The 72,089-nt window shown below is 46.5% G+C and overlaps 2 protein-coding genes across 2 annotated transcripts; both read left to right on the top strand.

Moving 5' to 3' along the window:
* Nucleotides 1-20,728: 20,728 nt before the first annotated feature.
* On the top strand, nt 20,729-21,747 carry LOC123406119. Its single transcript, XM_045099605.1, has 2 exons — nt 20,729-21,076; nt 21,163-21,747. Exons 1-2 carry the CDS (start codon nt 20,939-20,941, stop codon nt 21,745-21,747), a joined length of 723 nt encoding a protein of 240 aa, XP_044955540.1. The 5' UTR covers nt 20,729-20,938.
* An 871-nt stretch (nt 21,748-22,618) lies between these two features.
* LOC123396168 lies at nt 22,619-57,599 on the top strand. The gene is made up of 9 exons (XM_045091215.1): nt 22,619-22,660; nt 24,110-24,294; nt 24,383-24,473; nt 25,414-25,920; nt 26,141-26,467; nt 28,414-28,499; nt 28,607-28,635; nt 28,730-28,791; nt 57,276-57,599. The coding sequence occupies exons 1-9, from the start codon at nt 22,619-22,621 to the stop codon at nt 57,597-57,599; spliced, it is 1,653 nt and encodes a 550-aa protein (XP_044947150.1).
* Nucleotides 57,600-72,089: the final 14,490 nt, after the last annotated feature.

The raw sequence follows: 72,089 nt of genomic DNA, 5'->3' as shown, positions 1-72,089 counted from the left end.
TGTACGACCTTTATGGCATGGCCCATACTGCCTCGTACAAGAAGGCGAAGGCATTCTCTGAGTCTGACCTGGATGATCCCAATAACTTCACCAACATATCATCCCACCAGAAGCTCATGGCATACAGGGACGCGGGGAAAGCTACGAAAGGGGATGACTTTAACCCTAGCCAGGAACCTTTGGATCCAGAGCTGGTGATGATATCTAGTGGCGGGACGCCCCATGGCTCGATAGCCATTGGAGATGGGATAATACATTGTCCACTCACTCTCCCGGAGATCAAGGCGTGCCATTTGAGCAGCTCTCCTGAGATAATGCGTCGTCCACGGCCAGTCGAACTTGCCATCGAGGTTAGTTGTACGGACTAAGAACACTTTCATCCATTTCATTATGTGTGTCACCATAGATCATTACTGTGGTAACGAGGAATGGTGTTTCAGGATGCTCTTCACAAAGAGAGATTGGCAAACCAGGCTGCTCTTGAGAAAGAGAGATTGGCAAGCCAGGCTGGTCTTGAGGCTGCTCTTTAGAAAGAGAGATTGGCAAGTCAGGCTGCTCTTGATGACAGGGACTAGACCACGACACGATTGATTGAGGAGGAGAGGTCCCGGAATGAGGCGGGTCAACGGGCCCTGTACGAGCTTTTTGTGGTAAGTTTGTTTTCACATTAGCCAAATCATGTGTGTAATGTCTGTTTCATTACTAACTAATACGAACCACTCTTCAGGGTATGTGCGAGAAGAGCGGTCAAGTCCCTCCGCTGATGCCCGTATTCTCTTCGATTGGCACGGTGAGTTTCATTATAAACTAGTATTAATAATTGAGTGTCATCATGCTAACTCAGACATTGCAAAATATCTATTCTGCAAAATAACTCCCGAGCGGCATCGCACGACCCTTCTCCATGTGTTTCTCCTCCTTGATGACCACTACGGTAAGTTTCTCTTCTCCTCTTTCATATTCTCCTTGCCTTAATTTACCCAACAATGACATAGTTAGGCCATTTAGCTCCAAGAAGACATAATTAGCCCATTTAGTTCCAAAATGCCATAATAACCTCAAAATGGCATAAGAACCTTGGTTAGCTCATTAAAACTATATACTTAGCTTGTTTTCCTCTAAAATGAGATAATTAGTCCATTTAGCTCCAAAAAGACATAGTTAGATAATTTAGCTCCAAGAAGAGGAGAAGAGGAGAAGAAATAGGAAAAATGAAAAGAAACAAGAAGAAGAAGAGAAGAAGAAGGGGGAGGAGGAGGAGGAGGACAAGGAGGAGAAGGCCAAGGACCTTCTAGTCCTGCTCCTCCTCCTCCTTCTCCTCCTTCTCCTCCTTCTTCTTGATATCTTCTTCTCCTCCTCCTCCTCTTTCTTCTCCTCTTTCATATTATCCTTGCTTTAATTTCCCCCAACAAAGACATAATTAGCCCATTTAGCTCCAAAATGCCATAATAACCTCAAAATGGCATAAGAACCTTGGTTAGCTCATGAATATTATATACTTAGCTTGTTTTCCTCTAAAATGGGATAATTAGCCCATTTGGCTCCAAAAAGACATTATAAGCTAATTTAGCTCCAAGAAGAGGAGAAGAAATAGGAAAAATGAAAAGAAAGAAGAAGAAGAAGAAGAAGAAGAGAAGAAGCAGAAGGAGGAGGAGGAGGAGGAGGAGAAGGAGGAGGAGAAGGCCAAGGACCTTCTAGTCCTTCTCCTCCTCCTCCTTCTCCTCCTTCTTCTTGATTTCTTCTTCCTCTCCTCCTCCTCCTATTTCTTCTCCTCTTTCATATTATCCTTGCTTTAATTTTCCCAACAATGACATAATTATCCCATTTAGCTCCAAAATACCATAATAACCTCAAAATGGCGTAAGAGCCTTGGTTGGCTCATGAATATTATATACTTAGCTTGTTTTCCTCTAAAATGGGATAATTAGCCCATTTAGCTCGAAAAAGACATAATTAGGTAATTTAGCTCCAACAAGAGGAGAAGAGGATAAGAAATAGGAAAAATGAAAAGAAAGAAGAAGAAGAAGAAGAAGAAGAAGAAGAAGAAGAAGAAGAAGAGAAGAAGGAGAAGGAGGAGGAGGAGGAGGAGGAGAAGAAGGCCAAGGACCTTCTAGTCCTTCTCCTCCTCCTCCTTCTCCTCCGTCTCCTCCTTCTTCTTGATTTCTTCTTTTTCTCCTACTCCTCCTATTTCTTCTCCTCTTTCATATTATCCTTGCTTTAATTTCCCCAACAACGACATAATTAGCCCATTTAGCTCCAAAATACGATAATAACCTCAAAATGGCATAAGAACCTTGGTTAGCTCATGAATATTATATACTTAGCTTGTTTTCCTCTAAAATGGGATAATTATCCCATTTAGCTCCAAAAATACATCATTAGGTAATTTAGCTCCAACAAGAGGAGAAGAGGAGAAGAAATAGGAAAAATGAAAAGAAAGAAGAAGAAGAAGAGAAGAAGGAGAAGGAGGAGGAGGAGGAGGAGAAGGCCAAGAACCTTCTAGTACGTCTCCTCCTCCTCCTTCTCCTCCTTCTTGATTTCTTCTTCTTCTCCTCGTCCTCGTCTTTCTTATCCTCTTTCATATTATCATTGCTTTAATTTCCCCAACAATGACATAATTAGCCCATTTAGCACCAAAATGCCATAATAAGCTCAAAATGGCATAAGAACCTTGGTTAGCTCATGAATATTATATTCTTAGCATGTTTTCCTCTAAAATGGTATAATTAGCCCATATAGCTCCAAAAAGACATAATTAGGTAATTTAGCTCCAACAAGAGGAGAAGAAGAGAAGATATAGGAAAAATGAAAAGAAAGAAGAAGAAGAAGAAGAAGAAGAAGAAGAGAAGAAGGAGAAGGAGGAGGAGGAGGAGAAGGCCAAGGACCTTCTAGTCCTTCTCCTCCTCCTCCTTCTCCTCCTTCTCATCCTTCTTCTTGATTTCTTCTTATTCTCCTCCTCCTCCTCTTTCTTCTCCTCTTTCATATTATCCTTGCTTTAATTTCCCGAACAATGACATAATTAACCCATTTAGCTCCAAAATGCCATAATAAGCTAAAAATGGCATAAGAACCTTGGTTAGCTCATGAATATTATATACTTAGCTTGTTTTCCTCTAAAATGGGATAATTAGCCCATTTAGCTCCAAACAGATATTATTATCTAATTTAGCTCCAAGAAGAGGAGAAGAGGAGAAGAAATAGGAAAAATGAAAAGAAAGAAGAAGAAGAAGAGAAGAAGGAGAAGGAGGAGGAGGAGGAGAAGGAGGAGAAGGCCAAGGACCTTCTAGTCCTTGTCCTCCTCCTCCTTCTCCTCCTTCTCCTCCTTCTTCTTGATTTCTTCTTCTTCTCCTCCTCCTCTTTATTCTCCTCTTTCATATTATCCTTGCTTTAATTTCCCCAACAATGACATAATTAGCCCATTTAGCTCCAAAATACCATAATAACTCAAAATGGCATAAGAGCCTTGGTTGTCTCATGAATATTATATACTTAGCTTGTTTTCCTCTAAAATGGGATAATTAGCCCATTTAGCTCCAAAAAGACATAATTAGGTAATTTAGCTCCAACAAGAGGAGCAGAGGATAAGAAATAGGAAAAATGAAAAGAAAGAACAAGAAGAAGAAGAAGAAGAAGAAGATGAAGAAGAAGAAGAGAAGAAGGAGCAGGAGGAGGAGGAGGAGGAGAAGAAGGCCAAGGACCTTCTAGTCCTTCTCCTCCTCCTCCTTCTCCTCCTTCTCCTCCTCCTTCTTGATTTCTTCTTTTTCTCCTCCTCCTCCTCTTCCATCTCCTCTTTCATATTATCCTTGCTTTAATTTCCCCAACAATGACATAATTAGCCCATTTAGCTCCAAAATACCATAATAACCTCAAAATGGCATAAGAACCTTGGTCAGCTCATGAATATTATATACTTAGCTTGTTTTCCTCTAAAATGGGATAATTAGCCCATTTAGCTCCAAAAAGAAATAATTAGGTAATTTAGCTCCAACAAGAGGAGAAGAGGAGAAGAAATAGGAAAAATGAAAAGAAAGAAGAAGAAGAAGAAGAAGAAGAAGAAGAAGAGAAGAAGGAGAAGGAGGAGGAGGAGGAGGAGAAGGCCAAGGACCTTCTAGTCCTTCTCCTCCTCCTCCTTCTCCTCCTTCTTCTTGATTTCTTCTTCTTCTCCTCGTCCTCCTCTTTCTTCTCGTCTTTCATATTATCCTTGATTTAATTTCCCCAACAATGACATAATTAGCCCATTTAGCTCCAAAATGCCATAATAAGCTCAAAATGGCATAAGAACCTTGGTTAGCTCATGAATATTATATTCTTAGCTTGTTTTCCTCTAAAATGGTATAATTAGCCCATATAGCTCCAAAAATACATAATTAGATAATTTAGCTCCAACAAGAGGAGAAGAGGAGAAGAAATAGGAAAAATGAAAAGAAAGAAGAAGAAGAAGAGAAGAAGAGAAGAAGGACGATGAGGAGGAGGAGGAGAAGGCCAAGGACCTTCTAGTCCTTCTCCTCCTCCTGCTTCTCCTCCTTCTCCTCCTTCTTCTTGATTTCTTCTTCTTCTCCACCTCCTCCTCTTTCTTCTCCTCTTTCATATTATCCTTGCTTTAATTTCCCCAACAATGACATAATTAGCCCATTTAGCTCCAAAATGCCATAATAAACTCAAAATGGCATAAGAACCTTGGTTAGCTCATGAATAGTATATTCTTAGCTTGTTTTCCTCTAAAATGGTATAATTAGCCCATATAGATCCAAAAAGACATAATTAGGTAATTTAGGTCCAACAAGAGGAGAAGAGGAGAAGAAATAGGAAAATGAAAAGAAATAAGAAGAAGAAGAAGAAGAAGCAGAGAAGAAGGAGAAGGAGGAGGAGGAAGAGGAGGAGAAGGCCAAGGACCTTCTAGTCCTTCTCCTCCTCCTCCTTCTCCTCCTTCTCCTCCTTATTATTGAGTTCTTCTTCTTCTCCTCCTCCTCCTCTTTCTTCTCCTCTTTCATATTATCCTTGCTTTAATTTCCCCAACAATGACATAATTAACCCATTTAGCTCCAAAATGCCATAATAAGCTAAAAATGGCATAAGAACCTTGGTTAGCTCATGAATATTATATTCTTAGCTTGTTTTCCTCTAAAATGACATAATTATCCCATATAGCTCCAAAAAGACATAATTAGGTAATTTAGCTCCAACAAGAGGAGAAGAAATAGGAAAAATGAAAAGAAAGAAGAAGAAGAAGAAGATGAATTGAAGAAGGAGAAGGAGGAGGAGGAGGAGAAGGCCAAGGACCTTCTAGTCCTTCTCCTCCTCCTCCTTCTCCTCCTTCTCCTCCTTCTTCTTGATTTCTTCTTCTTCTCCTCCTCCTCCTCTTTCTTCTCCTCTTTCATATTATCCTTGCTTTAATTTCCCCAACAATGACATAATTAACCCATTTCGCTCCAAAATGCCATAATAAGCTAAAAATGGCATAAGAACCTTGGTTAGCTCATGAATATTATATTCTTAGCTTGTTTTCTGCTAAAATGACATAATTATCCCATATAGCTCCAAAAAGACATAATTAGGTAATTTAGCTCCAACAAGAGGAGAAGACGAGAAGAAATAGGAAAAATGAAAAGAAAGAAGAAGAAGAAGAAGAAGAAGAAGAAAAGAAGGAGAAGGAGGAGGAGGAGGAGAAGGCCAAGGACCTTCTAGTCCTTCTCCTCCTCCTCCTTCTCCTCCTTTTCCTCCTTCTTCTTGATTTCTTATTCTTCTCCTCCTCCTCCTCTTTCTTCTCCTCTTTCATATTATCCTTGCTTTAATTTCCCTAACAATGACATAATTAACCCATTTAGCTCCAAAATTCCTTAATAAGCTAAAAATGGCATAAGAACCTTGGTTAGCTCATGAATATTATATTCTTAGCTTGTTTTCCGTGAAAATGACATAATTAGCTTAAAAACATCATATTTTGATCTTCTTCTGACATTCTTATTCACATTTTTGCGGATTGGCTATACTACATGCATGGAAGCTAGCATTCATGGAGTTGAACAATGTCGATGGATGAACTTTATATGTATATCATCTAGTTTTCATTTGAGTTGATGAACAATGTCGAACTATATGTATATGTATAAATGGATAAACAGTGCAATACTTTGTATGTTGGTTCTTTCGATATATGAGGATGTACATTGATTTATATGTATATCATATATGTGTGGTGAATTATATATATATATGTGTTGGCAAGTATATGTGTGGTGAACTATATATCATATATGTGTGGTGAATTATATAAATGTGCTATAAAATATATATATATATATATATATATATATATATATGTGCTATGAAATAATATAAAACAAAAAAACAGGTACTATATGGGCTCTTTGCCGTCTGCCAGCTGATGGCAAAGACCTGTGCCATCAGCTGGCCGACGACAAAGGTGCCACATGGCACCCAGCTATGCATCCTGGGGTGTCTACATAGGCTCTTTGTTGTCTACTTCCAGGGTGGGCAGACGGCAAAGAAGAGGGCACATAGAAGGGGGGAGGAGGAGGCAGACGACAAAGAGGGGAGGGGGGAGGAGGAGGAGGCAGACGGCAAAGAAGAGGGGGAGGCAGACGGCAAAGAAGGGGGGAGTCAGAGGGCAAAGCCTCCGTTAACCCCTAATGGAGACAACGCCTGTCAGCTACCATCTCGAGCACTTTGCCGACTGCTCCTATGAAAAGCTGACGGCAAAGCTCTTTGCCGTCCGCTTTGGGGAGAGAGACGGCAAAGAAGGTACGATGCCGTCGTAGGCTGACGCAGAAATTTTGCCGGTCGTGATATTCTTTGCCGTCTGTGGTAATCTCGTTGCCGTCCGGGATTTAGTCTTTGCCGTCTGTGATGGCAGACGGCAAAGAAGCTGATTCCTGTAGTGCAAGTCCAATCGGAGTCGCGAGACGGAGGTTGGTTACAAGAGATGTACTAGGGTTTGGAGATGAGATGGTGCTGATGAAGATGTTGATGGTGATGATTCCCCTCCGATGAGAGGAGTGTTGGTGATGACGATGGCGACGATTTCCCCCTCCGGGAGGGAAGTTTCCCCGGCAGGATCATCCTGCCGGAGCTCTAGATTGGTTCTGCTCAAGTTCCGCCTCGTGGCGGCGGCGAAACCACGAAAAAGCTCCTCCTTGATTTTTTCCTAGACGAAGCCCTCCATATAGCAAAAGAGGGGGGCAAGTGGGCCAGCAGGGTTCCCACAAGCCCCCATGGCGCGGCCTGGGGGGGTGGACGCGCCGTGCAGGCTTGTGGACACCCCCTGGCGCCCCTCTCGCACTTCTTCGGCCCAGTATTTTTGATAAATCGGGAAAAAAATCCTCGTTGATTTTTACGGCGTTTGGAGTTGGGCAGAATAGGTATCTCAAACTTGCTCCACTTTCAGGCCAGAATTCCAGTTGCCTGTATTCTCCCTCTTCATGTAAAACTTGCAAAATAAGAGAGTAAAGGCATAAGAATTGTACCGTGAAGTGAAATAACAGCCAAAGAAGCGATAAATATCAACACGAAAACATGATGCAAAATGGACATATCAGGTCTCTTCGGCCCTTGTTGATGAGGCGGAGAAGGAGGAGGCTGGCTGCTCAGGCGCACCGGCGCAGGCGGAGAAGGATGCAGAGTGTCGTCACGTGCCAAAGAAGGAGACTGAGTGCCCTGATCACTCGCCGAAGGAGGAGGCGGAGGAGGAGGCGGAGTGCCCTCACTCGCCGGAGGAGGAGGAGGAGGCGGAGTGCCCTGACTCGCCAGAGGAGGAGGAGGCGAGGGCGTCCAGTTCGGAAGCTTGATGAGCTCCTTCCGCCATAGGCATGAAGTCTTTAGAGAAGAACCCAGCCGAATCTCCCCTTCACCCGTAGGGTGGTCAAGCTGAAGGTCCTCAAATCCGTCCGTTATTTGATCCACCATCACCCTAGCATATCCTTCTGGAATCGACCGGCCGTGGTAGGTTGTGCCAGGTGTAGTAGATAAAACAGCTCCAACAGCCGCCTTGACTTTCAATGTCATCCATCGCGCCATAAGTTGGCAATGTTGAGACTCCGTGATAGCATCCACGGGGTAGCTAGCAGGAGCCGTGAAGACAGGCTCCAGCTACTGAGTCTGCTTGGTGGAAGCCACGCTGCTTCTCCGCTGAGAGGGCAGGGCAGCTTCAAGGGAAGTTTCGGCAGGTCGTTTGCTGCGATCTGCTTCTCGTTCCTCTAGCCCTTGTACCGTTTCGTGCAGCGCCTGCAGTTGGCTATGCTCCACTTTCTTCCTCCTCTCCTGGCATTTGTAACCCCCTGCGTCCGGAAACCCAAGCTTCCACGGAACGGAGCCTGGCGTGCCTCGTGTCCGTCCAGGGTGCTCAGGATTCCCGAGGGCCATTGTGAGCTCGTCCTTCTCTCTGTCTGGAACGAACGTCCCTTGCTGCGCTTTCTCAATATACTCCTTAAGCCTCGTGACGTGTATTCGCAGTTGCTCTTCCGTCCAAACGCACTTCGCTGATACAGGGTCCAAGATTCCGCCAACCCCGAAGAACCAAGTCCGGCAACGGTCTGACCAATTCAATGTCTCTCGTTCGTCCCCTTTAGCAATCAGGTCATTCTCAGCCTTCTCCCACAAAGGTCGGGCTTTGAGGTAGCCACCTGACCCCGTGCGATGGTGATGCTTCTTCTTCGCAGCATTTTTCTTGTTTGTCGTTGACATCTTCTTACTCTTTTCCGATGTCTTGTGGGCCACAAATGCGGGCCAGTGATCTCTGATCTTCTCAAACCTGCTGAATTTTGGTGTAATTTCTTTGTCGACGAACGTTTTCAACTCATTCTTCCACCTCCTGAATAGTTCTGCCATCTTCTTTACAGCATGAGACTTGATCCATTGCTCTATAACTGGCTTCTCCGGATCCTCCTCTGGCGGTAGGGTGAAATTTGCCTTAAGCGTTGTCCAAAGATCTTCTTTCTGCATACCGGAGACATAAGACACCTCAGGGTCTTCCTTCTTAGGCTTTAACCAATGCTGGATACCGATCGGGATCTTGTCCCTAAGAAGAACCCCGCACTGATTAGCAAATGCTTCCTTTGTCCGGTACGGTTCAATCGGCTTGCCATCGCGTGCGGTTGCTGTGATCTCAAACCTTTCATCGAAGCGCAACTTTTTCTTCAGGCCTCGTCTCTTTACTGAAGTTGTGCTTGATCCGGAGGGCTAGAAAAAGAAGAAAGACGAGAGTTAATTAATATGTGTACATACGAAAACAATAAATGCATCAATTAGCTAGTCAGCACAGGCTTAACTAATATATATACGTGGTCGGACTCGGTTCGGTCACCGGAGCCATCATAATCATAGCCTTCTTCTTGTATCGTCATTAATGGGTCACCGGAGCCATCATAATCATAGCCTTCTTCTTCACCTGTCCTTCCAGACCATCGGTGTCGTTGAGAAACGACAAGAGCTTTATACGAGAGCTTTGATAAATTTAGTTGCATAAATTCTATATAATTTTAGTTTCAATAATACGAGAGCTTTATAAAAGCTTTTTAGTTGATTCCTTTAGTACTAGTTCTAAGGCTGTTACAAAGGCATTTTATATGGTACAGGTTCTAAGGCTGGGGCCCCACGAGCACCTTTTAATACCGGTCCATGGCATGAACCGGTAAAAGAGTTTTTTAGTTCATTCTTTCTGCAGCTGTTTTTTAGTCCCACCTCACCAAGCGAGAGGCACTCGCAGCGGCTTATAAGCCATGAGTGTAGAGACGATGAAGGGAGAGGTGCAGTGCTCACCTACACGTCGCTTAGCTTCAAGAAAGTAGGAATTTTGCATGGTATCATCATTTCATCCACATAGCATATGCAAGAAAGTTGACAGGGTTACGGCAAAAACTGGATGCACTTTGTGTACAAAACGGACAATCACTATCAAAGTATCGGGATTTCATACGGAAACTCGTCTGTTACAACGGGATTTCATTTTTTTGAACTTATTTGAACTCCATAGTTTTTCTGTGTTCAAAATGCACCATTCAAAGCCACGTCATCAATTTAAAATCCTTTCTGACTTCATTTGTTATTTTTCATGCATTTACTGATTATTTTGAGCTATAAGACCATGACATTGAAAAGCATTTGAAATGAACTCTGAAAAGGTTCCAAGTTGGCATGGTATCGTCATTTCACCCACATAGCATGTGCGACAAAGTTGAGAGGGTTAAAGCAAAAACTGGATGCACTTCGTGTACAAAACGGACAATCTGTTTCGAGGTATCACGATTTCATACGGAAACTCGTCTCTTACAAAGGGATTTCATTTTTTTGAACTTATTTGAACTCCATAGTTTTTCTGTGTTCAAAATGCACCATTCAAAGCAACATCATCAATTTACAACCCTTTCTGACTTCATTTTTTATTTTTCATGCATTTACTGATTATTTTGAGCTATAATACCATGACATTGAAAAGCATTTGAAATGAACTCTGAAAAGGTTTCAAGTTGGCATGGTATCGTCATTTCACCCACATTGCATGTGCGAGAAAGTTGAGAGGGTTACGGCAAAAACTCGATGCACTTCGTGTACAAAACGGACAATCTGTTTTGAAGTATCAGGGTTTCATACGGAAACTTGTCTGTTACAAAGGGATTTCATTTTTTTAACTTATTTGAACTCCGTAGTTTTTTTGTGTTCAAAATGCACCATTCAAAGCCACATCATCAATTTACAACCCTTTCTGACTTCATTTGTTATTTTTCATGCATTTAACGATTATTTTGAGCTATAAGACCTTGAAATTAAAAAGCTTTTGAAATGAACTCTTAAAAGGTTCCAAGTTGGCATGGTATCATCATTTCACCCACATAGCATGTGCGAGAAAGTTGAGAGGGTTACGGCAAAAACTGGATGCACTTCGTGTACAAACACGGGCAATCTGTTTCGAAGTATCACGGTTTCATACGGAAACTCGTCTGTTACAAAGGGATTTCATTTTTTTTAACTTATTTGAACTCCATAGTTTTTCTGTGTTCAAAATGCACCACTCAAAGCCACATCAGCAATTTACAACCCTTTCTGACTTCATTTGTTATTTTTCATGCATTTATTGATTATTTTGAGCTATAAGACCATGAAATTCAAAAGCATTTGAAATGAGATCTCAAAAGGTTCCAAGTTGGCATGGTATCATAATTTCACCCACATAACATGTGCGTGAAAGTTGAGAGGGTTACGACAAAAACTGGATGCACTTCGTGTACAAAACGAACAATCTGTTTCCAAGTATCAGGGTTTCATACGGAAACTCGTCTGTTACAAAGGGATTTCATTTTTTTGAACTTACTTGAACTCCATAGTTTTTCTGTGTTCAAAATGCACCATTCAAAGCCAGATCATCAATTTACAACACTTTCTGACTTCATTTGTTATTTTTCATGCATTTGCTGATTATTTTGAGCTATAAGACCATGAAATTGAAAAGCATTTGAAATGAAATCTCAAAAGGTTCCAAGTTGGCATGGTATCATGATTTCACCCACATAGCATGTGTGAGAAAGTTGAGAGGGTTACTGCAAAAACTGGATGCACTTCGTCTATAAAACGGACAATCTATTTCGAAGTATCAGGGTTTCTTACGGAAACTCGTCTCTTACAAATCGATTTCATGTTTTTGAACTTATTTGAACTCCATGGTTTTTATGTGTTCAAAATATATCATTCAAAGCCACATCATCAATTTACAACCTTTCTGACTTCATTTGTTATTTTTCATGCATTTACTGATTATTTTGATCTATAAGACCATGAAATTGAAAAGCAATTGAAACGATCGCTGAAAAGGTTCTAAGTTGGCATGGTATCATCATTTCATCCACATAGCATGTGCAAGAAAGTTTAGAGGGTTACGACAAAAACTGGATGCACTTCGTGTACAAAACGAACAATCTGTTTCGAAGTATCACGGTTTCATACGGAAACTCGTCTGTTACAAAGGGATTTCATTTTTTTTGAACTTATTTGAACTCCATAGTTTTTATGTGTTCAAAATACACCATTCAAAGCCACATCATCAATTTACAACCCTTTCTGACTTCATTTGTTATTTTTCATGCATTTACTAATTATTTTGATCTATAAGACCATGAAATTGAAAAGCATTTGAAACGATCTCTGAAAAGGTTCCAAGTTGGCATGGTATCATCATTTCATCCACATAGCATGTGCAAGAAAGTTGAGAGGGTTACGGCAAAAACTGGATGCACTTCGTGTACAAAACAGCCAATCTCTTTCGAAGTATCACGGTTTCATACGTAAACTCGTCTCTTACAAAGGGATTTCATTTTTTTGAACTTATTTGAACTCCATAGTTTTTCTGTGTTCACAATGCACCATTCAAAGCCACATCATCAATTTACAACCCTTTCTGACTTCATTTGTTATTTTTCATGCATTTAATGATTATTTTGAGCTATAAGACCATGAAATTGAAAAGATTTTGAAATGAACTCTTAAAAGGCTCCAAGTTGGCACGGTATCATCATTTCACCCACATAGCATATGCGAGAAAGTTGAAAGGGTTACGGCAAAAACTGGATGCACTTCGTGTACAAACACAGACAATCTATTTCGAAGTATCACGGTTTAATACGGAAACTCGTCTGTTACAAAGGGATTTCATTTTTTTGAACTTATTTGAACTCCATAGTTTTTCTGTGTTCAAAATGCACCATTCAAAGCCACATCATCAATTTACAACCCTTTCTGACTTCATTTGTTATTTTTCATGCATTTACTGATTATTTTGAGCTATAAGACCATGAAATTGAAAAGCATTTGAAATGAACTCTCAAAAGGTTCCAAGTTGGCATGGTATCATCATTTCACCCACATAGCATGTGCGAGAAAGTTGAGAGGGTTACGACAAAAACTAGATGCACTTCGTGTACAAAACGAACAATCTGTTTCGAAGTATCAGGGTTTCATACGGAAACTCGTCTGTTAGAAAGAGGGAAAATAGCAGTGGGACATTGTTAACCCTGGGTTTAAACTCTCTGCACCTGTGCAGCACAGACCTCCTGGCAGACCAAGGAAGACTAGGATAAGGGCACAGTCTGAAGCAAAAGGCCTAGGAGCCAGGAGAAAGAAGTGATCTTGCTGTGGAAGACTAGGACACCGTCGGACCCACTACAAAGAGTCCATTGATCCTGCTTTTGGAGAAGATGAGCATTGGGGTGGTTATAATGCTGGAACAGAAGCTCCAGAATCAGCTCAAGCAACTGCCCAAACTGAAGCTCCTGCTGCTCCTGGCTCTCCTGCTGCTGCTAGTTCTCCTCAACCTGCTACTAGCTCTCCTGCTGCTCCTGGCTATCCTCTACCTGCTACTAGATCTCCTGGTGCTACTTCCTCTAAGGCTGCTGATACTGATCTTGCTAGTTATGCAATATATTGTACTGCATGTACATGCATTAATTATGTAGCTATTTTTGCTGACTCATCTTGATTGTGTTCATGTTTCTCAGCCCAAAGAAGAATTACAAAAAGCCAGCTACAAGAGGTACAAAGTGGGGTTCACCGTAGAAGAAGGCAAAAGCCGGCATGCAATCAACTGTAAACACAAGGAGCAAGGCTGCTAATCCTGCAGCCAACACAAGGAGTAAGATGGGAAAACTGAATTGATCATGTTGTGGATCTATTCTGTTTAATGTTAAATGTTGTCAAACAACTGTTGGTTTGTAATGCTGGAGTGTGAACTTTTGTTTAATGTTGGAGTGTGAACTATTGTTTAGTGCTGGAGTGTGAACTGTTGTTTAATGTTAGATGAATTAATCATGTTGTGGAATCTATTCTGTTTAATGCTGGAGTGTGTTGTGGAATCATATGATTGCTCACTTTTGCCCCTAAATATCTTGCTAGGTGCTAAAAATTGCACCTTTTGCTGTCATTTTGTGTTGAACTACCAGGCATTGGTGACAATTTTAACACAACATATGATATCCATTACATCTAGGGCACAACATTACATTTGCTCAAGTTCACAACAGTGCACAAATGATAGAATTACATCTAGGGGACAACACACTAGCAGAAACATAACACACACAGTGCCACTTAATTGGCTTGCTTAGACCAAATAGAAACTAAACTAGCCACAATGCAAATGCCAAGAACAAATAGAAAACCCATTGTTTCCATGAGCTCATTCCATTTCTTCAACTTCAATTGCATTTCTTTTTTTCATTGTTCAGATCCATAACCTTCTTCTCCATCCTACTAGCTTTGATCCAACTACGTTCAAGGCCACCAAGGAGCTCCTCAAAAGCTTGCCCCACTAGCTCAGTGGGAGGTGGGTCAATCCAAACAACCCAATCACACTCATCAGGAAGTTGTTAAATCAAAGTTCACATAATTAGGTGAAATTCAGAACTTTGCAATAAATCGATGAAAAGAGAGTACCAAATGATGTTTTGAAGAATTACATCGAGTGGACAACCCAAAAACACCCCAAGAAACACGGCGAGCAGGAATTACCCATGCCCCGGGAAACGGTGATTCGAGTGCTCCTCAAGGCCGTAGAAACTTGGATTGGGAATGAAAAACTCAGATTGGAACTGCACAATCCCGTAGCCATCCACCTACGAGCCAGAAAGGCGCATATTACGGCCCATCCCGCGAAACCCTAGATGATAAATCCCCAAATCCAATGTCAACCGAAAATCCAAATCGACTTACCTCACTGTCTACGGAGGAGCTTGCACACGACATTGCGGACGTACACATGGACGTGCCCCAGCGGTGAAAACGGGGACGGGGCGTGACGGACTGCTAAATCTAGACAAATCTCGGGAAAAATGGAGCTCTGAGGTCGAGCATCGAGAGGAGAAAGCTTAACTAGTGTGGCTCGGGCATTTCATCGAACACCTCATGTGCATAGGAGGTGAGCTAGAGCACCCAAATGCCCTCCCCTCGCCGGCCAGAAAAAACAGAGTGCTCTGCCGCGGCAATGGGTATATATAGGCAAATTATTTGTCCCGGTTTGTGGCATAAACCGGGCTAAAGCCCCCCCCCCCCTGTATACCAATTAAACGCACGAACCGGTGCCAATGGATGTGGGCCAGGAGCGCGGCCCATTGGTCCCGGTTCGTACCTAGAACCGGGACAAATGGGTCAAGCCGAACCGGGACCAATGCCCACGAGGCCTCTGCCGACCACCTGGGTTCATGAACCGGGTCTAATGCCCCCATGGGTTCCGGTTCGCGAAGAACCGGGACAAATGGGCTGGCCAGGCCCGAACCAAAGCCCTGTTTTATACTAGTGACTGTAAAATAAAATAAAATCCATAACCCAACCTCTATTGCAAATGTTTCCGCAACAAAAATTTATTACGAAAATAAAGGATAACGCTCGGCCATTAGATTAAACTAGATCTGAGTGAGGCGGAACGAGTCTTTTAAAAGATTCGTCGGCCAACGCGTAGCGTGCCTTTTTCTTAATTGCCCAAGCACCTAAGGAAAGCATTAGCTTAGAGAGATGCCCTTATTACGTCTAGCGTTTTTTTTAACTGAGTACGTCGAGCATTAATCTTTAGCCAGAGCCGGGCCGGCAAATTATGGGGCCCTGTGCGATACTAAAAATTGAACCCTATTTAACTAGAAAAATGAACCAACGAGTAATTATAATGTAGATATATCTCACTAAAAAAACATAATGATATAATATAATGTCTTACATAACAATTGGGTTTATAAAAAATCATACATGTTCAACTCCCAGTTGCATAATATTTATTTGAACATCATCATTCTTTTGGTATTCTTTGAAATAAAATTTTCAATGATATCCTTGTAAACAATCTTTTCCAACACTTCACTCTCAATTGAAGTGATACATCTGCAAATGTAAGTTGGAGATTACGTTTCAATGTTTGTCAATTAGACGAACCGTCTAACTCATCTAGTGTCGTGTGGTGACGATTAAACTGCTATTTGCTATACTATGATCTTTAACCAAAGAGGCAAGAACCAATTTTTAACGAAGCCTGCCAAAAATTAATTAGAAAATTAGAAATTAGGAGCAAGAGTCGAAGTTAATCAGAAAATAAGAATCGCCGGCGGAACACGGAAGGCTACCTCGCGCTGTGTGCCCATGTGTGGTGTTGTCCGTCACCAGCGCAGCGGCGATGTGGAGTCTGATTTCGTTGATAGCGGTCGCCGATCCATCGGATCTAACGGTACCGTTTCCAATCGAGTATGAAGACTCGTCGATGATGTAGCAGCAGCGATGCGATAGGATGGCAATGTTTTCTTTTTGCAATCGATCCCACACGTCCCCAGATCCCGATTCGTTTTTTGGGTCTGACGATAGACAACCCCGATCAACATGGTCTAAAAAACAATCCCGATCGATCGAGCAGCGGCTGGCCGCTCGCCCTCTGCCTCAACTCAAAGCCCCAAAATCCATGTGAGGCCCATGGCATGCAGGGACAACCTTTTTAAGAAATACTACATCTTAGGCCGAGAATGGCGTTTTGGAGGCCGTTTTGGAGGCCGAGCTCTCCATGGAGGCCTTTATTTTTGAAAAATTCAAATTTAAATTTTTATGGTTCAAAAAAATCTGAAAACAAATATGCATGTATGTAAGGATGTAAACGACATGTGTGTAAAATTTCAGGTAAAAATACTTTAAAACGTGATCTGTACAAAAAAGACAAATTCATAGTCTGAAATGATGAATAGTAACATGTGTTAAACAGCCTCAGATTTGTCTTTTTTGCACAGCCCTCGTTTCAACGTATTTTGTTCTGAAAATTTACACACTTGTGTATTATACCTTCATCTATCTATGTATTTGTTTTTAGAATTTTTTGAAATATTAAAATACAAATTTTCACTGAATTTGATGTTTGAATTTAAAGGCCTCCAATGAGCTCGGGAGCCAAAAGCAATATTCGATCTTAGGCCTACATATAAATTTTGGGCCCCTAGATTTTGTGAATGCTGTGCGGCCTGCACACTTCGTACAACTATGGGCCTGGCCCTGTCTTTAGCAAAACTGTCTTCTGAAGGCATGAGAGGACACGACCAAGTCTAGAATTGATTTGAACGTACACGGGCGTGTGATCCAACGTCTCGCGGGTGACTAAGAGCAATTCTAACAGGCCGCGAAAAAACGCGTAACCCGTAAAAAGTTGGCGACTATAGAGGTTTTGTGTCTTTTTTGGTCAGACCAAAACCCGTATAGTCACCCCGGCCCATAAACGTTTTAGGCACCCCCCTGTGCGGTATATATAAGGGTTCGTGACCGATTTGTGGGCCAAAATCCTATCCCTTTGTCCCCACCTCCCCCCTCTCGATTTATCGCCGGAGGTGACTCCATTGCAACGCCACCACCGCAATCACAGCCGAAATTGAACTATGTGGAGCTTCGGCTGCTGCGATGGCAATGACCCCGAGCGGCAGCGGTGTGTCACCTCCAACGTTATGAGGATGCGCGTCGCAAAGTGGTACATCAACCGCGCCCTAGAGCGCCACTGTCACTCCTTCAAAGCGAGACGGAGGAGTATGACCGCAGGCAGGCGCTCCTCAGCCGCGGGCCTCTTTCGGTTCCTCCGTCGCGGGCAGCTCCTCCGCCGATGCCTCGAGCTCGAGGATGCCGCTCACGCCGGTCAAAAGAGAGCGAGAGGAGGTCCTGCCGCTCCGCGTGGTGAAGAGGGAGCCAAAGCGACGGGGAGTCATCGGTATGGAGGATTACCTCCCTCCGACGGAGGTGGACGCCATTGAGGCGGTCATCCTAGCGCGCAGAGCGTGGGAGGAGGACGAGGAGCAGGAGCGGCATCGACAGGACGTCGAAATCAACCAGATCTTCCTCGAGCAGGGGCTCTATGTGGCACAGAAGTTCGCCGCCAACCAAGAAGAGTGGCGCCTCGTAGCCAAGCAATGGGACGAGGTCTATGTCGACCTCGTCTCCTCCTCCGATGACGACTGAGATCCACCTCCTCAAAGTGTCACCACCGCAATAACCCTCGGCTTCGGTGGACCATGGCCACCATGCGGCTCCCTGTCCCCCCTCCTGCGATGGTCGCGGCACTCAACAAGCTCAGGAGGGCGTTCATGTGGAACGTCGCCGACCGAGCCTTCGGGTCACAGTGCCTGGTCGCCTGGGAGCGTGTGTGTCGGGGCACTTGAGGTCTAGAACGACTGCCTCCTCCTTAAGCTGCTGCACCGTTTGCACTCCGGGGTCCCGTCGAGGTGGGCTTCCTAGGTTTGGGGGCAGCTGGGCGGGCGCTCTCTCCTCGCCCAAAGCCGGTCCCCTCTAAAGGGGGGGGGCACTTGTGTGCCCTCATAGGGTTGCTACCTACCTACCGCTCGCTCTCCCATGTGTTGCTTGGGATGGGAGGTGGACATCGTTCTGGAACACGTGTGGCTTCCCTGCAGGCCGCACTGGATGGTTTTCCCCGCCTTGTTCTCCCATGTGACCTACCCGAGGATCATGGTGTGGAAGGCCCATCGGGATGGGGTGCGTGCCTTGCTTGTGCCAAGGCTCACTCCGCTGGTTGTCCGTGAATGTGCCGAGGTCTAGCTGCTCGTCGAGAGTTGCCCCGGGAGCGAGTCCCCGGACTCTTGGCTTGTCCTTCTTTGCAAGGGTCCCCGGGGGCGTTCTTGGATAGTGCAGCGTATGCCTTTCACCGCCTTGACGGTGTTGGGGTTGTGACGCCCACCTGCCCGTGGTCGTTCTTCTATTGGCTGCTCACCCTGGTGCACGTCCACACACAGGACGTGCTCCTCCGCAAGACCATTCTGATGGCGGAGGTGGCCTGGTATCCATGATGTGACTCTGTGAGGCGGTTTTGGAGACCATCGACCACCTCATTTTTGGCTGTCCCTTTGCGGTGTAGTTTTGGAGGTGCCTCGGTATGTCGTCGGAGGGTGCCTCGGTTTGAGCCCTTCATCTCTTCAACGTTGCTGGTGCGATTGGCGAAACCTCTCCGAATGCCTTCGTCCTCCTGTGTTGTTGGAGGCTCGGGAAGCGGTGGAATGCTATGGTGTTCCGGGATGGCTCGCTGTCTCTGTCCACCACCCTCAAAGCCTGCCATGACGACGCCGTGTTGTGGCGGGCTAGGATAGAAGCGGAGGATCACACTCATATTGATGTCTGTCTAGCTCGACGTGCTCAGATCTATTTGAGAGCCTGCCCTATGGTTGGTGTCTCCTCTTGTGGCTTTCTCATCTTTCTGTGTAAATCTGTCACTCAGGATTTTATTATTATTTCCATTAAATAATATATTCAGGTGGTTAAGGGGCTTTCCCTTCTCCCCCGATGAAAAATTCAACAAAAAATTATGAACGGGTTCAACTTCATGTGTAAATGTGTTTTTTTGGGCAATGATCTGTGCTGGCGCGTCGGCCAAAACTTTCGGCCAGTCGCATCATATCGAACCCTCTTGACCGTCAGATCGAGCCATGCAGCAAAAATCATCGATGGTAGCAAAAACAAGCAGCGATGTAGCAAATTTCACCTATGAATGCAATAAAAACATGGTTGCAGCAAAATCATCATGGTCGTCGCACGAGGTTGCAACACTGCCTTGATGGATGTAGCAAAGAAGTCCGCGTGTAGTAGCAAAATACAACTACGGTCACAGCAAAAATTCGTCGCAGCCGTCGCTAGGTCGCAAGTCCACCTTGACGGATGTAGCAAAAAAGTTATCCGGTAGTAGCAAAATGCAACGGTTGCAATACTTGTATACGCGTGAGCCAGACATGGCAGCAGGCGAAGAGGACGACAAGCGGCGGCTGGAACCGGTGGAGCGGGTGGCCGACGGGGGCAGACACCGGAGATGCGGGCTGTCGACGGGGGCAGACATCGGAGATGCGGGCAGCGGCGCGCAGGGGCGGCAGCAGCAGCAAGGGCGCAGGGTTCCCAGATCTGGATAGACCGCACGGGTACCACGCGACCGGCCCAAACGTTCCGCCGGCGCACCGGCTGTAAACATTTTCCTTTTATTTATTTATTATGGGTTCATATTCGGTCTTTATGACTTTATCCCAAGATGGTGCGAGCTGTAACACATGGTATATATGTGGTATAAGAGCATCTCTAGTGGATGGTGTATATGGAGGTGGATGGTAAATATACACTATGAAAACTGAAAAACACTTCCCAGTGGATCGTGTATACGGACGTGGAAGTTTTACACGTTCATCCACGACGCTACTTCTCGTGCAAATACACACGGCTCGGCCACGCTCGTGGAAAGGGAAACAAGCTGCTCCCGCCATCCTCAAGCCTGCTCCCGCCTCCGTCCAGAGGCCATCGAAGCTCGCCGGCGACCACTCCCCTCTGGTAAGCTCTCTCCCTCCCTTCTATTTTCCATTCCAGAGAGGTCTGGGGCACGCGGCGTCGGGGGCGGCTGGGGCGCGCGGTAGCAGGGGCGGCTAGGGCACACGGCGGCGGGGGCGGCTGGGGGGCTGCTGGTGCTGAACCCGCTGCTGCTGCTGCTGAACCTGTTTGGGTGCTTTGGCCGGGGCGCTGCTGCTGCTGAACCCGCTGCTGCTGCTGCTTCAAGAATGCAATTGGAGTGAATTATGGGGGGAATCAATCACTGTTAATTGTTGTCCATTGTTGTTGTTCATTGCTGTCCATTGATGTCAATTTGATGTCTAAAATAGCTGTCTATTGCTTGCAGATGAATGATGACCAAACCTTCTTGAACATCATTGATTTTGGTTACACACAAACACAACTAGAAAGTCCAATTGGAGAGCAACCAACCCCATCAACTCAGCATCAAGCAACACCAATAACAGAGAAAGCAAAATCCAACAAAGGAAAAAATTGGTCTAGTGAGGAGGACAAGATTTTGATAGCAGCATGGGGAAATACAAGTTTGGATAGTGTCGGGACAGATCAAAACAGAGATGCTTATTGGGCTAGAATTTCAGAGTACTACAACTCACACAAGATGTCATCATGGCCGGAGCGTAATGCTAATGCAATCAATTGCCGTTACACATTGATTAAAAAAGAGACCGCTAGATTTTGTGGTTGCCTTCAGCAGATTTTAAATATGAAAGAAAGCGGAAGGACTATAGAAGAAAAGGTATGTGTCTATCTTGTACTTCTATATGTGTTGTGCAATATTCTATATGTGATGTGCAGATTTTCACAATACATTTGTATGTGCAGACAAACGGTGCACACATTATGTTCAAGGAAATGGATCTTAAAAAGAAGAAGCCTTTCACATTGATGCATTGCTATGTCGAGCTTTCGAAGTATCCAAAGTGGCAGACAAAAGAACTTGAAACTTCTCGTAAGAAACAAAAGAAGACCGTTGGTGCAAGTCCGGGCACATCCACCAATGATCTAGCTGATGCATCCTCGGTACGCACTGATGCTACCTCGATACACAGGGATGCTCTTGAACATGAGCAAAGACCTGATGGTGTGAAGAAGGACAAATTGCGGAAAGGTAAAGCGGCTAACAGTGCTTGCAAGTTGTCATTAGAAACTGTGTGGGCAGCAAAGCAAGAGAAGGATGACATCAATGAGGCGGCAAAAAATGCTCCCTATGCACAACAATTTGAATTGCGAAAAGAGGAGATTGCACTGAAAAAGAAGGAGGATGCACGAAACGAGAGGGAGGATGCACGAAGAAAGTTTGAATTAGATGAAAGGGTCATGCTCATAGACACTAGTGGTATGACTGATATGCAAAAGCAGTTCTACCAAGCTAAGCAGAATGAGATCCTTGCTCGTCGCCTAGAATAAGAACTATTTGATGCTTTATCCTAGTTGTTGTAAGAACTATTTGATGCTTTATCCTAGTTGTTGTAAGAACTATTTGATGCTTTATCCTATTTTATTGATAGCACTGCATTACAAAGACATTTGGAAATATTGCCGTTTGAAAATATAGCCGTTGGAATATACACGTCCTGATTTCCACGTCCTGTATACACGTTTCACTGAAAAACTGGGAGGTGTAAAATTTAGCAAGGTGTATATGGACGTGTATATGAAGATATACACGTCCAAATTTACACGTTCCACTAGAGATGCTCTAAGGGGTCTTGTTAGAGTTGCTCTCATAGCTTGCTGGGATCGGGCGACCGTAGCGTCCTCCCGGGGGAAAAAATCGTCCTCTCGATTTCCAGCAGCTGCCATCGAAGGAAGTACTTTGATTCGCGATATCGACCCCAGCCGCCCCCTTCGTCCGCATCTTCTCCGCCAGCTATCAGACGTCTCTCTGTCTGTCTTCTTGACCGACTCGAAACCCTAGATGCGCCGCGCCTCCCCATCGCCGTAGAAAAGGAGAAGAAGAAAAACCTCCGCTTTTTCCTTTTTGATTGAACAAACGCAAGGGTTAAGCGAATTGAGTAGTTGAAGCCCCCTTTATCAGAACAATCCGTCGCGCGATTTTTCTTCCACCTGGTCGCCATGTGATTTGCATCAAGCCGTGACACTTCTGTTTGATCATTCTTATGACAGGTTATCTGCTGCTTTTTTTAATCTAGGTCATCTGCTGCTTCCTCTGTTTAATCATCAGTAGTACTCCTACCTAGTAAGAATTTTACAGACATTGAGAACTTCTTTGTGTGCAGTGCAGTGCAGGTCAACATTGCGGCCTCTAGTCAGGCCAATGTCTACTTTGTCAGCCGCCCCATCGACCGTTCCAGATCAGGTACCTAAAATTAAGTCAGCTCTGTTTGGTTCTCCAACCTGCATACTGCCTGCAAGTATCTGAAACTTGAACTACTACGAAAATTGTATGCATCTTGGCTTTTGTTTATACACCGGGGAGCCTTCTGCATATGTTTGTGTGGGCTGTAAGATCTGTACGCCATCCTGAGCTCAATGCTTGATCACCATATATTGCACTTCAAATCCTTCTAATTTTCAACAAATTTTTAATAAGTTCCGTCAACTTTGGAATATACTGTCATGGAATGGTAAAAGAAGCACATGCATTGTATGTTCTATTAGGTACCAAAATGAATAGTCCCATTTTTCTTACAGAAACAGTAGTGGCAAGCCTTGTTTCGAAGATCCAATTTAGATATCAACACTACTAGAAGGATTGGATGTGCTTTGCTGCGCCGTTAGTGTTGTTAGGTGTCTTTAAAAAATCACTTTGTTTTGAAATATAAGGTGTATTACTTTTTCAAAAAGGTAAACCTTTTAAGTTTGCTTAAATCTATAAAAATATATATCAAAATCCATAATATCAAATCGATACTTTTAGATTCATCATGAAATGATTTTTTATATTATTTTGTTTAATATTGGGATGCCGATATTTTTGATCTGAACTTCGAAGAATTAGGAAACATAGGGTGTTTTTGGTTCTAAGGCAAGGACAGTTTTAGCCTTGCCTAGCAAGGATATGTGTTTGGTGGAGTAATGATTTGTTTGCTTTTGGAGGCAAGTTAGCTCGTAACTGCAGCTAAATCCTTGCCTGGCTGGGAGAGCCGTATTGGCTCTCTCGCGATGGCAAACTAATGAATCGTGCATGAGACCATTCATGTAACTGTAAACCGGGGCAACACAACCAAACAACATCGCTTAGCTCATGTGGGCTATGGCACAAACGGGCTAGTTTAATTTAGCCTGGCTAGCAAATGAGCCAAACGTACCCATAGTGTTCAAAACCGGATAACCCAATTCTAAATTTTATACCTCAATTGGTTGTGAGCCCTTAAAAATTAGGAAGCATAGTGTATAGTATAAAAGAAAGAATTATATGAGAGAGATTTAAGAAATTGTTGACCAGGTCAAAATCGGGTGACCCAATTCTAATTCAAGACCTCAACTAAATGTGGGCTTTTCAACTAGGGAGCTTAGTGCTATAGAGGATTGCGATCTATTGTTGCACTGCTGCATTTGTTCAAAGGTTATTTTTCTGTTTCTTCGTTTCTAATAAACTAGCATTGAAGGCTAAGGGTAATAAACTCCTTGGAAAAAGGATACCCTACTGAGTTGCTGAGTAGGTCCCAGCAGCCTCTGCTGAATTACCTTCAAGCATTCTGTATTCTTTCATGTTGTCTAGGTGTAGCACACTAGAATTTGGTATCTCAGCAGGGTGGCAAATTTGATTGGCATGGTAATTCAATCTCACGCTTCCCTTTTTCAGCCAATATCACTGCAAACGGTCCACGGAACTGCGGCAGTGGAAGCTCATCATCAAGAAGATAATAGTAAAGGTACCACTGATGGAGCGCCCACGGAGGAGTATGACCCGTGGGAACCTCCCCATCCTCCTCCTCGCCCCTCATTAGCTGACTTGACGTGTCCTGCTCAACATATGAGGGAGGTAAAGTAACTAGCCCCTCCTGAGGCGATATATATTTATCCCACTTCGTCCCTCTTCTTACTGCACTTATTTTTGTGGTGGTTCTTGACTGAGAATTCTTATTTTACAGTACATGCTTCAACTGCAGCGTTTCCTTGCTGACGCCAGAGCTACCAATATAATTTCCCCCGACCGCACTCCCAGGGTATTTATACTTGTTCATTTTGTATGATAGATTGATTATGAACTGGCATCTAACTAATATTCGTGTCTCTTTCATGCAAAATATTTCTAGCTATCCTGTATGTTGGAACAATACAATTATTTTTTGTGTTTCTCATCCCTCAACTATTATCCGACTGTAACTTTCAACCCTGAAGTTTAAAACATCTCGTAGTTGCTCCCCTCAACACTCAGTAGTGTGCAGTTTTCATCCTTAAAGTGGTTCTGTCCAATCCAAAGCAGTTCTCAATGGCATCGTGCCTACCTGTTGTCCACATCACCCACCAGTTTCCCCCGCGCTATCAGTTCCCTTAAAAACAATTAACAAAATTGGTAAGAATTTCGAGAGACTTTTAAAAGTCAGAATTGTTTTAGACGGAGACAGAGACCCTATCGAACAAATAGAGGAAATGGGAAGCAAGAAATGTTCTAGAGAAAAAGTTCCGAAAAATCACATCTGTTTTTGTATTAAAGAACTTCTAAAAATGTAAAATGCAGAAATAACTCGACTTTACGGAAACAAAAACATGAGGGACACATTTTCTTTCTTTTATAAATTTTTTGTTGTATTAATTTATTTATTTAGTTCAATGTTGTAATAAACATATGTAATATATCACATAGAAAATTTGTGACATGCTCGAACTATGGTGGCGATGTGACCTACATATGTAGGCACCATGTAATATGAAATTGCTTTCGAAACCATTATGAGAGATGAGTGTTGCACGGTATTGAAATATTCATAGTAGAGGGCTCAACTTTGGGTGGTTTAAAGTTTAGTGCTGGAAGCTACATATCTAATAGTCGAGGGATGAAAATTTGCACTTTGTCCTAATTTCAATGGCATAAAATGCCTTTGCTAGTTGGATAACTGAACTGATTATCTTTCAATTTGTTTATACATGGATTGATCCATCTAGGAAACGCTCGTGAAATATTATGGCAAACACGATCGTTTGTCGGCCGTCCTCCGAAAGGATAGTGTTCCACGCTTCCTCCGCATCTTCGAGAATTACAGGGAGAGCTTCGTTTCTGATTTTGTCATCATTCCACAAACCCTTGACTTAATTATTCTACATAATGCCCTGCGTTGTGCTAATCTTGTTTTGGAGGGGAAGTCGCCTAAGCTCTGCGAGATACGTGCCAACCCCAACTACATGACCAGCTTTGGGTACTCCCCCCTCCACCAAGCTGCAGAGTCATTCTCTGCCGAAATGGTTGAGTTACTGTTCCGCTATGGTGCTTCGGCCAATCAGCGCACCTCGGGTAATAAAATCATCCAGGGCCTCCTCCCACTCCATGTTGCCATCGAGAACACTTGCCAGCATAAGTATCTAGAGGACAACCTATTAGTTGACGAGGATTATCGGAAGGGGAATGTTGAGTACATCTACAAGCTCATATATCTGCTTTGCCTGCCTGAGATGGTTCGTGTTAAATCCCTCCTTACATGCTTTGGTTACATATAATAGCAATAAAGAAAGTTCAGCTCATCAGTTATTTAAATCCACCACTCTCAAAAGTGCTTAAGAACTGACAATAAGTTTTAAGTTATTTTTTCTTGCTGATAGAGTTTGTTGTGAATCTTTGTTATGTATACTATAAGCACTTTAACTGAAAGCTGATCTGTATTGGTGACTTATGCAGAAGATCTTCTTGGACACCACTAGATCGCTTGCAGCTCACACTGATAATGTAGTCGATGAGCTCTGGAATTACATCAAGCAGGGGAAGCTTGTCCCTACTGCTATTTTGCTCCTTGCAGCTCAAAATCATTGTCGTAACCTCAATGTGTTTGACATAATCAAGGCTCGTATTGAGGATTCTATGTGTGGATTAGGAAGTAGTAAAAATGCCAAGGAGAAAAAGGAGCTGAAGGAGATGAAAGTACATCTTATTAATGCATTGGTTCTTGTTAGGATAATTCACAAAACTGGTGAAGCTCTTGAGGCATATATTCAAACTCACTCAGAGGTACCACATTTTCATTTCATCGTGGTTTTGGTTTTATATTGTCTTTGGACATCCCAAATCTTAGTATTCTAATATGTTATGGTTTGGATTTTGAACCTTCAAATATTGATCGTAGAGAGAGGATACTGTACAACAGTTCCCTTGCCAACCACAAGGAGAAGAACAAGAGTATCTATATCTCGATCATTTTGTACTTTCTAGTGTTGTCTCATGTCTGTTCTTTTAGATTTTTTCGGCCAAGTATTTCCTTTAGAAAATCGATGACAGAGGCGACTGTATTGTTTAAATGAAATACTAATAAGTGGTATACCGCAGTCCAACGGGTTGGGTTTGCGTATTTTCCTATAAACTATTTACATATTGTAGCTGCTGGGTACTACTTACTGGTTGAAAATGGCTGTCGTTACTATCACTATTTAATCTATTTTGAGATACTTGATTGCTTTCCCATACCAACCTTACCAAATGTTGGTGTCACCAAAACTCAAGCATGGCCAATAGTCTGGCAAAACAAGAATTTTGGTTTGGATAAATCTGGATTTTGAAACTTTGGGTGCCTGTTCTTTGGTTTGAAGCCAAATAGCAAAGGTGTCACTGCTCTACAACGAGTCTGGTCAATGTCATGTTGTCATGGCGACACTAGGTGCTGCACATAAATGAAGATAGTAGTATTAGTAATAATATCCTAGTCACATCATTCCTGTAGCCTGACCTTTGTACCCTGTGGGCCGAGCACCCCATCTTCTGCTCATAGCGACCTCCTAAGCGCCTGTCAGTGTACGCTTTTGGAAGTCCGTAACTGTACTTTATTTCCCTCTATCAATGGATGATACGCAGCACGTATTCGCGAAAAACACAACAGCAATTATCAACTACCAAGTTTATTGCTTAAGGTGATAGACTGACGAACTAATGTGATAGTAGCAAGTTTGTTGCATAAGATGATAGACCAATAGAATAACCCAAATTACCAAAAGCCATTCCGATGATCATTCCGTTCTCACCCACTCATCATTCACATCTTGGATCAATCAACGACACAAACATCCACATCTTCGCGAAGAACAGAGTTATTTCATCCAACTCATCTACAGTATTTTCTATGGGCCTCCATGTCTAAACATGAACATCCCTGGTAGCTCCCCTAGGGGAACTGTGACCAAGAAACAAGACACATTGACACTACAGATATAACGTGTTTGCTTGTGCCAAAAATTCCAAGAATCACTTAACTTTGGCAAAGCCTCTTTGTTCGTGTGTAAACATAACTTTGGCAAAGTGAAGAAAGTGGTGGAGAACCAAGTAGCAATGGGTACCACAATGTTTTTTTCACCAGCGTTGTCCCTCATCTTGTCAGTAAGCTTTAAATCAGATGTCCATAGATCAATGTCTTCTCACACTCTTGGCTTTGACAATCCACTCCTTAAACTTCATCTTGGCAATGACGCCAAGCATTAGGACCAAACAGTTGACAGCACAAGGGGTGCATTTATAAGTTTATGACTGGGCATGCTTGGCCATTAGCATCCTTCCCGTTGCCTCGTTATCTCCCTGTTGTCTGCAATAATTTTAACAATCTGGTCCTTTGTATGTAATAATTTCAACAACGTTCCCTACATGCATCTCTTTAATCTCTCCTCATGCAAGTTCGTCAAGTGCACCATACTTATGTGTTGGCACATAAGATGTCTATGTCTTGTTTCTTGACAGTGACATATATCTTGGTTGTTTTCTCCTGGTTACAAACCCTGAGGATGGAAGTGTACTGGTAAAGCACATTTGAGATCTGTAGTGATAGACATGGCCATTTGGGTTTATGGAACAGGATAGTACGTAGATAGCACATCAGTTGAGTAGGCTTGGATACATATCAAGTAAATGAAACCAAAATGATAAGTCAAACTTAATTACTATTGTCACTTGGTTTATAGAAGAATTTCATGCAGGCATCTCATGAGGAAGTCCTTGGAAAAGTTTCAGCAGTTCTCCAGAATTATAGCGGAAAAGAAATCTGCATCGAAGACCTTGACTGGTTTGATTTTTAACTTCATGCTTTCTGCTTCTATGGTTGTTATCATTTTGTATCCATAGATGATTACTTAACAATATTTTGATTCGTTCTTTCTCATGCTCTTGAAGCTCCCCCTATGACTGTGGAGGGCCGGACGGTATGTTACATGAACACGGTTCACAGGTTGATATTTTAAATGTGCGTCGCAAGTTTTGCAAAATAGGCTGTAACAGTTCTTTCATGGGAAATAGGGGACACATATTTGACCAAGGCAGCCATTGGATCACCTACTCTAGAAGTCAAGAATAAAAGAGTAAGCATATTTGAACTTGAGTTCCTCTCGATTTTTCTATTTCTTATTTTGCTGTATGATGATTACCATATTTTTTATGAAATTTGAATTTTTTTTAGTTTCTTTCTACTGTTTACATTAATGTGGTAAAATTCATTTGGATGACGAGAGCGACACTCGAGTCTCCAGGCTATAATTTCAGGGATCTCCAATATTTTAGTTTACGTGTACAAATTCAACTGTAATTTGATTGGTAGAGCTGAAACTCTTTTTTTTAAATCACCCACGGGGGGCAGGGCATCCCCACTTGAAAGCATTACTCAAAGTGGCAAAGGCGTGGTTACAGGAGTGCGCAGGTAAAGGTATTGGTACCAAGACATAGCAGCCACCTTTTTATGAGCAAATTTGAAGGTCCAGAGGGAGAAATCATTTTCAAGATTAAGAATCGTAATCCTAGTCATGTGGTCCTCATTGTGAAAAACACGACCATTCCTAGAGTCCCAGATTTTCCACAAAATAGAGAGCGCGACCGACAGCCAAACGTAATAGTCGAGTCCAGCTGGCAAGGCAATATCCCAAATTGCAGCAAGCGAGGGTAGAGCGTCTAGCTGTAGGGCATCCCACACGTTGACCGCTAACGGGCAGTAAACGAATAGGTGAGCAGCATCCTCCACCGGTGCAACACATCGGGGACAGATGGAATTGTTGGTGATCGTTTTCTTGAGGAGATTGTGCTTGGTGTTGAGCCGATCCTTGACAAGGACCCATCCAAGAATCTTGACCATGATCGGAACCTCGGACCACCGTAGTGGTCGATGTCGTCCTCGTCCGTGATGATGGAGTAGGCCCGTCTGAAGGAGAAGGGCATGCCGTGCAGGAGGAACCTATCATCAATAACATCATTTGGGACAAAGTCCTTCAACAAAGGCAACACATCCACAAGATCGTTTGAAGCAACATTAGTAAGGAGATTTCGCAGGTTAGTTAGTAATACGTCCTTCATGACGCGATACACTAAAATGGTAAGGTTTATGGAGTGGGAGTAAAGGTAGGGGTATATAGTGTTAAACATGATGTAACGTGATGTAATAGGATAGATTCACGGTTGCGGTTAGGAGGTTGTTGATACCCTAATGAGGTTTATCTTCTCCAACCATAGCTGACTCTATCTCCTCCTTCTATTCTTTGTTTCTCAAGTTGTAATCTCAACCGTATGTATGCGCTATCCACGGAGGTGGACCCCTTCTATATAACACGCCAGGCGTCCCTCTAATGAGGCAAGACACTTACCGCAAATCTCACATGGTAATAGAGCCTCCTCTTCCAGTCTCTAGCTCTAATACCCTCAACCAAGCGCTAGCCATGTCTTCCTACGGTGCTTCCCAGCCGAGCCTGAACGGACAGGCCACGGAGAATCTCTCCCGCAAGAACTACGTGTTGTGGCGTGCCCAAATCACGCCGCGTCTAAGGGGAGCCAGTGTCTTCGGCTACGTCGATGGCACCTCGCCGGGGCCGGCCAAGTTTCCCATCGCCAAAGACAAGGACGGCAAGGAAACCTCTGAACCCAACCCTCACCACCCAATCTAGGTCAGGGAGGATCAGCAGGTGCTTGGTTACCTGCTGAACAACCTCACCAAAGAGGTGCTCATTACGGTGACCGCGACCACCTCAGCGCACGGGCTCCTGGCGGTGCTGACAGGCATGTTCTTGTTGCAGTCCTTGAGCCACGTCAACAACATCCGTGCTGCCTTGATCAACGCGTAGAAGGGCAACCAATCGGTGGCCACCTACATCGCCTTCATGCACGACCTCGCCGAATGGCTTGCATCCGCTGGCAAGTCGATCCAGGATGATGAACGGATCTCCTACCGCCTCCATGGGCTGGCATGGACTACCAGCCGCTCATCTCTTCCCTCGAGGCCTGGGTGACACCGATCACCCTCGACGAGCTCTACGCCATGCTCAGCAACTTCAACCAACGGGTCGCCCAGTTTCAAAACTCGGGCGGCGGCTTCAAGTCCTTCGCAAACGCGGCGACTAGCGGACGTGGTTGTTTTTCCTCCCATTCCCGTGTCTCTCCTCGCTCCAAGGGCAAGCCCTGCAACACCAACTCCCGCAACGGCCCCCGCCTCCACCAACAATAGGGGTCACCGTGGTGGCTCCACCAGCTCCCGCCCGGATCCTGTGTGATGTCAGATCTGTGGCAAACATGGGCACATCGCCAAGGACTGCTGGCATCTCTTTCACGAAGACGAAGCCTCCTCTGAAGATGATGCGAAGGTTGATACTGCTGCTGATGGCTCCTATGGCGTCAACACAAACCGGTACCTTGACAGTGGTGGCACGAAGCATCTCACCGGTGAACTTGAAAAGGTAACTCTCCGGGAGAAATACCAAAGGAAGGACCAGATTCACACAGCCAGCGGTGTAGGTATGCGGATTTGTCACATTCGTACCCCTTCTCGTAAAATACATCATAGGAAAATTATGCATGTCCGCACAACACACAAAAATCTTCTCTCTGTTCATCGCATCACCATTGATAACCATGTTTTCGTTGAGTTTCATATTTTTTCATTTTGATAAAGGATCAGGCCACGAAGAAAGTACTCTATCGAGATACATGAGTTTGAGGTCTTTACCCGTTGATTCCTGAGCTTAGAAGATACAATAAACATGCTTGTGGTGCTATCAAGATTTTTAAAAATTCAAGTACTCGTTGAACGTAAGTTTGACAATAAGATCAATGTTGTTCAATCTGACTGGCGATGGGAATATAAAAAACTGAATTCCTTCTTCCAAACACTTGGCATCTCACATCATGTGTCTTGCCCTCATGCTCACCAACAAAACGGGCCTGCCGAACGCAAACATAGACATATAGTCAAAGTTCGGTTGGCTCTCTTGGCAGGTGCCATCATGCACCTCAAATTTTGGGACGAAGCTTTTTTTACAGCTGTCCACATCATCAACATGCTTCCTAGTCGTGTCATCAATAGAGAAACTCCTATGGAATGGCTCCTACATCCCAAACCAGACTACACTTAGGTGTGTTTGGTTGTGCTTGTTGGCCGAATCTACGTCCCTACAACAATCAAAAACTTATGTTTCGTTTCAAACAATGAGTCTTTCTTGTGTATAATGCTCAGCATAAAGGGGTCAGGTGTCTCGATGTCTCCACTGGACGTGTCTACATCTCACGTGATGTTGTTTTTTATGAGACTAAATTTTCTTTCTCTGAATTACACCCTAATGATGGTGCCTTGCTTCGCAAAGAAATTCTCTTATTACCCCCCCCCCCCCATCTCACCAATCTTGCACCGGGGGAAAACAACCGTAATGATCACTTGACTAATCCTCTCACCGAATTGCATGAGCCTTGTGATGTTACAGGAGACACTCCGGACAAACAAAGCTATGAACATCCTTCGGAAAGTGCCCCAGCCGGGCATTATTTCATGTGTCCCGATTCAGGGAGCAAACCCCCCTCGGGATCATCGCCTGTAGGTGCACCAGGTGTTCCCGCTGAATCCGCTTCGGGGCATGCGCTATGTGCCGCGTCCTGTGTGACCGCAACCGGTGCCCGTGTCTCTGATGAAGCGCACTAATCCCGGCTGGCCACGGGCTCGCCTACCGCTCGCGCCCGCTATCCGGTCGAATCGGTGTGGTACACGCGTCGGCCAACTGGCCTGGATCTACGAACCGCGCCTGCAAACATTTTTCCAAGCAATAAAGCATTGTGCTCCTGAACAGTTCTCTTCCGCTGCCCAAAAAAAGGATCTATGAACCGCGTCTAGCTGTTTTAAAGTTTTCTTGACAACTGATGATGTGCAAATGATCTTGTTTCGTACTAAAAGTGTATGCATAAGAGAGACACCTGCCTTTTCTGTTCCCTTTTGTACACTGAATTAACAAAAAAATTGTGGGGGTGGGTGGGGGGGGGGGAACGATCTATGGGAGCTTAGGATCTTGGGCTTATTGTTTGTACTGTCGTCACCTGCTATTAAGCATGCGATTTTTGTAGACCAAGTGGTAAATCAAAATGCTTGGCCAAGACTGTTCTTTATTTGATTGTTCGTGTGCGATGACATAGTAATCCATATGCAGGCTTTGTTTGTCTTGGTTTAGGTTGGTATCTTTATAGCTTACGTTTATTTGTTTCTACTACATACATCTGAGGGGTGGTTGGGCATGCGATTGTGCAGCCCAACGACCCGAGTTTAATTCTTAGAATTGACAGGTGATGCACACGGAGTTTTCTCCCATTTATTGAGGATCAAGTTTGGCGTGTGATAAAACTACTCATCAAAAAATCTTGATACTCATTTTAAAAAATTCTGAGGACCATGTTTATCTTGGTACTCATACTAAAATGGCCGTATGCATCCCTTGTTGGTGCAGAGGCCGGGAAGTGAAAATCTCTCCCATTTTTCGGCTAGAGTTGGAGGGGATGGCTCCTGAGGCGAAAGGAGGGGCGAACTCGGAGGCGGTCAACGGCGCTCTCTCCTCGGCCGTCAGAGAGCCGATCAGAGGGGGCTCTCCAGCCGCCCATCGGGCGAACTCGGAGGCGGCCAACGACGCTCTCCCCTCGGCCATCAGGGAGCAGATCAGAGGGGGCTCTCCGGCCGTCCATTCCCCTGAGGCGAAAGGAGGTGCGAACTCGGAGGCGGCCAACGGTGCTCTCTCTTCGGTCGTCAGTGAGCCGATCAGAGGGATCTCTCCGGCCGCCCATGAATCGCCGGGAGTGGAATCCATTTCGCTGGGCGACGCGGCGGCAATCAATGACGATGGGATCTGCAGGGCTACGCATCGGACCTGGACGGTGGAGTTCGTGGACACCTCTACCGAGGAGGAAGCGCAGAGATCGGGATCCATCAAACTCCATCAGGTATCTCGCTGGATCACTCTTAGGGATGATGACTATGATATTCTTGCAGGTCGTTACTTGACAGATGGGGAAGAACCGATGATCGGACAAACTATGGAGCTGGATGGTTACCAGCTCACAGTTAGACACCGTCATGAGGCTCATCAGGTGAGTACTGAACTTATTTCTAATCCATCTCTTGGAGGGCGATTTTGGGTCCTGGCGGATCCGGAATCGGAGGACGAGATTGAAGAAATCGATCCCGAGGTATTTGAGCGTTCTACTGCAGCAGCTATTGCTGTTCGTTTCGAGGATGCCATCAGACAACGGGTTAAAATTTCATCCAGGGGACCGAAGAAGACTGTGTCGAAGCACACCGTTCGTCCATGGATCGGCCCCTTGTCAGCGGTGCAGCTTGCACCGATTACACTTTCTGACTTCCTACCGGCGGCGAGATGGTGTGTAGCCAAGGGAAGAAAGAAGAAATTTATGGAAAGTCCGAAAATTGTGCCCACAGCGATAATTGGCCGTGTTCTGTGCGAGATCACAGGAAAGCTTTTTTCCAATCGGTAACGGAGGCTGCGGGGGTCGGTTCCGATCTGGCCAAAGTTACCTCCACTGGGTATATGGTCCAGGTGGAAAGCCCGGACTCCACGTCCAAGTCGGACAGCATCGGTTCTGGGTATAAGGCCCAGGCGTTGGCTACGATCACGGCAGATAACCCAGAGCGATTTGCTTCAGGCGAGAATCACGGGCACAACGCCTGTACGACGACACCTGAACCTAGGGTTCCTCGAATACTACACCGTGGCTTCCCATCGCTGGGTTCTGGAAGAGCTGCGCGGGTGCCTCCTCCTTCCATTGCTGTGAGCATGGCAGGCAGGGGCAATGCCAGACCGCCTCCGGTTGTGCCGCCTAGACCTGCTGCACAGGGGGATCGCCCCAACGCGAAGCAGCTGGCCGCGGCTCATATAGCTCGGCCTCCTGGGCCAGTGCAGGCAGGACGGCAGCTCGGTCCTCACGGTCAGGTTGGGGAACATGTAGATCAGCGGCCACATCAGAGAGGTCGATGGGGCAGTGATGGCGGCAATGCTTATGGGGAGGGCCAGTTTCGAGGGCCAGCATATGGGGGTGGCCGTGGGCATGCACCTCCCAACAACGGACCTAACCATTCGTTCACTGCACCGGCTGGGGATTTTGTTCCAGGGACGTCGGGACCCACTAATCACAAGAGAGGGGGATTTCGACAGAATTGGGCAGGTAGAGGCGGAGGTAGGAAGCCAAGGCCTCATCTGCCAGTTCAGGAACCGCCGGCGGATGATACTGCTAGGGAGGAAGTTCCAGAGAAGGTGGTGGCTGACCCGATTATACTTGAACAAGCTGCTGTGCTTGCAAAAGGAGAGGGTGGTGATAGGCCTTCCAAGTGGGCACGCAAGAAAGAGAAGATGGTGTGCTACCGTTGCGGTGAGGCGGGGAACTTTGTGTCTGAATGCAAGGCGGAGCTCTGTGTGATCTGCCTTAGGCCAACGCATGGTGGGGCTAAGTGTCCTCTTACAGTTGGGAATATGCCCGTTGTGACTATCTATGGCGTCTCCAGCCAAGAACTTATGTTCTTTGAGTCACCGGCGGCAACATCATCTCCTCACACACCGGATGCTGGGTTCACGGGCACGGTGACGGTGACTCGGGGAATCTTGACTGTCGAGCAGGTGGTGCAACAGCTTAAGGAACTTGTTTCCGCAACTTTTTGGTGGGACCCGGTTTTGATTTCAGACAATGTCTTCAAGGTAGTTTTTCCTACCAAGGAGGATTTAGCTCGTTTTCTGAAATTCGGTATGTGCAGAGTGGCTAGCACAAGCTGTGTTCTTGAGTTTGAGGCTTGGAAGAGTGAGGAGCCGAAGGGCGTTCCTCTACCTCAGATTTGGGTCCACTTTGCAGGAGCTCCGACCAGGGCCATGAATGACTTTCGCGTTGTTTGGAGTTTGGGCTCGCTTATTGGTAAGACAGAGGAGGTGGACATGGTGTTCACTAGAGCCAAGGGTATCGCGAGGATGCTTGTCAGCGTGCTAGATATTCAGATTATTCCAGATGAGGTCATTTGGACTTTTGAAGGGATGCGATACACGCTCCAGTTGGAAATAGAGAGTCCTACTCTTTTTGATTCACCTGGAACTGATAAGGATACCAATATGACCGATGGAGATGATGCAGATGGTGCTAAGGAGGATGGTAAGTCCTTTGAGCGAGGGCATACTTTTTCTGCTCAGAAGAAATCACAACCCACTAATGATATGCAACATTCAGACACTGTCACAAATCATGGGGTTTCTGCGACTGCCCTGGATCTGCGGTTTGGATCTTTTAAACCGGCATCGGCGCCGACAAAAGTCGGCCGGTCCTTATACTCCCCTTCGGGTAGACAGACAAGACTTCCAAGGTTCACAGGAAAGAATCCTCGGAACAACATAGGTATTCTGTAATCTACTACTATGTTGCAACCTGTCTCTTTGGAGGCATATCTAGCAGATGCTAAGTTTGCTTCTAACCAAACTGAGAATATGTTGGAATCGGAGACTCATCCAGAGAGGTGTCTTAACACGGTTGGAGATACTTCAGAGAGGGAGTTAGGTGCTGGGGATGGTATCGCTACCATGGATGACGTTGGTGATCAGGAGGAGCTCACTACCATGCATGGTATTGCTCCTCCACTTGGGGCCGCTAGTGCCGATAGTACACCAGCACCACTGCACTTCCAGCCGGCTGAGAATGAGATGATGGATGCTGGGGCTTGCAGGGGTGGGGCTTTACGTGTGTTACACCCTGCAGCCGACGGTCGGGTAGATGATGTGGCTCGCACCACTACGGAGGCTGACAGCCAGGTGCACATGGGTGCACACGTTCCTGAGCGAGCAGGAGGCGAGATGGGAGCAACGCTGGGGGAGGCCAATGGAGTGGCAAGTTTGAACACAAATGGGCTTACTGGGATTACTCGACATGCAATGGAAGAGGGGGCTGATGTTTCTGCGCCACGGCCTGTCGAGATCTCAGTTGATGACGTCATAGCGTTTGGCGGTGTTCCAGATCCGATGGGTCCAGACATACGGTCTAGTAATCGGGCACAATCCCAGCCGGACGTGGATGATTTACAGATTGGTCGTGCTATGAGGGCGGCTAGAATGAAGGATGTTCAGAATTCGACAGGTATGTCCATTAATACTGAGCATTCTATTCTTCATTTTTCACCGCAAGAAATCATAGATAATGCTACCTCTGTGGGGGTCACCATGGGTAGTAATAGTAAAGAAATTTCCAAATCTATTAACGACTTATTGGATTTAGAAGTTGATAGGGCTTTGGATATTATTCGAACCATAGCGGCCATTAAACCAATGAATGATGAGGCAATATCTAGCATGGGAGGTCTGAATTTACTATGTGATAATCTAGTCTCACCTGAGGACAGAGAGGAGTCTCAGGAGGGCTTACAGATAGATCAGCATCCCAATGCTACACTACATGAGGGTGCCGAAAATACGACTGGTTATATGGACCAGGAGTATGTTTCTGAAAAACCAAAACTCACTTATAAAAGGAGGGTCTATACTGTCTCTGCAAGTCGTAGGAGTGCTCGATTCAAGACTGCTAAAAAATTCCATGATGAAATATGAAAGGAATGTTTTGGAACAGCAGAGGTCTGAGAGACTTGGCTAAAATACGATTCCTTGCAGAAACAACATTACATCATAATCTTGATTTCATCGCGCTGATGGAGACAGGTAGGGATAATTTTACATCGCAATTTCTAAAGTCTCTTTCGGGAGGTGTTGAATTCGATTGGCATTGTCTCCCACCAAGAGGAAGATCCGGAGGGATCTTACTTGGTGTTCGGTGTCATACACTCCAAGTTCGAGAAGTAGTGCTTGGGGAGTTCTCCGTAAAATTTCGAATTAGAACCAAGGAGGATGGGTTCCAATGGGCTCTGGTTGCGGTTTATGGGGCTGCACAAGCACAGCAAAAGCCAGCTTTTCTGGCTGATTTGGTTCGAATTTGCGATGACACTTTACCACTAGTGGTTGGTGGTGATTTTAATATCATCAGGAGAGCTGATGAGAAGAACAATGATAACTTTGATGGCAGATGGCCTTTTATGTTCAACACAATTATAGAGAGTCTCAATCTACGAGAGATTGATCTCTCAGGTAGGAAATTTACTTGGGCCAATTCTCTACCTAATCAAACTTTCGAAAAGTTGGACAGGGTACTTACAAGTGTTGACTGGGAACAAAAGTTCCCGTTAGTCACTGTATGTGCACTTCAAAAGGCGATATCTGACCATACACCTCTCCTACTAGATTCTGGCCAGGCCACTCACAAAGGGAAAAGTGATGTTTTCTCTTTTGAATCAAGCTGGTTCACACATGAGGGGTTTGTCGACATAATCTCTAGGGAATGGAACAAGTATGCGGGTGGGAACTCTAGTGTTGATGTCTGGCAAAATAAGATACGACATCTTAGACAATTTCTGAGAGGTTGGGCTAAGAATATATCTGGGGTCTATCGAGAGGAGCAAGAGAGATTGCTCAAATTAATAGATACTCTAGATCGTCAGGCAGAAACTCGCATGCTGGATGACCAAGAGAGGGCTTTAAAGAACGAGTCTGAACATAGAGTCCGGATCCTTCTTCGCGAAGAGGAAATGAAATGGGCTATCCGAGCGAAAGTTAGGGCAATTGTCCAGGGGGATGATAATACTAAATTTTTCCATTTGATTGCAAACGGCAAACATCGGAAAAAGAGGATTATTCAACTTGAGCAAGATGAGGGTACAATAGTAGGTCATGAGAATCTAAAGTTGTACATCACAAACTACTATAAAAGGTTGTTTGGTGCTACGTCTCATAGTTTTGTGTCTATGGACGAGCATCAGACCGCGGATATTCCTTAGATCGGACAAGCCGATAATGAGTCTTTATCTGCTCCATTCCTAGAGAAAGAGGTGCTACAGGCGATTCAGGGTATGAAAAACGGTAAAGCGCCGGGGCCAGATGGGTTCCCGACTGAGTTTTATAAGAGATGTTGGCATATTATTAAGAAAGATCTTATGGCAATGTTTCACGATTTGTTCTCTGGACACTTACAACTCTTTCATCTTAATTTTGGTACCATCACACTGCTACCAAAAAAAGAGGGTGCCTCGCGTATTGAACAATTTCGCCCCATATGTCTGCTTAATGTTAGCTTCAAAATTTTCACAAAGGTGGGGACAGATAGGTTAACTAAGATGGCACATTCTGTGGTGCAATCTTCGCAGACGGCCTTCATGCCTAGCCGAAATATTCTCGAAGGGGTGGTTGTTCTCCACGAAACCCTTCACGAATTACATTCCAAGAAGCTTAACGGAGTCTTATTTAAGGTAGACTTCGAAAAGGCATACGACAAGGTCAAATGGTCTTTCTTGCAACAAACTCTACGCATGAAGGGGTTTTGCGAGATTTGGCGAAAGCACATCGATCATTTTATACGAAAGGGTAGTGTCGGTATTAAAGTGAATGATGATGTTGGTCATTTCTTTCAGACACTAAAGGGTCTTAGGTAGGGAGATCCTATGTCACCGATTCTATTTAACATCGTAGCAGATATGTTAGCGCTCATGATCAGAAGGGCTAATGAAAAAGGGTTAGTAGGGGGACTAGTACCACATCTAGTAGATGGGGGTGTTTCCATCCTACAATATGCGGATGACACAATCCTTTTTATGGAACATGATCTCAACAAAGCCAGAAACATGAAGTTAATATTATGCTTATTCGAACAGCTATCTGGGCTGAAAATAAACTTCTTTAAAAGTGAACTCTTCTGCTTTGGAGAAGCAAAAGAAAAACAACTTACTTATAATCAACTTTTTGGTTGTGAGAGTGGTTCACTACCATTTACGTACTTAGGGATCCCTATTCATCACCGAAAATTATCCATAAAGGAATGGAAGTGCATCGAGGATCGGTTTGAGAAAAAGTTGAGCTGCTGGAAGGGCAAGCTACTATCCTACGGAGGACGGTTAGTTTTAGTTAACTCAGTGTTGACAAGTATGCCAATGTTCCTTCTATCCTTTTTCGAAGTACCAGTTGGGGTGCGCAAAAGGTTGGATTTTTACAGATCAAGATTTTTCTGGCAGAGTGATGTGGTCAAGACCAAATATAGGCTAGCTCGATGGGATATTATTTGTAGACCCAAAGATCAGGGAGGGTTGGGGCTTGAAAATTTAGAGGTTAAGAACAGGTGTCTGCTCAGCAAGTGGCTGTTCAGGCTATCTGTGGAATCAGAAGGTATGTGGGTACAAATTCTGAAGAACAAGTATATACAGCAGAAAACCTTGGCCCAGGTCACTGTGAGACCTGGAGATTCACCTTTTTGGAAGGGTATCATGAAGACAAAAATAGCCTTTTTTAACAGGACTAGATTCATTATCGGAAATGGTGAAACTACTAGATTCTGGGAGGATACCTGGCTAGGTGACGAACCTCTGGCTCTTCAATATCCGCAGCTGTATCACATTGCCCAACGCAGACAGACAACTGTTGCGGCAGTGTTACATGGGATGCCTCTCAACATACAGTTTCGCAGATCCTTGATAGGAAATAGATGGGTCAGATGGCTACATCTAGTCAGAAGGCTAATGGATGTTAATCTTTCTGATGACCCGGATAGGATTGTGTGGAAACTCACTTCCAATGGGAAGTTTACCGTGAAATCGATGTATGACCATGTTATTGACAGTTCAGTCATTCCAAAATCTTCACATATTTGGAACGTCAAGGTTCCCCTTAAGTTAAAAATCTTTTTGTGGTTTGTCCACAAAGGAGTTGTTCTAACTAAGGATAACTTGGCTAAGCGTAATTGGAAAGGAAATCGGAGATGTACCTTTTGTCAGACGTTTGAAACTATCAAGCACCTCTGGACTGCCCTATGGCTAAAGTATTATGGCGCTCAATCCATATAGCCTTTAACATAACCCCGCCGACTAGTATTAACATGTTATTTGGGACATGGCTTGACGGGGTTAATATCCGGTTTGCTAAATTAATCCGAGTAGGAACTTCGGCACTTTTATGGGCTATATGGAATTGCAGGAATGACCTAGTTTTTAACAGACAACAATCCATTAACTTTTTGCAGGTCATCTTCAGGGCTACCGCATTGATCCGCATGTGGTCCTTACTCACTCCTGTGGAAACCAGGGAGCCTTTGGTTACTGGGTGTGCCCGATGGGAGATGGTAGCTCAGGTTATCTTCAGCCGATATGGATGGCGACATGCTGATAGAGTAGGGAATTAGTCAACTACTCCTATCCACATATTTGGCTTGGGCGTTCATCGCCTTGTAATTTATTTTAATTTCACTTTTCGACTTTGTACTCACTTCGGATCTTTTCAGTTTTTTTAATATAATGGCTGTATGCATCACTCGATGCAGAGGCCGGGGCGTGGCCTCCTTTTCGAAAAAAAAAACTGAGGGGTGGTTGCTTTTTATTGCTCCTGTTTTAAACCTCACAAATGGGCCTGTACATTTTGTTTGATCACGTTAAAATATGCATGCTCTGTGTGGGTTGTTGACATTGATGTATCTTGATTATGTATGTGTTAACCAGGCCGCGGCAAAGAAACCACGAGTTAGTCACCTGTATGCAAGAGATCGGTTTTTCCCGGTATGGAGGTCAGTGTTAACAGCAAGGTTTATTAAGATGTCTATGTCTTGTTTCTTGACAGTGACATATATCTTGGTTGTTTTCTCCTGGTTACAAACCCTGAGGATGGAAGTGTACTGGTAAAGCACATTTGAGATCTGTTGTGCACTAGTGGAGAAAGGGGTATTAGAACCGGTTGGTAAGGGCCTTTGGACCCGGATACACATCCGGTGCTACGTATCCGGGACTAAAGGCCCCCCCTTTAGCACCGGTCTCTTACAAACCGGTGCTAAAGGCCTCCACGTGGGCGCCGAAGAGTGCGCGCAGGCGGAGGACCTTTAGGACCGGTTGGTAACACCAACCGGTCCTAATGCTTTTTTTTTTCTTTTTTTTTCCTTTTCTTTTCAGGGTTTCCGATTCCGTATTTCGGTGTTTCCGTGTTCCGTATTTTCAGGGTTTTCGTTTACATGTTTCCGGTTCCGTATTTCCGTTTACGTCTTTCCGATTCCGTATTTCCGATTCCGTGTGTCCGTGTTCCGTTTTTTACGAACACGTAATCGGAAACACGTATCCGGAAACACCGATTCCGTGTTTGCGGTTAAGTGTTTCTCCGATTCCGTCTTTGCGGTTAAATGTTGATGCACCAAATAAAAGTATATATATACATGTAACACGAAGTACTGGACCTATTATCATTACATAATTTGAAGTTCGTTTCCTATAGCTGTATACTTGCATAGAGAAGGGAGCTGGCTATTGGTTCATAGGATGGAAAAATTCTCCGCCTTCATCTATGACTTGCGTGAGGAGAAATCCTGCCAATTCCTCTGCAACTGCCTTGCAACGTTGGATTGGTCTTAGCATCGTCCGCTTTCATTGCAGCTTTAAAAGAAGTAGATGAAAACAATTAAGTTATGAACAAAACTAACATAATTGATGGCAACATAAATAAAGTTGTGAAGATCCGGTTACGTACCTCTAGATTTCTGGAAGTACGGGATTTCTCATTGATAATCCTGTGAATGTACTCGCAAACGTAGTATCCACAATAATCAGTGCCCTGTGGTTGTTGCGGGACGCCCTATATACGAGAACATAATTCGGTCAAATTAATAATAATCAAGAGAATGGTAATGGTATTGAAACCAGGGTACGTAGTACTACTTACTTTGTTAATCTGAAAGTCGAGCTTGTCTGCCCATGTACCGGGTTCTTCCTTGATGAACATTTGCCAAACCCTGGCCGACAAAGAAAAATGAATACAAGAGTTAATTATTACTTACTTGATATCAGGAAATGAACGAAAAAGAGGCCGATGAACGAAAGAGGTCGATATATATATACCTTTGAAGCATCTGACGCGCGCTCTTCCATTTGTCAGCGTCCCAGGTTAACGGGTCCCAGACTTCAACCACTCCTTGATCGATTCTAATGATGAACAATATGAAGTGGGACCTGCGCACGTGTACACACGCAGTCATGCATACTCATCAATTACACTTAACATCAGGTAAGCAAAATGGAATGTGTACAAGACAGTAACACTCACTTGAATCCGTAGGGCCAAAGTATTTCTTTTTTGGTACTTTGTCGCTTCAAAAACCTTAGCAAATCATCCGGTGTATCCTTGTTGAACTTTTCTATTGTCTCTTGATGAAAAGAATACGGGTCAATGAACCCAAAGTCCCAGATTCCTGCCAGCCTGCATTCACGAATCTTCATTCTGCATAGTAGCGTACAAAAAGAATGTCTCGTGAGTGATAATTATACGGGCAATGAACGCGAGCTTAACTAAATAATTAAATTACACAAATAAAACACTTACAAACAGTAGCAGCTGACGATAGCTTTGTCGAGGGCACGTTGATTGTACATCTGGAAAAAATCATCGAACCCAACCTCCACACCGTACTCTCCGAAGTAGTGTTGATCCTGAACTGCCGCCATGATACAGTCTCTCTTTTGCCTTGCGGCCTCCAAGTACCAACCATGTAAATTCCATAGTTGGGTTGTTAGAGCACTAGGATTTTCGACCAGAGGCTGCTCGGGCTTATATTTATATACCACATCAGCAATAGCGTAACCTACGTCGCCCATGCGTGGACCGGACACTGAAGCCTGGTCAGATAACACCTTGAGCGGGGCAATTGACTGTGCTTCTTGTTGTCCGAGCTGGGGAACTTGTTTCCCGCATTTCGTCTGCTCCGCCTGCTTCATCTGCTCCGCCTGCTTCATCTGTGCGGTGTGCATCTTTTCAATGAACCGTTCATAGTCTGAAAGGGGCGGCGGTGGCGGCGGTTCAGGATAATATAAGTTGTCGATGGTGGGCTCAATTTTCCACTTTGGTACGTTCTTCAGAGTTTCCTTCCAGATGTCTGGAGGGGGCTTCAGGGGAAACCGTGCGAACCATGCTTTGTTTTTGGCTTTCACGGCCTCGTCTAGTTCCTCCGGAGTCATCAGGCCTGGTAACTTCGGGGGAGTCTTGACTTTATTGGGTTTCCTTTCTCTCTTCTTGGGAGGAGTCCCGTTTCTTCTGAACTGCAGCTTCCGCTTTGCCGTACCCGTAGTGCGCGCATCCGTCGGCTCACTGGAGTGCACGGGCGATGGACACTCGGCCTCGGGCTCCCTATCTTCGTTGTGGGGTGGACTTGGAGGTGCGTTGGGGGGTGGACTTGGAGGTGCATTGGGGGGTGGACTTGGAGGTCGTGCATTCTCTGTACGAAAGTGAAAAAACTATTAAAAATAGGCTTACATGTGGTGCAACATTCAGTAATTGTTGGAGGTGGTGCATAATTGTACTTGGAGGAGTCGGTGGCCTTGGCGCCGCGTTAGGAAACACGATGTGTTTCTTCTTCCACAAGATGATACCAAGCTCCATTTCTCCCAGTGTCTTCTCGCCTTCACCTCCAGGAATATCAAGCTCAATTGACTGGCATCCCGGCGTAATTGTTGACAACCGACACGAGCATGGGATGCTGGAATCTGACCACCATGGTAGGTTGCTCCAGGTTGATTCGGTAAAGCATAGCCTGACGCCACCATGAAGGATATGTTCCCCATTGGCATATGTATCTCACAGTTTGTCTTCTCCGTGACATCATCCACGGGGTAGTGAGGCGCCGACGGTTCGACTGCAGGACCGTCTTCTAGCTGCAGTTGCGTGGAACCCACGCTGCTTCTATGCTGAGATGGGACGGCATCTGCTACAGGATCGTCTTCTAATTGCTGCCTATCAGCGTCAGGTGCAGGATCTTCTTCCTCCTCTTCAGTGTCAGGTACACGGTGTTCCCCTTTCTTCAAGAGAAACGACACCTTTTCTTCTAATGTCGCTATTCGTTCCAGCGCCTTCCTCTTGCTTCTACCACGGCTTCTGTAAGTGCCAAGGTCCGCCGGAAACCCTTGGTTCCACGGGGTAGTGGCTCCAAAGCCTCGTGTTCGTCCCCACTTTTCGGGGTTCCCGAGTGCCTTCGCCAAGTCGTCGTTCTCTCTATCGGGAACAAAAGTTCCTTTTCGAACACCTTCTATTGCCTTCTCTAGATCTGATACGACTTGTCTTATTTTTTCCGACCATGGTCCCTCCGCAACAATCATCCCAGTCTCAGCGTCCAACGTTGCCCCATGCGCGAACAACCAGAACTTGGACCTATCGGGCCAGTCATGTGTCTGTGGAATGATATTTCATTTCAGAAGCGCATCTTCATAGCGTCGCCACCTAGGCAGGGCAGTCATGTAGCCACCTGACCCCAAAATATGGTGATATTTCTTCTTCTTCGCATTCTCCGTATTTGTGGCTGATCGGGATGTAAAGACACCCGATTTCTTGTACGCCTTAAAATCAGGCCAAGCGTCTCTTATCTTCACTAGGTGCCAAGTGAAAACTGGATCTTCGTCCTTATATTTCTTCCACAAGTCTTTCTTCCACCTCTGGAATTGTGTGGCCATCTTCTTCAAAGCCCACTCCTCGACTTTCTTCTTCTTATCTTCCGCTACGCTGAAATTTAGCCAGACCGTGTCGGAAAGCACTCTTTTCAATCTGTCATCGACATAAGTAGCTCCAACGTTGGCGCCGGTCTTCGGCTTATTCCATTCTATTAAGTTGATCAGGACCAGGTCTCTTACAACAACTCCGCACTGATTTACAAATTTGCGATAAGTTTCTGGGGGTTCCAGTGGTTTGCCATCAGCAGCAACTTTATCGATCGAGTACCTTGCAGTATCTTTCAACCTTGCGGCCGGGCCTCGTTTCGACTTTGTCTCAGTACTTGCGCTAGGTGTTCTGGAGGGCACCTAAACGGGAAAATAATGATTCGTTAGTAAGTGCAATACAAATTAATTGTTGCGTCAACAGTGACTTGAGATATACATTGGCAGAGTTTGTTCCGGAGGGCACTTCTTCATCTACTACATCTTCTATATTCTCAGCTCCGTCACCGGAGTCGTTCAAAAATTGATTGCTAAACGCATGCCCACCGTCGTCATCATGATATATGGCCGTTGCATCTTCAAAAATCATCTGGCACATGTATCTTTCCTTCTCCGCCTCACCCATTTCCACGAGCTGATCGGCGTGCTGATCATGTGGTTCTTGGGGATCCATAGCTCAACACCTGCTAGTAACAAGAATTTAACTTAGCAAAATTATTTACGGAAAAGTTTTACGGAACCGGAAATTTTACGGAAAAGTTTTACGGAATCGTCGGAGTCGTAATCGTCGCAAAGTTTTACGGAATCGTCGGAAAGTTTTACGGAATCGTCGGAAACTTTCCCCGCAGTTATGGAATCGTCGGAATCGTAGGAAAGTTTTACAGAATTGTAATCGTCGGAAAGTTTTACGGAATCGTCGGAATCGTCGGAAACTTTCCCCGCAGTTATGGAATCGTCGGAATCGTAGGAAAGTTTTACGGAATTGTAATCGTCGGAAAGTTTTACGAAATCGTCGGAATCGTCGGTTTAGGGTTTTACGGAATCGTCGGTTTAGGGTAAACTACGAATCGTCCGAATCGTCGGAATCGTCGGTTTAGGGTTTTACGGAATCGTCGGTTTAGGGTAAACTATGAATCGTCGGAATCGTCGGTTTAGGGTTTTACGGAATCGTCGGAATCGTCGGTTTAGGGTAAACTATGAATCGTCGGAATCGTCGGAATCGTCGGTTTAGGGTTTTACGGAATCGTCGGTTTAGGGTAAACTATGAATCGTCGGAATCGTCGGTTTAGGGTTTTACGTACGGAATCGTCGGAATATGATGAAGGCGGCTTCACGTAACTTTTTTTTATAGGATGTCCTATTCGGGCCAGAAAAAAACTAATATCGACGGTTATAATTACAAGCATACAACAATATGGATATACGAAAATATGCATGGATATACCTTACGTGAAGAAGACAAAGTGGGGCGGCGAGGAGGCGGCCTGGGGCGGCGCGCGAGGAGGCGGCGCGAGGAGGCGTCGAGGAGGCGACGGCGCGGCGAAGAGGCGGCGAGGAGGCGACGGCGCGGCGAGGAGGCGGCGAGGATCATCGGCCGGCGAGGCGGCGCGAGGAGGCGGCGGCGGCGCGCGAGGAGGCGGCGGCGCGCGAGGAGGCGGCGTCGCGGCGAGGAGGCGGCGCCGCGCGAGGAGGCGGCGGCGGCGCGCGCGAGGAGGCTGCGGCGCGAGGAGGCGGCGGCGCGGCGAGGAGGCGACGGCGCGGCGAGGCGGCGAGGAGAGAGGCCGAGTCGGCGAGGAGAGAGGCGGCGAGGAGAGAAGGCACGCGCGGGAAGGCGAGAAGTTGGCGACCCCGGAGAGGTATAGGGCCTTTAGCACCGGTCTGTCTTAACAACCGGTGCTAAAGACCCTTTAGCACCGGTTGCTAACACAGACCGGTGCTAAAGGGTCCAAAATTCGGGCGCGAACCGAACCCGCCTTTAGGACCGGTTGTTGTTACAGACCGGTCCTAAAGGTTTTTTTCCTTTTTCTTTTTTCCTTTTTTCTGTTTCCTGTTTTCTTTTTCTTTTTGTTTCCTTTTTCTTTTTCCTGTTTCTTCGTTTATTTTTCTTTTTTCCTTTTTTCTGTTTCCTGTTTTCTTTTTCTTTTTGTTTCCTTTTTCTTTTTCCTGTTTCTTCTTTTATTTTTATTTTTTCCTTTTTTCTTTTCCTGTTTTTTTTTGTTTCCTTTTTCTTTTTTCTGTTTCTTCTTTTATTTTATTTTTTTGTTTCCCTTTTCTGTTTTTTTACATTTATTTACGAATTGTCAAAATGTCATTTTTACACTTAAAAAATAAAAATGATATTTATCAAAATGATCAAATTTAGTGGAAACTGGTCAAATTTTTAATATTTATCAAAATGGTCAACACAATTACATAAAAGGTTTAATACATTATTACACATCACCAACAACACCCCCTATCTATTTTTCTTCTTGCCTTTCTTCTGATTGCGCCGTAACCATGGACTATCTTCATCATTTAACGGGATGCTTGGATCATCTTTGACTTTGAAGGGAAGAATTTCATCAAATTTATTGTAATCTTCTAACATGTCTGTCTTGTCCTCGACTCCCACGATGTTTCTTTTCCCTGAAAGAACTATGTGGCGCCTTGGCTCATCGTCTGATGTATTCGCTTCCTTATCTTTTCTTTTTCTCGGTCTGCTAGACATGTCCTTCACATAGAAAACCTGAGCGACATCATTGGCTAGGACGAATTGATCATTGCCGTACCCAAGATTATTCTGATCCACTGTTGTCATTCCGTATTTCGGGTCTACCTTCACGCCTGACAGGTCGAACCATTTGCACCAGAACAAAGGGACCTTAAAGGAAGGTTCGTAGTCAAGTTCCCATATCTGCTCTATGTAACCATAGTATGTGACCCTTTGCCCGTTGTCATCTTTTGCATCAAACCGGACGCCACTGTTTTGGTTGGTGCTCTTTTTATCTTGGTCTGCCGTGTAAAATGTGTTACCATTTATCTCGTACCCTTTAAAGGTCAATACAGTCGAAGATGGTTGCTTGGCCAACAAGTATAGCTCATCTTCAACAATGTTGTCATTAATGAGACGTCTTTGCAACCAACCGCCGAAAGTCTTCGCGTGTTCTTTAGCAATGAAATCTTCAGGTTGCTCCGGGTATTCCAAGCGTAAAATATCCTTGTGTTCCTGGATATATGGAGCCGCCAAGCTGGAATTAACTAGAACTGTGTAGTGTGCTTGAGTGAAAGATTGCTCGTCCATACATGTTGTTGATTTCTTTCCTAGCGTGCCTTTTCCACGCAGTCTCCCCTCATGGCGCGACTGAGGAACACCGATCGGGTTCAGGTCAGGAATAAAGTCAAGACAAAACTCAATGACCTCCTCTGTTCCATAGCCCTTGACCATGCTTCCTTCTGGCCTAGCACGGTTTTTAACATAATTCTTCAAGACTCCCGTGAACCTCTCAAAGGGGAACATATTGTGTAAGAATACAGGACCGAGAACGGAAATCTCTTGGACTAGGTGAACTATGAGGTTCGTCATAATATTGAAGAAGGTTGGTGGGAACACCAACTCGAAGCTGACAAGACATTGGACCACGTCCTTCTGTAAACTTGGTAGAGTTGCTGGATCGATTGCCTTCTGAGAAATTGCGTTGAGGAATGCACATAGCTTCACAATGGGTACTCGCACGTTTTCTGGCAGAAGCCCCCTCAATGCAATCGGAAGTAACTGGGTCATGACGTGGCAGTCATGAGACTTTAGGTTTTGGAACTTTTTCTCTTCCAGGTTTAGTATTCCTTTTATGTTCGACGAGTAGCCAGACGGGACCTTGATACTGCTCAGGACTTGGAAAAATATCTCCTTCTCTTCCTTGGCAAGAGCGTAGCTGGCAGGACCTTTGAAATTCTCTCGATTCATCAGGTCGTCTCGTTCGTGCATACGTTGGTGGTGCAGCCGTGCTTTTGGTGTATCTCTCGACTTCTTCCCATGCACGCCCAATAAGTTTAGCAGGTTCACGCAAATATTTTTCGTCACGTGCATCACGTCGATCGCAGAGCGAACCTCTAGGAATTTCCAATAGGGTAGTTCCCAGAATATAGATTTCTTCTTCCACATGGCTACGTGGTTGTCGGCGTCATTCGGAACAGATTGTGCGCCAGGACCCTTACCAAAGATTACTTTTATATCTTTGACCATGTCATATATATCAGTACCTTTAGGGAGGGTTGGCTTCCTCCGTGTATCTGCCTCGCCTTTGAAATGCTTTCCTTTCTTTCTTACGGGATGCCTGTCTGGAAGAAATCGACGATGCCCCGGGTACACATTCTTGCCTATATGTATACTTTCAGTCTCGCCTAAACAGTGTGTGCATGCGCTGTATCCCTTGTTTGACTGTCCTGAGATGTTACTAAGAGCGGGCCAATCATTGATGGTTACAAACAGCAACCCTCGTAGGTCAAATTCCTCCTGTTTGTACTCGTCCCACACACGTACACCTTCGTCAGCCCATAACTCTAAAAGTTCATCAACCAGTGGCCTCAGGTACACATCAATGTTGTTGCCGGGTTGCGACGGGCCTGGGATAAGCACTGGCATCATAATGAACTTACGCTTCATGCATAACCAAGGAGGAAGGTTATAGATACATAGAGTCACGGGCCAGGTGCTATGACTGCTACTCTGCTCCCCAAACGGATTCAGGCCATCTGTACTTAGACCAAACCTTAAGTTTCTTGGGTCACGTGCAAAGTCCTCGTACTTATCGTCAATGTTTCTCCACTACGACCCATCAGCGGGTTGTCTCAGCATATCGTCTTCCTTACGGTCTTCTTTGTGCCATCGCAGCAACTTGGCATGCTTTTTGTTTCGGAACAAACGTTTCAACCGTGGTATTATAGGAGCATGCCACATCACCTTGGCAGGAACCCTCTTCCTGGGGCGGTCGTCGCCCTCAACATCACCAGGGTCATCTCGCCTGATCTTATACCGAAATGCACCGCATACCGGGCAGGCATTTAAATTCTCGTGCTGACCGCGGTAGAGGATGCAGTCATTGATGCATGCATGTATCTTATGCACTTTCAATCCTAGAGGGCAGACAACCTTCTTTGCTTCGTACGTACTGCAGGGCAGCACGTTATGTCTTGGAAGCATCTTCTTCATTATTTTCAGCAGCTTTTCAAATCCCTTGTCAGATATTCCATTCTCTGCCTTCCATTGCAGCAATTCTAGGGTGGTGCCCAGCTTTTTCTGGCCATCTTCGCAATTTGGGTACAACAATTTTTTGTGATCTTCTAACATGCGCTCCAACTTCAACCTCTCGATTTCACTTCCGCAGTTTATCTGTTCTTCACGAATGACCTGACGAAGATCATCATCAGACTCATCAACAATGTCCTCAAGTTCAGGCTCGTCTTCCCCCATTTCAGTATCACCGTGTTCACCGAACATAGGATAGTTATCATTATCCTCTTCTTCTTCATTGTCTTCCATTACAACCCCTCTTTCTCCGTGCTTGGTCCAACAAAAATAACTGGGCATGAAGCCTTCTTGCAACAGGTGGGTGTGTATGGTTCTTGAGTTAGGGAAATTCCTCTTATTCTGGCATTTTTTACATGGACAAAAAATAAATCCATTCTGCCTGTTTTTCTCAGCCACATTGAGAAAACTATGCATGCCATTAAGGAATTCGGGACGACGTCGATCACTGTACATCCATTGCCGGTTCATCTGCATTATATAAATTTATCAAAAACCATTATGCTAAATCATCATGACTAAATTAATTAATTAATACAAAAAGTTCATCACACGTTAAAACCAAAGTAGCGTAGTGACCATACATATATAGTTCTCATAAAAACACACACTGAAACCAACCATCAAAACTCTCTCTAATTAATGCATTTAAAAACAACAACAAATGCGATCAAAATCGCAACAAAGGTAACAATTGACCCGACGGCATAATGATACCAAGCCTCTTTACTAATTGCATATTTTCTAATCTTTCTAATCTTCAGACGCATTGCGTCCATCTCGCTTTTGTGACCATCGACGACACCGGCAAGAACCTTTTCTAAGGTCATCTTCTCTCTTTCAGTTTTTTCCAACCTTTCTTCAGTTTTTTTCAATCTTTCTTTCAGGCCAACATTTTCTTGTTCAACTAAGTGTAACTTCTCACCAATAGGGTCGATTGGCATTTCCGGTTCCACTACCTCCTAGATAAAAATATCTATGTCAAGTTGGTCGGCGTAATTAATTGTCATATAATCAGGAAATGAAAATATGTAGTTATAAAAGATAATATACCACATCCGAATCATAGACTGGACGAGGGCCAACGGGGACGGATATCAAAACCATGGCGCTATACATATAAAAAAAATCTTACACAATAAGAAAATTATATACAAGTAAATATGTAAATCATACAAATCAAAATTTGTTTTGGTAAATAAAAACAATAGGCTCACCAAGGTTGTGTCGGTGACGGGGCGATCGACGGCGGTGAGGAAGGGGACAAGGCGCGCGACACTAAAAAAACCCACAAATCATAATTAAATTTGAGCTCAAATTGCATATGTATACATAACAAATGATGAACTCTCTCTAGCTTAGGCATTTCATCAAACACCTAGCTAGCACAACAAAAATGAAATGAGCAAGAAAACGAGCAAAACTTGCAATGCCGGAAGAGGGAATGTTGATGCTAACCGTAGGACCGATGGGTGCCAACAATTTTGACAAATGGTGGAGAAAAATGGGGATGGATTAGAGCTCCCAAGAGGAAGGAGAGAGCTAAAATGGAGTTGAGCTCGAGCTAGAAAAAATGGGGTGGAATATAGGGTGCTCAGGGAGGAAGGAGAGGAGGGCTTTAGGACCGGTTTGTGTCAAAAACCGGTGCTAAAGGGTCTGACAGCGGGGCCCTGCAGTTGCTGCAAAAATGAGAAAACCTTTAGAACCGGTTTGTGATACAAACCGGTTCTAAAGGGTCTGTCCACTGGGCCCCCCTCCCTGCAGCAAACGGTCCAAAAACCTTTAGGACCGGTTTGTGTTACAAACCGGTCCTAAAGGCCTTCCTGCCATTTGCTGCAGGGAGGGGGCCGAGCGGACAGACCCTTTAGAACCGGTTTATATCCAATCCGGGTCAAATGTGGTTGGCTCAATGCCCTGTTTTCTACTAGTGGTGGTAGACATGGCCATTTGGGTTTATGGAACAGGATAGTACGTAGATAGCACATCAGTTGAGTAGGCTTGGATACTTATCAAGTAAATGAAACCAAAATGATAAGTCAAACTTAATTAGTATTGTTACTTGGTTTATAGAAGAATTTCATGCAGGCATCTCATGAGGAAGTCCTTGGAAAAGTTTCAGCAGTTCTCCAGAATTATAGCGGAAAAGAAATCTGCATCGAAGACCTTGACTGGTTTGATTTTTAACTTCATGCTTTCTGCTTCTATGGTTGTTATCTTTTTGTATCCATAGATGATTACTTAACAATATTTTGATTCGTTCTTTCTCATGCTCTTGAAGCTCCCCCTATGACTGTGGAGGGCCGGATAGTATGTTACATGAACACGGTTCACAGGTTGATATTTTAAATGTGCGTCGCAAGTTTTGCAAAATAGGCTGTAACAGTTCTTTCATGGGAAATAGGGGACACATATTTGACCAAGGCAGCCATTGGATCACCTACTCCAGAAGTCAAGAATAAAAGAGTAAGCATATTTGAACTTGAGTTCCTCTCGATTTTTCTATTTCTTATTTTGCTGTATGATGATTACCATATTTTTTATGAAATTTGAATTTTGTGTTTTAATTTCTTTCCACTGTTTACATTAATGTGTAAAATTCATTTGGATGACGAGAGCGACACTCGAGTCTCCAGGCTATAATTTCAGGGATCTCCAATATTTTAGTTTACGTGTACAAATTCAACAGTAATTTGATTGGTAGAGCTGAAACTCTTTTTTTTTAAATCACCCACGGGGGGCAGGGCATCCCCACTTGAAAGCATTACTCAAAGTGGCAAAGGCGTGGTTACAGGAGTGCGCAGGTAAAGGTATTGGTACCAAGACATAGCAGCCACCTTTTTATGAGCAAATTTGAAGGTCCAGAGGGAGAAATCATTTTCAAGATTAAGAACCGTAATCCTAGTCATGTGGTCCTCATTGTGAAAAACACGACCATTCTTAAAGTCCCAGATTTTCCACAAAATAAAGAGCGCAACCGACAGCCAAACGTAATAGTCGAGTCCAGCTGGCAAGGCAATATCCCAAATTGCAGCAAGCGAGGGTGGAGCATCTAGCTGTAGGGCATCCCACACGTTCACCGCTAACGGGCAGTAAACGAATAGGTGAGCAGCATCCTCCACCGGTGCAACACATCGAGGACAGATGAAATTGTTGGTGATCGTTTTCTTGAGGAGATTGTGCTTGGTGTTGAGCCGATCCTTGACGAGGACCCATCCAAGAATCTTGACCATGATCGGAACCTCAGACCACCGTAGGGGTCGATGTCGTCCTCGTCCGTGATGATTGAGTAGGCCTGTCTGAAGGAGAAGGGCATGCCGTGCAGGAGGAACCTATCATCAATAACATCAGTTGGGACGAAGTCCTTCAACAAAGGCAACACATCCACAAGATCGTTTGAAGCAACATTAGTAAGGAGATTTCGCAGGTTAGTTAGTAATACGTCCTTCATGACGCGATACACTAAAATGGTCAGGTTTATGGAATGGGAGTAAAGGTAGGGGTATATAGTATTAAACATGATGTAACGTGATGTAATAGGATAGATTCACGGTTGCGGTTAGGAGGTTGTTGATACCCTAATGAGGTTTATCTTCTCCAACCATAGCCGGCTCTATCTCCTCCTTCTATTCTTTGATTCTCAAGTTGTAATCTCAACCGTATGTATGCGCTATCCACGGAGGTGGACCCCTTCTATATAACACGCCAGGCGTCCCTCTAATGAGGCAAGACACTAACCGCAAATCTCACATGGTAATAGAGCCTCCTCTTCCAATCTCTAGCTCTAAAACCCTCACCCAAGCGCTAGCCATGTCTTCCTACGGTGCTTCCCAGCCGAGCCTGAACGGACAGGTCACGGAGAATCTCTGCCGCACGAACTACGTGTTGTGGCGTGCCCAAATCACGCCGCGTCTAAGGGGAGCCAGTGTCTTCGGCTACGTCGATGGCACCTCGCCGGGGCCGGCCAAGTTTCCCATCGCCAAAGACAAGGACGGCAAGGAAACCTCTGAACCCAACCCTCACCACCCAATCTAGGTCAGGGAGTATCAGCAGGTGCTTGGTTACCTGCTGAACAACCTCAACAAAGAGGTGCTCATCACGGTGACCGTGACCACCTCAGCGCACGGGCTCCTGGCGGTGCTGACAGGCATGTTCTCGTTGTAGTCCTTGAGCCAAGTCAACAACATCCATACTGCCTTGATCAACGCGTAGAAGGGCAACCAATCGGTGGCCACCTACATCGCCTTCATGCGCGACCTCGCGATAAGCTTGCATCCGCCGGCAAGTCGATCCAGGATGATGAACGGATCTCCTACCGCCTCCATGGGCTGGCATGGACTACCAGCCGCTCGTCTCTTCCCTCGAGGCCTGGGTGACACCGATCACCCTCGACGAGCTCTACGCCATGCTCAGCAACTTCAACCAACGGGTCGCCCAGTTTCAAAACTCGGGCGGCTGCTTCAAGTCCTTCGCAAATGCGGCGACTAGAGGACGTGGTTGTTTTCCCTCCCATTCCCGTGTCTCTCCTCGCTCCAAGGGCAAGCCCTGCAACACCAACTCCCGCAACGCCCCCCCCCTCCACCAACAATAGGGGTCACCGTGGTGGCTCCACCAGCTCCCGCCCGGATCCTGTGTGATGTCAGATCTGTGGCAAACATGGGCACATCGCCAAGGACTGCTGGCATCGCTTTGACGAAGACGAAGCCTCCTCTGAAGATGATGCGAAGGTTGATGCTGCTGCTGATGGCTCCTATGGCGTCAACACAAACTGGTACCTTGATAGTGGTGGCACGAAGCATCTCACCGGTGAACTTGAAAAGGTAAATCTTCAGGAGAAATACCAAAGGAATGACCAGATTCACACAGCCAGCGGTGTAGGTATGCGGATTTGCCACATTCGTACCCCTTCTCGTAAAATACATCATAGGAAAATTATGCATGTCCGCACAACACACAAAAATCTTCTCTCCGTTCATCGCATCACCATTGATAACCATGTTTTCGTTGAGTTTCATATTTTTTCATTTTGATAAAGGATCAGGCCACGAAGAAAGTATTCTATCGAGATAGATGCGTTTGAGGTCTTTACCCGTTGATTCCTGAGCTTAGAAGATACAATAAACATGCTTGTGGTGCTATCAAGATTTTTAAAAAATTCAAGTACTCGTTGAACGTAAGTTTGACAGTAAGATCAATGTTGTTCAATCTGACTGGCGATGGGAATATGAAAAACTGAATTCCTTCTTCCAAACACTTGGCTTCTCACATCATGTGTCTTGCCCTCATGCTCACCAACAAAACGGGCCTGCCGAACGCAAACATAGACATATAGTCAAAGTTCGGTTGGCTCTCTTGGCAGGTGCCATCATGCCCCTCAAATTTTGGGATGAACCTTTTTTTACAGCTGTCCACATCATCAACATGCTTCCTAGTCGTGTCATCAATGGAGAAACTCCTATAGAATGGCTCCTGCATACCAAACCAGACTACACTTAGGTGTGTTTGGTTGTGCTTGTTGGCCGAATCTACGTCCCTACAACAATCGAAAACTTATGTTTCGTTTCAAACAATGAGTCTTTCGTGTGTATAATGCTCAGCATAAAGGGGTCAAGTGTCTCGATGTCTCCACTGGACGTGTCTACATCTCACGTGATGTTGTTTTTTATGAGACTAAATTTCCTTTCTCTGAATTACACCCTAATGATGGTGCCTTGCTTTGCAAAGAAATTCTCTTATTACCCCCCCCCCATCTCACCAATCTTGCACCGGGGGAAAACAACCGTAATGATCACTTGACTAATCCTCTCACCGAATTGCATGAGCCTTGTGATGTTACAGGAGACACTCCGGACAAACGAAGCTATGAACATCCTTCGGAAAGTGCCCCAGCCGGGCATTATTTCATGTGTCCCGATTCAAGGAGCAAACCCCCCTCGGGATCGTCGCCTGTAGGTGCACCAGGTGTTCCCGCTGAATCCGCTCCGCGACACGCTCTAGGTGCCGCGTCCTGTGCGACCGCAACCGGTGCCCGCGTCTCTAATGAAGCGCACTAATCCCGGCTGGCCACGGGCTCGCCTACCGCTCGCGCCCGCTATCCGGTCGAACCGGTGTGGTACACGCGTCGGCCAACTGGCATGGATCTATGAACCGCGTCTGCAAACATTTTTCCAAGCAATAAAGCATTGTGCTCCTGAACAGTTCTCTTCCGCTGCCCAAAAAAGGATCTATGAACCGCGTCTAGCTGTTTTAAAGTTTTCTTGACAACTGATGATGTGCAAATGATCTTGTTTCGTACTAAAAGTGTATGCATAAGAGAGACACCTGCCTTTTCTGTTCCCTTTTGTACACTGAATTAACAAAAAAATTGTGGGGGTGGGGTGGGGGACGATCTATGGGAGCTTAGGATCTTGGGCTTATTGTTTGTACTGTCGTCACCTGCTATTAAGCATGCGATTTTTGTAGACCAAGTGGTAAATCAAAATGCTTGGCCAAGACTGTTCTTTATTTGATTGTTCGTGTGCGATGACATAGTAATCCATATGCAGGCTTTGTTTGTCTTGGTTTAGGTTGGTATCTTTATAGCTTACGTTTATTTGTTTCTTCTACATACATCTGAGGGGTGGTTGATTATTATTGCTCCTGTTTTAAACCTCACAAATGGGCCTGTACATTTTGTTTGATCACGTTAAAATATGCATGCTCTGTGTGCGTTGTTGACATTGATGTATCTTGATTATGTATGTGTTAACCAGGCCGCGGCAAAGAAACCACGAGTTAGTCACCTGTATGCAAGAGATCGGTTTTTCCCGGTATGGAGGTCAGTGTTAACAGCAAGGTTTATTACGAGTATCTTTCCTGCCTATACACCGAAGAAAGAGTTACCATTATATATTTTTGATGCCGGTATCGTCTCCGAGAAGTTGAGAGCTGAAAGGCACTCTCATATTCTTCTTGGCACGTTGGAGAGGAATTATCCGAGAGTAGCAAGTAAGCCGGCGCCCACAAGTAAGTACCGATCCAGAAGGTTGTTTGGCACTGCTGCGTCGACTGTCCTGAAGATGCTTAAGCGCGTATGAAGACCCGAGCAGGAAGGTGATATCTTACTAGTCCAAGCTTTTGGACTAGAAGTTGAGCTTTTTTTTTAAACACAATGTAATCAAAGTCGCTTACATACAAGAACATACGCTCACGATTAGAAGTTGTCTGCAAATTAACTGTGCAGGTCCGCTGCGACGAGCATCCGTTCTCCCTGAAGTTATTCGAGAATATTATCGATACACGTTGTTTTGATCACCATAGTGGATGCCAGCTGATCCGCGCAGCATATGGCTAGCGAACGTGTCGATTCAATTCTGGACTCCCAGCCTGATGTGGTGTCGCGTAAAGCCGACTCGTTTTTTTTTTTTTTTGAAATGAAGGCAAAAGCTTTGGCTCATCTTATTAATAAAGAAGAAAATTGGTTGGTTAATTAAGGGACAACCGGACGAAAACCGTTATAATATGTCCACACATAACACACAGGGCGGCGTGACAACCCGCATAAAAACGCACACACGTCACCGAAGAGAGAACACCGTTGAGGCTGCAACCGGGTGTCATCGTCATCAACCTACCCAAGGGCAACTTTGGCTCCACCATCGATGACCATCAATAAAGCCATCACTGCAAGCAAACGCCGAGGCCCACACCAACCACTGAAAACAGCCAACCGCATGTGCCAACTATCAGACAGCTCCAACTCTGTCGACGAGCATTGTAAGAGAAAAATACTGAGCGTGAGCCGAGCCAGCGCCATGACCGACCACCGGCCTAGCGTCAAAGTCGCTGCAAGGCCCGGCCACGGCATCTCCGACTCCAGGAAGACAAAGTGAGGCGCGGCAACCTCTCGAACACGTCGGATGAGACCGACTCCCAAAACTCAATAGCATACTTACTCCGCCCGAAGCCGACATCGTAGCCACACAAGAGTCGTGCCGACCACATCGCCAGTCGGGCACCTGACGACCCCGATGGCGTGTGTGTTCAGCTCCTGGAAAGCATGAAAGAGACCAATGACCCTTAAGGCAACGCCCCCAAGGAGTAGAGCGACGTGGAAGAACGACGCCGCAACCCTACTCATTTTGGAGTCTTAAGGTTTTGCCCAATCACTAGTAGAAAACGGGCCTTTGGCCTGGACCATTTAGTCCCGGCCTGCCTCTGGGCCGGGACTAAAGGCCCGGCCACGTCGCCCCAATTCTCAATGCCTCCTTCGAGGCTTTAGTCCCGGCCCGTAAGGAGCCTTTAGTCCCGGTTCGTGTCACAAACCGGGACTAAAGGGCTACGCGGCGGGCAGTGGTGGTGGCAACCGTTCGTATCCCCCTTTAGTCCCGGTTGGTGGCTCAACCCGGGACTAAAGGACTAACACGTGGCCTGCCGTAGTGGTGGCGACCGTTGGTATACCTCTTTAGTCCCGGTTGGTGGCTCAACCCGGGTGTCGTGGGTATAAGCCTGACAGTAGATGTGTAGGGTACGAATGAGATGGGCAGAGTCCTAGCTACGGCAAGGTTGTATGAGTTCAGGCCCCTCCGCAGTGGAGGTAACAGCCCTACGTCTCAGTGCTCTCGGAGCTTGTTGTCGAGTGTAATATGGAATACAGTGATTTTTCTAACCCCTCTGCCAGTGGGAGAGGGCGGCTTATATAGAGTCCGCTGCCCTCCGCAACGGTTCCGGTACAGGGGTGGAGTAACGGGGGTTGAATGCGTACGTTACAGGTAACGTATGCCCTAAATGGTAATAAATGCACCCGGAAACATACAGCAGTTTCCCTCCAGAGAGGTTACGGTGTACCAAGTGTATCCAGTCGGTTAGCTTGGTATCCTCCGAATGCTAGTCTCCGACTGGATGATTGAGGACCTGTTACCGACTGGATGATGGGGACTCCTTAATTCAGTCGGGACGGACTTAGGGCCCTGTCCTTTGTGTGGGGTAGTCCTTGGGTAGGACCTGTATGGCAGGCCTATGACCCTACCCTAGGACTATGACCCCATCATTAGTCCCCGAATGGATTGGGGTTCAAACGACGAAGCGGTGCTTGAAGTTCGGATCCGACTGGATTAGATTCGGCTTGGGCGTTGCTTGCCTCTATCCATTTTATCTTTTTTGACCAACGATCCGAGTGGAAGTGCTTGCGAAACAGACTGTCGGGAGCCGAGTGTTTCCGCGGCATCTTTTGACGCGACCGGTCAACTGACAGCGGCGGATTTTCCGGGATCTCAAATTTCGGGTTCCGCGCGCTCAGCGGGGACGACGTCAGCGCACTCGAGTAGCGCCTGACGCCTCGATTCTTGCTCCTTCAACTCCTCCACTGATATCGCCGCGGCCGGTCGGGCGGATAAGGTTTCGGGGCCACCCGCCAGTGACCCAGTCGGAACCCTATTTAAATCTGGGCGGCAAGGCTTCTTCGTTACGCTCGCCGAATCTTTCGCTCTCGCCTGCTCCGTCTTCCTCGCCACCTCCAGCGCTCCTACACTCCTTCCTTCTCCTTCCTCTCGAGGGTTCGCCGTCGCCTCCATGACCAAGGGTCAGACCAGCAAGATGGAGGCGAGGAAGAAGAAGAGCAAGGCGACGGCGCCTGCTCAGCGGCGGCAGCGGCCGCTGCCGGCGGGGTGGATCCAAGGAGACTTCCTCCCCTCCACGGTGACGGAGGGAGATCTTCTGCAGGTGGAGCACAAAATGCTCGTGCATAAGTCCTGGAGACTGCCAGCGGAGGACGAGGTCGAGCCAGCGCCTCGGGAGGGGGAGCGCGTCCTGCTCCTCAGCCATGTCCACCGAGGTTTTTCTTTGCCCCCGCATCCTTTCTTCAAGGGCATCATGAATCACTTCGGGGCCCAACTTCACCATTTTCCTCCGAATGCCATCGCCCATCTTTCTGCCTTTATAGTTTTGTGCGAGTGTTTCATCGGTTGCCCTCCCCATTGGGGTTTGTTCAAACACATCTTCTCCACCCGATCCCAAACCATCAAACGACTTAGCCAGTCGGATGATAAGACGCACCTCCTCCAGCTCTGCGGGGGTTTAGGATTCCATAAGAAGAGTCGGAGTAGCTACCCTGCTCTCCAGTTAAGTGAGTCGGTTAGGAATTGGCAGTCGACGTGGTTCTACTGCCAGGATATCGCATGTCCGAATGCGTCGACTGGGCTGCCTCCTTTTAGTCTAGACCGGCCCGCCCCGCCTAAGCAGCTCGCACTCTCGAAGGCGGAGAAGAACGACGTCCAGCCCTTGGTTGAGGCACTCGTGGACGTCGTCAGGAGGGGGGTCACCGGTATAGACCTGCTGGAAGTCTTCCTTGGTCGGCGGATCCAGCCTCTGCAGGCTCGCGACCATGCCATGTGGCATTACACGGGGCCCGAAGACTCCACTCGGACCAACGTGGTGGGCGTGACCGAGGAGAGGGTGACCTCGTGGGTGCTCCAAATCACGGGTCCCTGCGAGAACCCCAAAGGAGCTCGGCGAGTGAAGCCTTACAGCACGGATCATCCTCCACCGAATCAGGTGAGTGGCACTTGTCGAGTGCATTGAACTGTCTTAATTCTTGTCGTTTGTATATATCTCCGTGTGATGTCCAATGTTTCCGACTGAAATTTATGCAGGCGTGGACCAACTGGTTCTCCCCCGTCTCGAATGGGAATCCGGAGGAGGAAGAGAAGGAAGGCAGCCAGGAGGGCAGTGTGGAGAGTGCCGAGTACGTCTCCGATATCGGGGAATCGGAGGAGGAGAACAGCGAGGAAGAGGAAGAAGACGAGCAGGACTCGCCACCTCTGCAACTGGAGCACCGGACCAAGCGCCGACACGAGCCCGCTGTCCCCTCAGCTCCTCCCGCGTCTTCGAGTGCTCCGCCTACTGCTCCAGTGGTCCCGAGTGTTCGAAGCACTAAGAGGACCAGGGATGCCGCCGCTGAGCCCGCGGGCCAATCTTCTAAGGCGCCCAAGTCGAGTGGGCCTAAACCTCGGAAGGCTCTGCCGCGAATGAGGGTCGTTGTCCCCGTCACCTCCACGTAAGCGTACTCAGCTTTCAGTTCTTTCTGATATCCGAGTGAACTTCTATTTACTGGCCGAATGGATCTCACTCGACAGGGTCGCTACTTCTGCCACCTCTCCGGCGCGTCAGGAAGACGACCCCATGGACACGGACAACGTCGTCTCGTCTCAGCCAGGTGCGTTGTAGGAACGTCGAGTGTTTTATACTATCGCGTCCCAGCCAGGTGCTTCTTTCTTTTTCTGAGGCCTCGTGTCATTCGGCCTGTCAGGGGCGATCCGCCTGGATGAGGGCGACCAGGGGAGAGCCGACCCAGCTGTGGAGCCTGTTCTTGAGGCTGCTCCACCCGCTGCTGCTCTCGCCGCCGACGTGCTGCCGACAGAGGCGCCGCCACCGACTGAACCAGTGCTGGTGGAGGAGGAGCCGACTGGGGCGGACCTTGGGATGCCTCAGGAACCTCCGACGATTCCAGGTTCGTCGAATGCTGAATTTAGCATCTGGTGTCTTCCGGAGGAGCAGGTGGAAGCGGCCAAGGGGGCTATGGTGCAGGCGGAGCTGATGACTGGAGAAGCCAAGAGGGCTTATGACTCCATTGCGGCCTTGTACCAGCGGAGCTTGGAGCTCCGCGATGATATCCGAGTAAGTGGTCTAGTAAGTATTTACTTTTCCCCTGTAACCCACTGGGTGTTCTTGAATAGCAGTTGTTAGTTTGCAATGGGTACACTCTGAGTGAACCCAGTGGGTGTAGTCCCCGAGACTTCTGTCGAGTGCTTGCACCGACAGTTGTCTTTATACATATTGTCTTTGCTTTGGTCGTGTCTGTAAATAATATGACCGACTGCTAGCAGTTGTGGCACTCGGAGTGCATTTACTGTAAGAGTCTCCGAGAGTAAGTTGTACTCAGGTCGGGTAGCATTTTCCTCGTAGGCGTAGGTGATAACATGCATCTCAATAGGGTAGGCCTGCTTGAGCTGCATGCCAGTGGGGTCACTCTTAGTGAACCCACTGGGTGTAGTCCCCGAGACCGCTGTCGACTGCTTGCGTCGGCAGGGGTCTAAAGAACTTAGACTTTTAACTGTTGAACTTTCTGATTGTCTCTTGGTGTTTGTGGCAGAAAACCTGTGAAATGGGATCAGCCTATGAGACTCTCAGGGCGGAGAGGAATCAGTTCGCTGGTGAACTTGATGCGGCCATGCTTGCAATGGTCGGCATGAAGGATGCTCTGGCGGAACGGGAGAAGTCATTGGAGCAGGCGCGTGAAGTGAACAAGGTGTTGACTGAGGAAGTGGAAAAGATGGGGAAACAGAGGAATGCGATGATGAGTCAGATGGATGTGCTGAACAAACGATGCAGAGCACAAGAGAAATATGTCAGCGACTGGGCTCAGCAGATGATGACGCGTCTAGCTGGTAAGTCCTTCTTTTTCCGAGTGGTTGTGCTGTGCGCGTAACACTCGGCGCTTATTGTCTGTTTGTTCTATTGTCGCAGATTTTTTGCTTTGACGCCGAAGCTGAAGCGGCTGACGTGGAGCGTTCGATTCTTGAGAACGTTCCACTCGGCGACGACGCCAATCGGGATCTGCTCCGTGCGCACATCCGTGTGGGCAAAGTTGGTCCTTTCATCGGTCGACTGAGAGAAGTCATCGGCGGAATCGACAAGGAGCTTTGGCCAGGAGATGAGTCGCGGCAGGAGATGGAGAACCTGATGACCCGACTGGAGGAGATTCCCAACAGAGTGCAGTCGTGGAAGAAATCTGCAGCTCGTTGCGGTGCAGATGTTGCTCTGTCCTTGGTCCGAGTCCATTGCAAGGAGGTGCGTGAGGAAAAACTGAAGACACTGAAGGTCGCCAACACAAAGAAGCTTCGATTCGAAGACTTCATGGAGACGTTCCTTGAAAGTGCTACCCGCATCGCCGACGGAATCGACTTGGACACTTTCGTGGAGCCCTCCAGTCCTGGTGCCGGCCCAGCTGATGCGTAAGAAACTTTATCCTCGGTATGCCGAGTGTTTGTCTATAAGGTACTTTGGCCACTTCTGTTGGCCGTCACACTTTTAAATCGGTGCGGGTAAGCTTGATCCGCACCGAGTTAGCTATCTTTGCGAGAATTTTGGAATCGGATGTTTGCTCTTCTGTTGCAATGTTGATTTGAGTTTTTTTTTGGCGGTTCTTGGGGAAGCCAAAGGCAAACGGTCGCTGCTGGATCGCAGCTAAGCCCCCGAGTGTGACGTGAAGTGCACACTCGGAGAAGGTTAATACTTAGGCGATGCTGGATCGCAGCTAAGTCCCCGAGTGTGACATTAAGTGCACACTCGGAGAAAGTTAATACTTAGGCAATGCTGGATCGCCGCTAAGCCCCCGAGTGTGACGTTAAGTGCACACTCGGAGAAAGTTAATACTTAGGCGATGCTGGATCGCCGCTAAGCTCCGGAGTGTGACGTTAAGTGCACACTCGGAGAAGATTAATACTTAGGCGATGCTGGATTGCAGCTAAGCCCCCGACTGTGATGTTAAGTGCACACTCGGAGAAGATTAATACTTAGGCGATGCTGGATCGCAGCTAAGCCCCCGAGTGTGACATGTAGTGCACACTTGGAGATAAGTAGTACTTAGGCGATGCTGGATCACAACATAAGTCCCCGAGTGTGATGTTAAGTTCGCACTCGAAGAAAGTTAATACTTAGGCGATGCTGGATCGCAGCTAAGTCTCCGAGTGTGACGTTAAGTGCACACTCGGAGAAAGTGAATACTTAGGCGATGCTGGATCGCAGCTAAGTCCCCGAGTGTGACGTTAAGTGCACACTCAGAGAAAGTTAATACTTAGGCGATGCTGGATCGCAGCTAAGCCCCCGAGTGTGACGTTAAGTGCACACTCGAAGAAAGTTAATACTTAGGCGATGCTGGATCGCAGCTAAGCCCCCGAGTGTGACGTTAAGTGCGCACTCGGAGAAAGTTAATACTTAGGCGATGCTGGATCACAGCTAAGTTTTTTTTTGAGACCGGAGTCTGCGACCGCAGAAGAACTTTGAATCTGCAAAAGAACTGAATCTGTTGTATATTATTTCATCAATACTTGTTCGTTACACTGCTTCAGTCGACAATCACGTATAGAAGCGCTTGAGGAGGTCTTCGTTCCATGCGCGCGGCTCGTCTGTCTCCCTCTGAATGTTGTAGAGTCTGTATGCTCCGTTGTTCAGCACCTTGGAGATGATGAAAGGCCCTTCCCAGGCCGGAGCCAATTTGTGGGGTCTTTGCTGATCCACTCGGAGCACTAAGTCGCGTGCTTGGAATGTGCGACTCCTAACGTGACGCGCATGAAAACGTCGCAGATCTTGCTGGTAAATTGTTGAGCGAGTTAGCGCCATCTCGCGTTCCTCCTCTAGAAGATCTACTCCATCTTGCCTTGCTTGTTCTGCTTCGGCTTCGGAGAAGAGTTCGACTCGTGGCGCATTGTGAAGCAAGTCACTCGGAAGGACTGCTTCTGCTCCATAAACGAGGAAGAACGGTGATCGCCCTGTAGATCTGTTCGGGGTTGTGCGAAGTCCCCAAAGCACTGAAGGTAGCTCGGTGACCCATGCGCCAGCAGCGTGTCCCACCTCTCGCAGGAGTCGGGGCTTCAATCCTTGCAAAATAAGCCCGTTTGCCCGCTCTGCTTGTCCATTGGACTAAGGATGTGCTACGGAAGCAAAATCCACTCGGATGCCTTGGCTTGTACAGAAACCTTTGAATCTGTCCGAGTCAAAGTTTGTCCCGTTGTCCGTAATTATGCTGTGAGGTACACCGAATCTGAAGATGATGTCCTTGACAAACTTGACGGTTGTCGAAGCGTCGAGCTTCTTGATGGGCTTCGCTCCGATCCATTTCGTGAACTTGTCGACTGCCACCAACAGATGTGTGTATCCACCTTGGCCTGTCTTGAATGGGCCGACTGTATCTAATCCCCATACTGCAAACGGCCACACCAGAGGCATCGTCTTCAACGCAGACGTTGGCCTGTGGGACTTGTTGGAGTAGAACTGGCAGCCCTCACATCGATCAACCATATCCTTAGCCATCTCGTTAGCCTGCAGCCAAAAGAAACCAGCCCTGAATGCCTTGGCTACGATTGCTCTCGAAGAAGCGTGATGACCGCAGGTTCCCAAGTGAATATCCTCCAGAATCAGCCGCCCCTCCTCTGGGGAGATGCATCATTGAAGAACGCCTGAGATACTTTCTTTGTACAATTGGCCTTCAATGACAGTGAATGACTTCGACCTGCGGGCTATCTGCCTGGCTTGGACTTCGTCTTCTGGAAGTTCTTGCATCAAGATGTATGCCATGATCGGCACAGTCCAATCGGGAATGACAGTCAGAATCTCCATGGCCAGATCAACCACAGCAGGTACATCGACTTCAGTCGGATCTGTTGTGCTCTTGGGTTGTACCGGTTCCTCTGTGAAGGGATCTTCTTTTACTGAGGGAAGGTGGAGGTGCTCGAGGCAGACATCACGCGGGACTGGTCTCCGAGTGGATCCGAGTTTTGCCAACTCATCAGCTGCTTGGTTCTTCAGTCTCGGAACATGGTGGAGCTCTAGACCTTCAAACTTCTTCTCCAGCTTCCTCACTGCATTGCAGTATGTGGTCATGGTGGGGTTCCTGACGTCCCACTCTTTCATCACTTGATTGACCACCAAATCCGAATCGCCTTAGACCATCAAGCGACGGACGCCGAGTGAGATGGCCATGCGCAATCCGTAGAGGAGAGCTTCATACTCTGCCTCGTTGTTGGAGGAATCAAAGTGTATCTGCAGCACGTACTTGAGCTTGTTGCCCTTTGGTGATATGATCACAACACCAGCGCCGGAGCCATTCAACATCTTAGACCCATCGAAGAACATTGTCCAATGAGCCGAGTAGATGTGGGTCGGTTGCTGTTGTTCTACCCATTCTGCTATAAAGTCAGCCAGGGCTTGAGACTTAATAGCTTTCTTGGCCTCGAACTTGATGTCACAGTACAACATCTCCATTGCCCACTTCGCCACTCGGCCTGATGCGTCTCGATTGTGGAGAATTTCCGACAACGGAGCATCAGAAACGACAGATACCGAGTGGTCATGGAAATAATGAGCCACCTTCTTCGCAGTCATATAGATCCCATAGATAAGTTTTTGATAATGGGGATACCTCTGCTTGGAAGGAGTCAAGACTTCGGAGACGTAGTACATTGGTCGCTGAACTTTGTATGCTTTGCCTTCTTCTTCTCGCTCGACTGTAAGAACAGTACTGACGACTTGATTTGTAGCCGCGGTATATAGAAGAAGGGGCTCTTTACTGAGCGGAGCAGTAAGAACCGGCTGGGTGGAAAGTAGGACTTTGAGGTCGTCGAATGCGACTTGGGCTTCGTCTGTCCACTCGAAGGTATCTGATTTCTTCATGAGTCGGTACAGAGGGAGCGCTTTTTCGCCGAGTCGACTGATGAACCTGCTCAAAGCCGCTAGGCAACCTGTGAGCCATTGAACATCGTGTATTCTAACCGGCCTCTCCATTCGGATGATGGTCCCGATCTTTTCGGGGTTGACGTCGATCCCTCATTCGGAAACGAAGAAACCGAGTAACTTTCCGCTGGGAACACCGAATGAACATTTGGCTGGGTTGAGCTTGATATCGTACCTACGAAGGTTGGCGAATGTTTCTGCCAAGTCAGTCAGCAGGTCGGAACCTTTGCGTGACTTGACTACGATATCATCCATATATGCCTCCACATTGCGACCGATCTGGTCGAGGAGACATTTTTGGATCATGCGCATAAAGGTAGCTCCTGCATTCTTCAGACCGAAAGGCATAGTGATGTAGCAGAAGCACCCGAATGGGGTGATGAAGGCCGTTTTTAACTCATCAGGACCATACACACGGATCTGATGATAGCCCGAGTAGGCATCCAGAAATGACAAACGCTCGCATCCCGCAGTCGAATCGACAATTTGATCTATGCGGGGGAGCGGAAAATGGTCTTTCGGGCAGACCTTATTGAGATGCTTGAAGTCGATGCACATTAGGAGCGACTTGTCCTTCTTGGGTACCATGACAACATTGGCGAGCCACTCGGAGTGGTGAACCTCGCGAATGAAGTTGGCTGCCAGCAGCTTGGCCACCTCTTCCCCGATTGCCTTCCTCTTGTGCACGGCGGACCGGCGCAGGCGCTCTCGGACAGGCCGAGCCGTGGAATCCACGTGCAGTCGGTGCTCAGCCAACTCCCTGGGTACACCTGGCATGTCAGAGGGTATCCATGCGAAGATGTCCCAGTTCTCACGGGGGAATTGGGTGAGCTCGGCTTCCTATTTAGGATCGAGGGTGGTGGAGATGTTCGTCGGGGCAGCAGTGGCGTCCGTCGGGTGGATGCTGACTTTCTTTGTCTCTCCCGCCGACTGAAATGCAGACTCTGAAGCTGGCTTCTTCGAGCGCATCAGGTCGGCGGGGTCGACTGTTTTCTTGTACTCGTCCAGCTCGAGGACGGCCATCTGCTGGTCGGCGATCCTTGATCCCTGCTGCAGACACTCTTCAGCCCGCTGCCGATTGCCTGTGATGGTGATCACACCTTTCGAGCCCGGCATCTTCAGCTTCACGTACACGTAACATGGACGGGTCATGAAGTGCACATACGCTGGGCGACCCAGAATTGCGTGATAAGCGCTCTGGAAGTCAACCACTTCGAACGTTAGCTTTTCCTTGCGGAAGTTCTTGTCGGAGCCGAAAACGACGTCCAACGCGATCTGGCCGAGTGATTTGGCCTTCCGTCCAGGGACGACTCCGTGGAACTGCATGCTGCTCTCGCTGAGTCTGGACATCGGGATGCCCATCCCCTTGAGGGTGTCGGCGTACATGATGTTCAAGCCGCTGCCGCCATCCATGAGGACTTTGCGCAGTCGGACTCCTTCTACCACCGGGTCGACGACCAGGGCCTGTCTTCCCGGGGTGGGTACATGTACCGGATGATCCGACTGGTCGAAGGTGATCGCAGTCTGGGACCATTTGAGGAACTTGGGTTTGGAAGGGGTGGCCATGTTCACCTCTATGTTCACCAGCTTCAGTCGGCTCTTGCTCTCGACGTCAGCAAAGATCATCAGGGTTGCATGGACTTGGGGGAACGGATCCTCCTTATCCTCCTCATCCTGTTCATGGTCCTTCTCACTCGGTTGCCCTTCGCTGAACCCCTGGATTAGGAGGCGACACTCTCGAGTGGTATGCTTCGCATATATGGGGTTGCCTTCTTCGTCCATCTTCGTGTGAACCGGACAAGGCTGGTCCAGGATGGGATTGTTGAACGGCTTCTTCTTGGGGGTAAACTGCGCCTTCCCTTTGCCCTTGAACTTGGCATTGGTCATGGCTGCAGCTTCTGCTTGCGGTGTGGGCGGAACTTTCTGTTTCTGCTTCCGAGTGTTACCTCCGTCAACATCGCCGACTGTCTTGTGCTTGCCGCTCCGGATGCGGTCCTCTTCTTCGCCATTTGCATAGCGAGCCGCTATCTCCATCATCTTGCTCATGGAGATGTCGCCTGTTCGACCAAACTTTAGGTACAGCTCTCTGTACCGCACGCCTGCCTTGAAAGCGCAGACTGCTTGATGCTCGGTGACGTTCTCCACCGTGTGGTAGAGAGTTGTCCAACGCTGGATGAAGTCGCGCAGGGGCTCATTCGGCTTCTGGGCATAGTGCTGGAGCTCCACAAGGACTGCATGGCGTTTGCACGTCCCTTCGAAGGTCCTGATGAACACTCAGGCCAGATCCGCCCAACTGTAAATGCTCGAGGGGGCCAACTGGTTCAGCCACGCTCGCACCGAGCCGTCGAGCATCAGAGGGAGGTGCTTCATAGCAACATGGTCGTCCCCTCCTCCGATCTGGACTGCCACTCGGTAGTCATCCAGCCATATTTCCGGCTTGGACTCTCCTGTAAACTTACTGATTCCCACTGCCAATCGGAAGTTTGGCGGGATGTCAGCTGAGCGGATGGCTCGACTAAAACACTCGGGACCGGACACGATGGCCCTGCTTCCACTCGGACGGTCCATATCGTGACCATCACGGTGGGCTCGACCCCTGTCGACTCTTCGCTGGGCGATACGTCCTCTTGCGTCGGGTCTTGGGTCGTAAGTGTCGCCGACTGAACGCCGATCATCATGATGTGGGGACCCATAGGGCCCACCCCGCGGAGGGGTGCGTGAGCGGCGGCGATCTTCATGGATCATGGAACGGCTGCCTCCCCTGTGGCGCTGATGGGATCCAGGGCTGTGAACCGACCGATGCGTGTTTGCGTGGACGGAACTATTGTAGATCCGGTTGTGCGACTGGGAGACTGCCGAATTCTGCTGCTGCGCCGTGTGCAACAGGGCTCGGATCTGCTCAATCCCCCTTCCTGCCTCCGAATCAGTCGGCTGGAGGGAATCGACTATCTTGGAAGCCGCAGCCAAGTTGAGGAAGGGTATCTAGTAGGATCGCATCTTACTTACGCAAACACCACAACGGAGATGTATGAGTTGCTATTTAACCTCATCCAAGGACCTCCTCGGTCAAATCCGATTCAACTAAAGTTGGAGAAACCGTCACTTGCCAGTCATCTTTGAGCAAAGGGGGTTACTCGTAACGATGAAACCAGTCTCTCGTAAGCGTACGAGTAATGTCGGTCCAAGCCGCTTCAATCCAACAATGCCGCGGAATCAAGAAAAGACTAAGGAGGGCAGCAAAACGCACATCACCGCCCACAAAACCTTTTGTGTTCTACTCGAGAAGACATCTACGCATGAACCTAGCTCATGATGCCACTGTTGGGGAACGTCGCATGGGAAACAAAAATTTTCCTACGCGCACGAAGACCTATCATGGTGATGTCCATCTACGAGAGGGGATGAGTGATCTACGTACCCTTGTAGATCGTACAGCAGAAGCGTTAGAGAACGCGGTTGATGTAGTGGAACGTTCTCACGTCCCTCGATCCGCCCCGCGAACAATCCCGCGATCAGTCCCACGATCTAGTACCGAACGGACGGCACCTCCGCGTTCAGCACACGTACAGCTCGACGATGATCTCGGCCTTCTTGATCCAACAAGAGAGACGGAGAGGTAGAAGAGTTCTTCAGCAGCGTGACGGCGCTCCGGAGGTTGGTGATGATCTCGTCTCAGCAGGGCTCCGCCCGAGCTCCGCAGAAACGCGATCTAGAGGAAAAACTATGGAGGTATGTGGTCGGGCTGCCGTGGCAAAAGTTGTCTCAAATCAGCCCTAATACCTTAGTATATATAGGAGGGAGGGGGAGGGAAGAGGCAGCCTCAAACCCTCAAGGTTTGGCCGAAATTGGAGGTGGAGGAGTCCTACTCCAATCCTACTTGGAGTAGGATTCCACCTTCCCACTTGGAAACTCTTTCCACCTTGTGTTTTTTCCTTCTCAAACCTTATGGGCCTTAGTGGGAACTTATTCCAGCCCACTAGGGGCTGGTTTATCTCTTCCCATAGCCCATGAGACCCCTTGGGGCGTGACACCCCTCCCGATGGTCCCCGGCACCCCTCCCGGCACTCCCGGTACACTACCGATGAGCCCGAAACTTTTCCGGTAATGCACGAAAACCTTCCGGTAACCAAATGGGGTCATCCTATATATCAATCTTCGTTTCCGGACCATTCCGGAAACCCTCGTGACGTCCGTGATCTCATCCGGGACTCCGAACAACATTCGGTAACCAACCATATAACTCAAATACGCATAAAACAACGTCGAACCTTAAGTGTGCAGACCCTGCGGGTTCGAGAACTATGTAGACATGACCCGAGAGACTCCTCGGTCAATATCCAATAGCGGGACCTGGATGCCCATATTGGATCCTACATATTCTACGAAGATCTTATCGTTTGAACCTCAGTGCCAAGGATTCGTATAATCCCGTATGTCATTCCCTTTGTCCTTCGGTATGTTACTTGCCCGAGATTCGATCGTCAGTATCCGCATACCTATTTCAATCTCGTTTACCGGCAAGTCTCTTTACTCGTTCCGTAATACAAGATCCCGCAACTTACACTAAGTTACATTGCTTGCAAGGCTTGTGTGTGATGTTGTATTACCGAGTGGGCCCCGAGATACCTCTCCGTCACACGGAGTGACAAATCCCAGTCTTGATCCATACTAACTCAACTAACACCTTCGGAGATACCTGTAGAGCATCTTTATAGTCACCCAGTTACGTTGCGACGTTTGATACACACAAAGCATTCCTCCGGTGTCAGTGAGTTATATGATCTCATGGTCATAGGAATAAATACTTGACACGCAGAAAACAGTAGCAACAAAATGACACGATCAACATGCTACGTCTATTAGTTTGGGTCTAGTCCATCACGTGATTCTCCCAATGACGTGATCCAGTTATCAAGCAACAACACCTTGTTCATAATCAGAAGACACTGACTATCATCGATGAACTGGCTAGCCAACTAGAGGCATGCTAGGGATGGTGTTTTGTCTATGTATCCACACATGTAAATGAGTCTTCATTCAATACAATTATAGCATGGATAATAAACTATTATCTTGATACA

The sequence above is a fragment of the Hordeum vulgare genome, chromosome 1H, assembly GCF_904849725.1.
Source record: "Hordeum vulgare subsp. vulgare chromosome 1H, MorexV3_pseudomolecules_assembly, whole genome shotgun sequence".
Lineage (NCBI taxonomy): Eukaryota > Viridiplantae > Streptophyta > Magnoliopsida > Poales > Poaceae > Hordeum > Hordeum vulgare.
The sequence above is the reverse complement of the archived record's forward strand: the minus strand, read 5'-3'. Positions and strand labels throughout refer to the sequence as shown.

What these genes read in the sequence shown, in the direction of transcription:
- LOC123406119 (XM_045099605.1), top strand. Translation starts at nt 20,939, where the DNA reads ATGTCATCATGGCCGGAGCGTAATGCTAATGCAATCAATTGCCGTTAC. An exon ending in GAAGGACTATAGAAGAAAAG is followed by an intron (nt 21,077 to 21,162) that starts GTATGTGTCTAT and finishes TTGTATGTGCAG; the next exon opens with ACAAACGGTGCACACATTAT.
- LOC123396168 (XM_045091215.1), top strand. Translation starts at nt 22,619, where the DNA reads ATGTCTACTTTGTCAGCCGCCCCATCGACCGTTCCAGATCAG. An exon ending in TGCATCGAAGACCTTGACTG is followed by an intron (nt 28,500 to 28,606) that starts GTTTGATTTTTA and finishes ATGCTCTTGAAG; the next exon opens with CTCCCCCTATGACTGTGGAG. An exon ending in TAGAAGTCAAGAATAAAAGA is followed by an intron (nt 28,792 to 57,275) that starts GTAAGCATATTT and finishes TGTGTTAACCAG; the next exon opens with GCCGCGGCAAAGAAACCACG.